Consider the following 57,321-nt stretch of genomic DNA (forward strand, 5'->3'; position numbering starts at 1 on the left):
ATCCGGGTACATGGGTCACAACTGAGGGTACAACTTAAGCCAGAGGGATTTGGGGGGGGCTTCTTCTAGGGTGGCTTCGGGACAAACTACTCGCGGGGCGAGCCTTCTTCTGGGGCGGAGTGTGCTTCCAGGGGAACGAGTAGTCCTTGCTCGCCGTCCTCTAGGTTCTTGTTTTCCAGGGGTTGTCCAGTAGCTTCCCCTTCTTCGACGGCGGTAGACCTTCAGGGTTCTCTGGTGGGGTTTGTGGGGTTCCCAAAAGTGCTCCCCATCCTATGATGCGCGTCCCAAGTAGGACATGGTTTTCCCCAATTACCGGGGCTGGCATTCCACTTCTGGTCCATTCTTGCATACGTCGGTCCTGGGCCTGCCTGAGGCTCTCCTAGGCAACCGCTTCGCTGCTAACAGCGGCTGCGGCTCTTGCCTCGGTTTGGGCCGCCCGGATCTGTTGCAGTCTTACTGCGAGCTCTGCTTGCTCGGCTCGATTGGTCTGCTCCCTCAGGATGCTGGCTTGCTCATCAAAGAGCTGATCCAAGGAGGCTAGGTAAGTAGCCACTTGGTACAGAGGGTCCTCTTCATGGCGGTGCCATTCCAGGCTTCTCATGCGAGCATCCCAAACTGGGATTCTGATGGCCGGAGGAAAGAACCTCATTGGTGTGGGGGCTAGGTGTCCTTAAAAAATCTGGCACAGATAACGGAGCGCTTTTCTGACGGCCAAGGGATAGGTGTTTTAGTGCATAAACCCCGTGGTGGTCACTCGCCATGGCTGGATGTAGGGGTAGTAGTCACTTTTGGCGATGACCGGGATCACCCTGCAGCGGATGGTACCATGGTGCTCGTACTCCCTGCTGTAGTACCTTGGGTGTTCCGAAACTCCAAGGCTTTCCAGGGCGTTCATCAAAAGGCTGGGGAAGCCAGGTGCAGCTTGGCAAATGCCCTGGGTCCATCCTTCCTCAGCCATCTGAAAAGAAAGATAGGGTAAACAAGCTTTGCACATATATTTGGGTACAAAAGAGATAGACGGTCCTTATTAATACAATAGGGTGGGATACATTTTCCATGGATACACGATTATTAGGATAGAGGCTCTAGCCTAGGTGTGCTACTCTCCTATCATGGGGACTCTTCCTTGACCTGGATAGGGCGCTTCTTTGGTGGAAGACACTGCTCCATCACTGAGTACCCTTATCCCAATGGGTTTCTTCGAGTTCTTGTTCTATCCACCCACCCGCTCCTCTGTGAGCCTCGTGGTTTTGCTAATGGGTTTGGAGAGTGGCTAGGGAATTCTTGGCTTGAATAGCTCTTATCCATTGTTCCTCCATCTCTTGGATTGACTTTTCTGCCCTACGGATTTGGTGCTTCAGTTGTGCCGCTTGTTCGCGGTAGAGTTGGTCCAAGCCGGTGAGGTAGATGGATAGGTGGGAGACTGTATCTTCTAGTTCTTCCTATTCTCTTCCAAGTCCTCTCATCCGGGCAATCCATGAGCGGCCTCTTCCTCTAGTAGGCGGGAAAAATCACATAGGGGTCCACTGAAGATGATGTTTGTAAGCCACACGCAGACGTCGCAGGGTTTTTCGGGCGGCCTTTCGGTAGGTGTCTGGAAAGTGAAAGCCAGTGGTGGAGATGAACCAGTGTTCCACGTCAGGGTAGCGGGTGTTCTTTCCCACGAAGATCATAATGTCACACCGAAGGGTGCCCCTGGAGTCGTACTCTTGGTAGACGTGCTCCGGTGGGTCCATAACTCCGACGCGTTCAAGGCTGAGTAGCAATAACTTAGGAAGGCCGGGCTCTGCGTGGCAGATTCTGCCACTCCATCCATTGTCAGCCATCTGGAACAGGGCAAGAATCAAGTGGTGAGTGTTTGTGTGGAAAAAGGGTTAAACAAGGAAAAGTCCTAATGCGGAAAAGCTTGACAAATGGGGTCTCGATCCTAGGGTCACGTCCTACGGCCAACCTACGGCTCTGATACCACCTGAAGCATCCCCTCATAAGAGAAGACTTAAATGCGATACAATATCAGTCCCAGGAGGCTAATAACACATTTATTACATCAGATGGTACATCACCGTACAACTCTGCGCGGTAATGGGCAATGAAACGCCACTATTGCGAGGATAACAACTAAAACCCAAACAACGATATTCACTACGAAGAGGTCATCAGAGTCTTGCGCCATACGGAGCTTCCTGCAGGCGACCCTATCCACAGGCAAGGTTGGGTGCAGAACGGAACCCCTACTCAATGTCCTCGGGAACAAAGTCTGGATCTTCCTCTGTAAAAATTAAGTAAGGGTGAGTACAAACGTACTCAGCAAGTCCAACCACACCCACGGAGGAGGTATAAATAGAATATAATGCACATGATAAATCAAGGATAAGGCTAGGGTTTAATTTGCGGAAAGCAATTTTTCATGCATGGGTTTATTTGAGAGTACAGGATTTTCAAGGCAATTATCTTGACACGAAGGATTAATCCACACAGGATCCCAGTTTATAAGTTGCTACCGGACTCCCCGTCCACCATAGCACACGGCACAGCTACCGGACACTTTCCAAAACAACTCATGCTAACCCATCCCTTCCCAGAAGAAATGCTAGTTGTGTGACCAAACCGTAACTTGCCCAGTAACGTGGGAACGGCTATTCAAATAGGTTTTAACTCTGCAGAGGTGTGCAACTTTACCCACAAGCAGGGTACCACAGCACGATCACCTTAGTGTCGGTGCAGATCCCAACAAAACCTTTACCCACCTTAGCTAGACCTGACTAGCCACCACGGGATCCACCAAGGGGCCATTTACCTATCTCCGAGGTTTAACCGGGGCATAAGTCACACAGAGCTTATCCCTTCTCCTTAGTCACCCATTGCTCTCAGCTCTCCTGATGGCTATCAGACTAACTAATGAGGTTTATGCTAAGCCATTGCCACATACAACGGTCGAGTGGTTTGCACGATGGTAGAGTTAGGCAAGATGACACATCAAATCGGTCCTTAATTGTGACGAGATGGATATCTCCCAACCTTGCTCAATCACACAGGTACGAGCTCACCATTCGGCAATTCACACAGAAGTTCCATCCATCCTATCTAACTCATCTTTCGAAAATTGCACATTTTCCCTTCCCACACACTCACACATTTTCCTTTTATAAAACAAGTTGTACCATGTTTGAGGTCCTACGCATTCTAGCAGCGATTAACATCCAAATAGAATAGATCATATTCAGACATTAATCTAGGTGGTCAAGGAATATGTATAACAAATCAAGGGGTGGCTATCGAACCATATTTTCAGCAGGCAAAACATATGCAGTTTTGTAAAACAAGCCAATAGGTTGCGTTTATAAAACTGGTACAAAACATGCATCAAAGGATGAGATTGAACTTGCCGTTCTCAAAGCCTTCCGGAATGTCCTGATCGAGGTACTGTCCTTCGGGTTCGGGGTCACGGAACTGGTCCTCACACACTTGCTCATGGTACTACTCGTCGACGGGTTCTCCCTCGTTCACACTGTGATCTACGACACACACAAGCAAGCACACAATAAAAAACAAGAAATAAAGGTTTTATCGTTGAGCTTGAATCGGAAACAATTAGATATGGAGATAGGAGTAATATTTTTGGGTGGTTTTCTAATGGCAGGGCCGAAGCTATATTAGAAATGGCGTGGTAAAGTTTCGGGGCAAACGGCGGACTTTTGGCGCATGAAATGATAGGCCGAAGAGGGGTTTAGGGCTAAACGGGGGGTTTAGGGGCCTCTTTGTAAATAGTTTTGAAGGTTGAAGGACTGGATTGTAATTTCTAGAAATATCTGGGGCATACTAGAAAGGTGTAGGGGTATATATAAAATTAAGTTTATATGGTGGAGGGCTAGTTCCCTAAATAGTAAAAGTGGAAGGGCCTTTATTCAAAAGTGACATATATGGGGGGGACTCTTTAAGAAATAGAAGGAAGGGCAGGGGGTTAAGGGCAAAATGCCCTTTCCTCCTCCTCCCCTTCGCTGGGAAACAGAGGAGGGGGCCGAGGGGGCGTCGGCGGCGGCCTGGCCGGCGAGCCAAGGTGCGGTGGTGGCAGTGGGGAGGGGAAAAAGGGAGAGAGAGCCACTAGAGATCGATTCGCCCACTTAATTTGGGCGGAGGTGGTCTGTGGAGGCTCGGCCACGGTGGCGGGCGACGGCGGCTGTGGTGGCGCCACTGCGGGGTCCGGCGGCGGCCAAGGAGGAGGGGAAAAGCGAGAGGGGGCCAAGAGGAGTCTATGCCCTACCTCGGCTCGGGCTGGGGCGCAGCGAGGAGAGCTAGAGGTGGTGGTTGGCGTTGTGGTGCTAGGGAGCGGCGCAGGGGCCTATTTATAGGCCGAGCAAGGCGGAGGGGAGCACGGGGCGCGGTGGAGGCCGGCGAGCTCGGCGGGCGGCCTTAATGGCGCTCGGTGTCACGGCGGCGCAATTCGCGGCAGCACAGGGACGACGAACGGCTCAGGTAGCAGCGGGTGGCGCACCGGGCACTGTAGGCACGTGGGTCGCGTGGCGCGTAGCGGGGAAGGTGCGGTTAGGGGAGGTGGGGCGCTGTGCGGCCAACGGTGATGGCGGGGCGTCGTGTGTGGCTCTGCGCTGGACGATGGGCGGCGCGGCGAGCACAGGCGACGGGACGGGTCGGCAGCGGTGAGCGGCGCGGCGAGCGGCGCGACTGCGTGGTGAGCGTGGGCGCACAGGCACGTGCATATGCAGCACGTGGGGGGGGAGGCAGCGAGCTAAGCAGCACGCGGGAGAGCAAGCAGTGAGGAGAGGGAGGAAGGAAAGAGAGAAGGAGGGAAAAGGAAAAAGGAAAGGGAAAAAGAAAGGGAGAGAGAGAAAAAGAGAGAGCCGCGGCGGGATTCACGACGGCGACCGCGGCCGGACGAGCACGCATGCCGGTCGGCGACACACAGTGCGTTGCGCGGAACGAGGGAAAGAAAGGGACGGGATGTCGATTGAATTTGGGTGTTGGGACGGCGAAAATTTCCGGGAAGGAATTCGAAGGATTAGGGGTTCGGTCGGAAAAGGGGTTTAGGAATGATTTGAGCTCAACGATGAAAGAAAATTTTGAAAATTATTTTTAGCGCGTGATTTATCTTGATAAATTTTTCGGGATGTTACAATCCGCCTAGTGAGTTAGGTCTTTAGGGAAGGGATGGATTCATTAGGACCTCCTCCTCGGTTCGATGGCACGGGCTTCCAACGTTGGAAGGTTTTAATGGAAGCTCACCTCTAAGCAAAGGGCCTAAATGTTTGGAGGGTAACTAGTGAGGGAATGAAGTGCAATAGTCAACAAGAGAAGTAATATGATGCTATAGCGAAATGTGTTATTTTAAGCTCTCTTGGTGACAATGTGTTCAACCGTGTGTTTACTTGTAAAAATACTAAGGATTTATGGAAAACTATTACTGAGAACCATGAAAGCACAAAAGATGTTGCAAATGAAAAATATCATATTCTCATTGATAAACTGAATCGCTTCAAGCAACTTGACCATGAAAATGCCGAATCTATGTACTCACGGTTGAATATTCTTGTGAATAAGATTAACTCTTTAGATGTGAAGAAAATTGATGATTTAGAGCTCATTCGTAAGATCCTTCATTCACTCCGAAGGCCGGAATATGATTTGGTGATCACAATTCTTTATGAGAAAGAAATCAACACATTGACAACAAATCAAGTCCTCAACAAGGTGATCGCCCATGAGCTATATCATGATATCAAGCCAAGAGCGCCACCTTCTTCACCAACTCATAGCGCACTTGCTTTCAAGCAAGTCAAGAAGTTGAAGAAGTTGGCCATCAAAGGTAGCTCAAATGAAGAGGAAAAAGAGGAGGCATGCCAAAGCTCCTCAAATGATGAAAAAGAGCCAATGGACCCAACCTCTACATGCAAGTCAAGAAGATGAATAAATGCTTGCAAGAAATCAACTCTATGGGGTATATGGTCTTCCTCAAAGATGGGCCTCATCACCAACAAATGAAGGTTGAGAGGAGATTCAAGACGAAGAAAGAAAAGAAGGAGAAGAAGCCCAAACATGAATCATTTGCCATATTTGGTGAATGGGTAAGCGGTGGTGAAGAATCAAGTGCAAGCTCAAGCGATGAATCAAGCAAAAATTCACCACCCGCACCAATATGGAATCATCATCAAATACTTGCCTTATGGCCCAAGGTATGGAGAGCGATATAAGTGATGATGATTCCGATGCTCCTTCATATGAAGAACTTCTTGAACTAGTTCATGAGCACCAAAAAGTAATTAAGAAGCAATTAAATGAAATTGAAAACCTTAATGCTCTTAATGATCTTAATACTATTTTCGCTACAAATTATAAAAATTTGTTATGCAAATTTAAATTGCTTAGCGAAGAGCATGAAGAGCTCAAGTTGAAAATTGAGAGCATTAATGATACTAATAATGCTTCAACTTCTTGTTTTGATTCAATTGATAAATCTAATCCTTGCAATGAGAAATGCTTTGAGGATGTTGTTGTAGAATCATGTGATGATGTCATTGCCAAGGAGAGTGATGAACTCAAGCAAGAAGTACAAAGGCTCATGAAGGACTTGGCTAGACTAAAAGGAAAGGGCATAGAAAGCAATGTCCAACCTTCTCAAGATAACCGTGATGACATGGTGAAGAAGCTTGAGAAGGGGTCCACCGTGACTTGCTCAAAGTGCCATAAAAGAGGCCACAAGTCCAACAAGTGCCCTCAACTAAAGAAGAAGCTTTCCGATGAAAAGAATAAGAAGAAGCTTACAATCAAGAGTTCTCTCATCTACACCAAGCCCAACCAGAGAAACAAAAGCAATAGCACCACCTATATAATCAAGAAGAAAACAAATGGCAAGGTCGTTGCTCACAAGGTTGGGAAGTAAGAAAGGAGTTGGAATCACTCCATTTGGGTGCCCAAGGATGTCATCACCAATATGAAGGGGCATCAAATGGTGTGGGTTCCAAAGGAGACTTGAAGCCCAAGAACGGCTTCGGGGGATTTGGAGGCTTGGCTACCTAGAAGATGAAGGATTCAAGCTAAAGAAGCCAAGCTCGCATCTTGGATATTTGTTGCCCAAGTCCCCCATAAAGTAATGGTAGCTAGATTTCAATTCAAGCATCATGTAGCTCCATTACTCTTGCTAGGTTGTTTGCATTGCATCACCTAGTGTTATATATGGTGGGTTGCTTGTGTCATGACTCTAACCCATGAGCAACCTACATGGTTTGATAAGTGTGTAGAAAGCTACACAAGGTTACCTTTCATGGTACATGGACTTAATGAGGTATGTATCTCATTTGTGTACCATGAGCACAAGCTATAGGGTAAACTTCCCATTGTTGGCATAAACAATGTGTATATATTTGGTTGGTGATTCAAAAACTAAATGCACACATTTAGGGGGAGTTCATCCTATGATTTGTGATTTTGGAGACTAATATATTTTCAAGCTTATTTTTTGTAGTCTCATATTGAGCCATGATCTATTGAACAAAACTTCTATCTAAGTTCATAGACTATGTGCTCATGCATGTGCTCACCTTGGTGTACCAACTATTTTGACCTCAAAGACTTTCAATTCATATTCAATTTCAATTGGTATATTTGGAAACAAGTCACTTTCAAATTGGTACATGCAAGATAACTATTTCCCCCGGAGGTATGCATGGTCTATAACCCCTTCAATTGGTATTCTTGTCAATTCCTTGTTACTTTAGGGCTACCTCCGCGCATGATATGATTTAAGCTTTCTCATTCAAATGTCTAGTTGTGCACTTGATTTTCACATCATCATTTCGTGTACACACTTGTGGAAAGTTTAGCTCATATCATGCAAGTCTTATGTTTTGTGATCCTCCTTAATAATCATTTAATTGATATCTTCATTGATATCATATAATTGGATCATAATTCATGAAACTAACTCCCTAGGCTACTAACTTTTCCCTTTGAGTTATTTTGTTTTGCCAAGCCTTTTTAGGTGATTTGATTCCAAAGGGGGAGAAGTTTGGATCAAAGCAAGGTGAACATGAGTATCTTCCAAAGGGGAAGCAACTTTGATTCCAAAGGAGGAGAAAACGAAGAAGAAGTAGCAAACATGGGGAGAAACAAAGGGGGATGATGGATTTAGAGGGATGCCGAGTCATCATTGGATGATGGTAAGCATCCAAGCAAGTGTAAGTGGTTTCAATTGATTTCAATTTTTCAATTCTTGCAAAATTTTATGCTTGCTTTGATTGTGTTGTCATCAATCACCAAAAAGGGAGAGATTGTAAGAAAAATGGCCCCATTAGACCATTGTCTTGTGATTTTGGTGATTGAGTAACAACGCAATCAATGAGACTGATGAGTTTGTCAAGTGAACATTAATAGATCACAGGGATGAAGTAAAAAGGCCAAACAAAGCAAAATACGAAGAAAGAACTCAAAAAAAGAATGAAATGGACAAGTTTTGTAGTTTCCAGTAGCACCGGATGATCCAAAGCAGGGGCACCGGAGCATCCGGTTGCCATCGGATAAACCGACGCCTTAGCGTCGGTGCAATTTGCTGCACCAATGGGAGAAAGGCCAAGTGGCACCGGATAATCTGACGCTACCAAGAATAGAGCGTCGGAGCATTGACCGGAGGATTACTCAGAGACGATGTCAAAAGTATTGAAGCGAAACCTTCAGCACCAGATGATCTGAAGAGGCACCGGAGTAATGCATCGGAACAATGCGTCGGAGCAATGATGTCAGCAGTCAGCTGAAGATTCCTTCAGCACCGGATGATCCGATGCCCCCCGAATGAACCGACACCTAGCCATCGGTTTATCCGGTGCCTCCTGCGTCACGCTGTTAGAACCCCAACGGCTACCCCATGGCTCAGTGTGACCGGATGAACCGGTGCCCCACCGTTGGTCTATCCGACGCTACGCAGAAAAGTTGGATAACGGCTCCTAATGGCTCTATTCACTTGGTGGCCTATATATATGGGTTCCTCCGATCATTTGAAATTTGCTGGAGTTCAAGGACATCACACCCACACCCAAGAACATCTCCAAGCCATCCAAGAGCTTAGTGTTCATATCTTTAGTCCTTAGCACATTCTTGAGATTGTTAGTGCTAGGTTAGCTCTTAGTGAGTGAGAAAGCAAGGCCTTGAACCTTTGTGCCGTGGTTCTTTGTTGAACCAAAAAGATATCTTGGTGTGCCAGCCCCTTGGAGCTTGGTGGCTCGCCGGCACATCATCGACCCTCCGACTTGGTGTGGAACGGCGACGACAACCTTGTGTGGGGGATGTGGAGACCCCCATCCTTTGTGGAGAAGCTCCTTAGTGGAGTCCGGGATCAAGGTGACCGTGGTTGAGTCCGCGGAAGAGACTTGATTTCCGAGAAGCGATACTCTTAGTGAGTGCTTCAACAACGTGGATGTAGGTGTGACTTTGTGGCTAACCGAACCACGGGATAAACACCCGCGTCGAGAGTTTGCTTCCTCCTATCCTGCTCTTTAAGCTTCCGCATTTCATACTAGCAATTCTTGTTTGACTTTACTTTCATATAGTAGTTTCTTGATAGGAAAAGCTATAGGTTGCTAAACTCTTTTGGGATAGGAGTTTCACACTAGAACAACCTTAGTTGCACATATAGATAGCTTGTTTTAGTTTAATATTGTGCAAACTAGTTGGAGACATAGGTCTAAGTTTTAAGTTGTCTAATTCGCCCCCTTCCCCTCTTAGACTAGAGCACCCGATCCGGTCTTTCAAAAACAGAGGAAACAGAATGGCTGTAACTCAAGAGCAGAATTAATGCACTGGTTTTGCCCCTGTTTTGGTTGCTCAAAAGTTGACAGGCCAGAAATTACCATATCATGAAAAGAAAATCTTATATTTTTAATGGTTGATGAATAGGCTGTCCGAAGCAGTTGAATTTCACATATACTGAATTTGGTCGAAATCCATCCAGCTTTGATATGAAAAAGAGTAGTGTCTAGTGAGCAAATACTAGCTTAGCAGTTTGTGGGAATGATGACAACACGAGTATTGGACCCTTTAGGCACATGATTCCGTTAACAATAATGTCCACGTCACTAAGCACATTGGGCATCCCAATCCACTGTAGCAGGTCTTTCTTATCATCCTTTTCAGACAAATAAGGTCAGGTTCTCACATCGAGCCAACGGGTCTTCAAGCAAAGTACAACTTTGATTTATTATGAAAAAAAAACATGACTAGTACTTTTTGTTACAAAATATCTAAACGCAGCAGAAATAAACTTGTATAAAACTACACTCTGATACTAATAATCTAATCGTAACATTTCAAAATATCCAAACTTAACAAATAAAGAATAACTTTATAGCTATAGTTTAGCATGAATGACTTAAGAATAATATCCATACATTTCGGGTCTGCTTCCGTTTGCTGATCTTAACATCTATTTAATTTGTATATGTTTCGTAGGGGCAGAAGAGGAATTTAGGTAGTGCTGGGCCAATTTAGACAATACTGTTTCGAAAGTGGAAACTTTGCTGATCAAGTTGTTTCACGTGGAATAGAAGTGGAGGTTAGCAGCAATATAAAGTGGTGGTTAGCACTCCGCGGAACAAAAGTGGTGGTTAGCAGCAATATAACTAAAGTGACCCAAGAAGCAAAAGCATGCATGCTGGATCCTTGACCAGTGGTGCACAAACAAATCTACATCTCCACTAGACGGTGTAGGAGGATTGAGTCCTGTAAGAGCAAGTATATATTGGGTGCGTTTAGATTTTTTTGGTAAAAATTTTGAAACAGAACCTTACTATTTTGGAGTACTAAATAAAGTCTATTTACAAAAAATTTTGCATAGATAGATTATAAATTGCAAGACGAATCTAATGAGCCTAATTAATCCATGATTAATTCCTAATAAGCGAATGGTTACTGTAGCATCATTGTTACAAATCATGAATTAAGTAGGTTCATTAGATTCGTCTCGCAATTTACAACCCATTCGTGCAAAAAATTTTGTAAATAGACTTCATTTAATACTTCATGCATGTGTCCAAATATTCGATGTGATATTTTTTGGTGAAAATTTTTTGAATCTAAAGACACCCATTATAGTAGATGCCAGAGAGTTTCTGCATGGTGGAGAGAGAAATGAGGAGAGAGAGCAAAACGAGCCCTCCCACCACCGATCATCCAGCTTGCATTGGTTAGGCTTGCTCTGTTTCCACTGCATGTATTAAAGACAGCGGGTCCACCACCACCACCTCACTCAGCTGAGCTGACGCAGCCTTTCATTTTGCTGGCAAGCTGGCGAAACCATAAACCATGCTCTAATTAATTGCTGAGCCTTGGAAGTCTGAACATGCTCAAGTGGTACCCCATTCCATGTAGGCGCCTGTCGTTGGGGAGCCGCCTCAATTTAATTTGCCATGCCCAAACTCAAATTAATTTGCCCATATCCACTTCAAATTAATTTGCCCATGCCCAATTAAAGTGGGTAATGCCGGTTGGGCGTGGATTACCCAACGGGGAGACCGGGGTGGCGGTGGTCTCCAGCGCGCGGGGTGCAAGGGTGTGGAAGAGGAACTCGAGGAATGGAAACGGATCAAATCGAAAGGAAACAGACTCGAATATCTCGAATATCCATTTTCTTTTTTCTTCCAATTTTCACCCTAAGAATGGAAACGGATCGAATACCTATGAAAGTGGATTCAGATATCTCGGATATCCATTTTCCTATTTACTTACCATTTCCAGTGGCGGCGGCAGCTCCAGTGGCGAGGAGGTTCAACGGACAACTAAAATAGGAGAACGTGTTTTGTTTCCCTGCTCCGCTGGAGGTTTTTACTGCTATGGACGCTTCCTGAGTTCCTGATACTTCCCCCAAATTTTATTTTCCATGTCACCCGGTAGTCCAGTCATAACTGAAAAGAAAAACTGAGTTGGAATGCATAATAAAATTTGATCTCTTGAGAATCTAACGACGGAATAATTGAGAATCTGATAAAAGCAGAGGACATTTTAATGACCTCTTGAGATTTTCAAGGAACACGCAGAATGTCTGGTGGTCAACATGTTTGTGACTCTGGCCGGTCTCGTAATCAGTTGGTAGCTGCCCAACTTAATCCCACGGTCCACTTTTAAAAGCAAAAGTCATTGACTACAGACTGAACTGAAGTGGGCAGAAAGACAGCGACCCAAGGCTAATCACCTCGGCTTCAGACTCCAATTATCTTGCGCATTCAGTGCTCCTGAAGCTACACTTTGCCCATTTGCTTCAGCCTTTCAGCAGCTACTCTCTAGTTCTCAAGAATGCAATTCACCACGAGTCCCTTGCTCACCCTCCTCATAGTCATCACAAACTTAATTTTGTTCTTCGCAGATGCTTCACAGGCAGCCCAGAAACTACATGGTGGGAGCTGCAGCCCTGACGAGAGGGCTGCCTTACTGTCCTTCAAGAAGGGCATCACAGGTGATCCGGCCAACCGCCTCGTCTCATGGAAGGGCAGAGATTGCTGCCACTGGAGAGGGGTCAGATGCAGCAACAAGACTGGTCATATCATCAAGCTTCACCTTGGCAATCCAAGTACAGACATCTATAAGAAGCATCAATATGCTTTGTTTGGAGAGATTAAGTCCCTCTTTGCTTTCTCTAAAACAGTTGGAACATTTGGATCTTAGCTCCAACTTCCTAGCAAAACCCTCTAGCCGTATGTCTCTGTTCTTGGGCAATATGGATAATCTAAGATATCTCAACCTCTCTGGCATACCTTTCACTGGAACAGTGCCTCCACAATTAGGTAACCTGTCTAAATTGCAGTATCTAGATCTTGGCAAAAGTTATGAGATGTACTCAACGGATATCACCTGGTTAACAAATCTGCCTGTGCTACAATACCTTGACATGAGTGGTGTAAATCTCTCGGCCGTACATGATTGGCCACAAAATCTGAATATGATTCCATCTCTAAGAGTAATTATCCTCTCTTCCTGTTCACTTGATAGCACAAACCAATCAATTTTGTACTTCAATCTGACAAAACTTGAGAGTCTTGACCTTTCTTGGAATATCTTCAACCATAAAATTGGGTCTAGTTGGTTTTGGAAAGCAAAAGGCCTAAAGTACCTCAATCTTCACGGAAGCAGTTTGTTTGGGCATCTCGACAATGCACTGGAAAACATGACATCCCTTCAATTCCTCGATTTGTCCTACAACTATAACAATAACCTGGCATGGACAGGGAACCTTACCAGAAATTGCAGTTTTGAAATGGTCGGAAATCTGAAAAATCTTTGCAGTTTGGAAATCCTGGACCTCACCAGTAATTATATTAGTGGAGACATTACAGTATTTATGGAGAGGTTTCCGCAATGCACATGGGAGAAACTGCAGGGGCTGCACCTCGGTTACAATAATTTCAGTGGAACCTTGACAAATTTCATAGGAAACTTCATCAACTTAAGAAGACTTGAGCTCAACAGCAACAACCTTAATGGAAGAATCCCACCTTCACTTGGGAACTGTACACGTCTTACTATCATTGACATCTCCGGAAACAAAATGGCTGGACCTTTACCACAACAGGTTCAGTATCTTACTAGCCTAAGTACCCTCCATGTCAACAGCAATAATCTTAGTGGAAGCCTACCCACAGGAATTGGTGCGCTTGCAAAGTTGACTTATTTGGATATTAGCAACAACCATTTCAGTGGTATGATCACGGAAGAACACTTGGAAGGCTTGATAAGTTTAAAGGCATTAGATCTTTCTTCTAACAATAACTTGAACATTATAGTGAATGAAGATTGGCTTCCTCCTTTCAGACTAGAATATGGAAATTTTGCAAATTGCCAAATGGGTCCTCTGTTTCCAGCATGGTTGAGGCAACAGCTGCAAATTATTCAACTTGACATTTCAAGGACAACTCTGAACGACACTATCCCTGACTGGTTTTGGTCAACATTCTCACAGGCCTTATCCCTCGACATCTCTGACAACAAACTAAGTGGTAGCTTGCCAGCACATCTGGATGGCATGGTGAGGGACCGAAACTGGCGACCAGAGGGGGTGAATGGGAGCCGATCAAAATTTCTCTCGAAATCGATCCGTCGGCCTATAACCCGAAAATCACCACAAGCCCTCGAACCTAGGGTGAGAGAGTAGCTATGGACTAGCTATCTCAAAGCAAAAATCCTTAGGAAGAGAAACGGAAGCAATACGAAAAAACTTAGACCGGTCTGACCGCTAGCTCAGACCGGTCAGACCGGTTGGGCTGGAAATTGAAATTCCAGACCGGTTACCCAGACCGGTCAGACCGGTCGCTCCCAGACAGCCCGCAACCAAGGCTTCAAAAGGCAAATCTCAAGCAAACGAAGTCTAAATCCAATGAAACTTGGAGAATACCTTCACACCTGTCCCGTGAACATATCCCCAACAGATCTCTCCCAAAAGATTAAAGGATCTTGAGAATTCGGAAGAAGATCAAAGTGGATTGGGGTTTTCTCAAGAACACAAAAAACTCCAATTCGTGAGAACTCGCGATTCCAGGGGGTTTGGCACTAGGCTAGATGCATCGGAGTCGTCACAAAGAGTTCAACAAAACACGAATTCAAAGGGTTGTCTCCTCCAAACACAAAACACACCAAAAGAGGAGAATTCGAACCCAAAACGCAAGAGAGGAGGGAGAGGACGAGAACTCAGCACACACAGGTGAATCTCAAACGAATTTCATTCATTAATCTCAGAGGAATTAACCTATACAAAGGCTAGAGCCATCCGCCCATCATCCTACCCACTAATTTCAGAGATTAGCTAAACCCTAACCCTTGTTTTGCATTGGAGTCCTTGGCCCTAACCTGGAGCAGGAGGAAGGGGAAGGAAAAATGAAAAGGACTCAAGAAAACTCAAAAGACTCAACCAGCCACGGGCTGGTGGGGGTATTTATACCCGCCGAGACCGGTCAGACCGGTGCCAGGGACCGGTCAGACCGGTTGGTCTGCAGCATCCCCCTGTACACGATCTCATCTGACGGCTGAGGTTCTTTCTTCGGAGCGAAGTCTTCTCCACGATGCCGCCATCTTGATCAAGATCTGGTCCACGGTTTTGGAAGGTCCGTGAAACCCGGGTAGATGGCCGGTTTTGAGAAAACCGCCAAAACTCCTCGCGCGGGAAGATTCCCGCCTCCACGCCGTGGCCCTAGACGCCGTTCCCGCCTCGGCCTTCTGACGGCCCTAGACGCCGCCCGCCGCCCGTCACCTCCTCGCTCGCAGCGAGTCCCTAGACGCCGTCGACGCCCGTCGCCTCCGTCAGTCCCGAGACCGACGCCCGTGCCTCCACGACTTGGCGTCTTCAACCGCCGTCCGCCTTCTTGGTTTTGTGGCGCAAACCAAGAAACCCGCCTTCCGTCGTCGCTTGCGCCCTCGATCCAGGAGTGGACGCCACAGCTGCCGCCTGGCCTGAGCACCTCCACGGCAACTCTCCGTCGACACTAGACGCCCGTGTACCTGCAATCCAAAGACCAAGCGCACGATCACACCGCACGGTTGACAATTCACTCATCACAAGCAGGATAAAGTACTCAACATTCCTCAATCTCCCCCTTGATGAGTGCATTGTCAACACACCACCTGAAAACAGAGAAGTGATAAAATAGAAGCAAGAAAGTGAAGAACTCAAGCAAGTGACAAAAAACTCAGAAAGTCAAGAATAGTCACTTACTCAAGCAGAGATCGATTCCCTAAGACAAGGGCAACGGCTCGACGCAATCGATCAAAAGCCAAAACATGACTCCTCAAAGACAGAGGTAACGCTCGACGCAGTCATGCAAGAAGCAAAGGGAAAACGAGGAAACCAGGATCCACAACCAAAGCAGAAACTCCCCCTGAAATGCATTTTTCCTTCACACGTGCAACTCTCACAAAATGATGCACTCTCAAAGCCCTGTGCACAACAAGTTTTTCAAAAATCAAACAAGTCTCCCCCTTGTTCGATCACTTCTCCCAAAATTCTCCCCCTTGTTGGCACATGCACACATCAAGTCAAAAAAGACCTAAGGCTCCCCCTGAAGCTGAAACTCCCCCTGAACAGATGCTATGCAATGAATGCAATGCAAGAGGTGTAAGTGAAAGCATTCAGGGATACAATGATATGAGCAACATCTAGTCACAAGCACGTGTGCATCCATAAACAAGACCTGCATCTAACTCAACAGGGTATATCAAATCAATCTAGAGCTAGGCAAGTTTAGTTTAGGAGAAAGAAAAGCATCACCCAAGATCTAGCACTAACAAGTAGGGAATGGAAAGCAGTGCTAATCATACTCATACAGGTGAGCCAAACCAGCCAAAAGCATGTAGCAAACATTCATTTTTCGATCAAATTTATATCAAGCAATTCTTAATGCCAGGGGTTGAAAGCTTGTCATGCTTTACTTAACAACGAGGCCAAGCCTATGCCAAAGACAATCAGAAGCTTAAGACACTCGTTTCAGTCATGCACAGCCTTACCCGGGTTCTCACAAGTGCAAAGTGAGCCATCCCGAAAACTCGATCAGTGCGACAAGCAATCCCACTTGGATCTTTTCAATCCATTTCAAGAATAGTTCAAGCAATTTTATCAAATTTAGATCATTTCAAGTATCAATTGCTGAACGAAAGGCTACACTAGCATGAATAAGATAGCAAAGCATATCAACACGCCCTAACATGCTAGTAGTCAAGACAGGGTGATCATGTTTTCAGATTTTCAAATCAAAATATATTAACTCAGATGATGTCATATACACAGTAGAGCAAGCTATACATGATCAAATTTATCAACTCACACTAGTAGGCACTAGAAGATCATAGCAATGTATACAAGAATGCTAGTGTAAGTGAGACAATGCAAAATGCAAACATGTACAATGCATATGCACAGTGCAACTACCAAACCTAGAAAACTAAGAGAAGAACAAACAAGACCTACAAAGTGTCGGGTACCACGATTAGGGACCCCCTAATTGGTGTACTAAGATCATTCTAAAAAACGCAAACACGTGTTAAGGCAACCAGGCCCACAAAGGCCCACGGCCTGCTTCCCATTCGGAAGAAAGGAAAGGACTCAAAGAAGCCCAGCGTGCGGCCCATTTACATTCCCCTCGAGCAGGTAACCAATCTCCGCCTCGCTCGAGGGTCCCTCTCGGGTCCGCTGGGCAATCTCCGCCTCGCTCGAGGGTAGCGGACCTACCCTCGAGCAGGTAACCAATCTCCGCCTCGCTCGAGGGTAGCGAAACTACCCTCGAGCAGGTGACCAATCTCCGCCTCGCTCGAGGCCACCCCTCGGCGCAAGGGACAAACAACCCTGCCACCCAACCACTCGCCATACGGAGGCATTAAAGGCCAGCCGTCTCGCCACGACGCCCAGGACGGACGGTGTCAGGCTGCCACTCCCACAGTGGATGTGACCGGGGTCCCATCCGCTGACTTCGGTCACCGCTCCGCCATCCCGAAGGCTGTAGCGACACTGTGGGACATGCGGTGCGAGACAAGACGGGCCCGGCATTGCTCCCGTTCCTGTTCTGCCGACACCGACCACCCGGACTCGCCTCCCACTGGGGAAGGGGTCCGGTGATGTCACGTGCCCTTCCGGAAGGGGCGCTCATCACACACGGTCGGAGTCCCGGACCTCCCCCCTCTCAGAGGTCCGGGACCTCCACGTGTCCCCCGGACCTTCTAGTGTGCACGTCCGCACTCCGACCAGGGCGTCCGGGGCCATCCCGCGCCATTGCTACCGCCGGAACACTGCAGGACGACCGGCGCAATCTTCACAGGACGAAGGACGAAATCCAGGACGACAGCGACGCGCGGCGCCTTCCCACAGTGTACTTACTACAGTATCCGACCACTGTACCCCGCGATTCAGGGGAAAACGATGACTTCCATGGTCCATGCCTCACTCATGTACGCCGCCCCTCCTTGTTACTATAAAAGGAGGAGGCGGGCTCCCCTTAGCGGCTCTCTGAACTCTGTTTTGACCTGGACTCTCTGGCTTCTCTCCTCAAGAGGACGCACCAGGACTACTGAGCACTCATCCCCACCGACTCCACTCCTAGTTGAGACTTGGGAGCTTCTCTCCCTCTCTCGCCTTGCTTGTACCCCCTACTACAAGCACTCCGGGTGCAAGATAATACAGTGCCCTCGCACACCCCCTTTGCTGGACGTACGGCTCCGCGGCCAGAACCAGGATAAACCGTGCGTTACTGTGATTGCCTCTTGCATCATCATCTGGGACGAGGAAACACGCAGTATTTACTAGTTGGGATCCGGGCCCCCGGGTCGGGACACCGACAGTTGGCGCGCCAGGTAGGGGGGCGCTGCGTGACATTTTTCTCTCTTTTTCCCATTTGATCTCCACGGATGGCGAGCGGATCCAACCCATACCCTATGGGTGTCTCAGATCCGCTCCCAGCTGGATTTGTGATCTGGTTCGGGAGTCTCGAATTCAGAGCGACTGGCAACGGCTACCTCATGCGGCTCCTCTCGCCCAGACGCAACCCCATCACCCCGACTTGGCCGGCCCGGCACGACAGGCGCTCGGGTCAGCGCTCGCGCCCGACTTGGCCGGCCCGGCACGACAGGCGCTCGGGTCAGCGCTCGCGACGAGCACGAGCAGAGCGGCGTCGCGCGACACGCCGCAACTCCCCCATGTGGGTCGAGGCTGGCATATCGCAACTCAGCGTCACGGCCAACAGGGCCACCTTTTCGTCATCACGTGCCTCGGCGTCATCTGTGCCGGCACCATCATCTGCAGCGGCGCTAGTGCCTCCCAGGGGGGGCTCGACTTCACCCTCGCCCTTCCCCTTCGGGATGCGCAACACTGCCGCTCACACCTACGCCTCTTCAATCAGCACTAACTTCACCGAGTATGAGGATCTGCCGGGTCATCATCTTCTATCGATGCGCAACCTCATCGCGTCGTCCCTCGACGAATCCTACCCCGAGACGGCGAGCTCGATCGCCGACGATGTCAACTTCTTCATGAACAACTTTGCGGCCGAGGACTACTCTGGGGTCTACGACCCCGACGCCCTTTGCTCGTTCCAGCTGGCGACGGCTTACTGCCTCACCTGCTCCGAAGACTCCAGCGAGGGGGATTTTGATCCTTCCCGGGAGTGCTTCATGGGGGGGATTTTGATCCTTCTCGGGAGTGCTTCATGGTGGACCTTGCGGACGAGCAGAACGACAACGCCCCAAGCAACGACGGGGACGCCGGGGCGGACGCACAGGCAAAGCAACCGGTGGTCCCGACTGCGGCCCCCTCCTCTTCAAGCTCGGCGGCGCGACAAGCTCAGCTGGCGCAGCTCAAAGAGCTTCAAGCCAAGCTCGACGAGCAGCGTCAACAAACCCAGGAGCTGCGCGCCGCACTCGAGTAGCAGCGTACCGCGCATGGTACACATGCCCAGGCGGCGGGACGTGTTGCCCGGGAGCGCATCCTGGCCGACGACAACGTCGACAAATCTCCGGAACTACAAACGGCCGGCGGAAAACTCATCGCTGCGGCCTATCTACTTCAAGCTATGCCCGAGCCATCGACGCCTTCAGGCCGCAACCTGTGCCGCGAGGCACAGGAGCTCATTGAACAAGCTGCCGTGCAGCAGGCCGAGAGTTCTGCGTCTCGTATGCGCTCGAGGGCCCCGGAGCCGCCTGGCGGGACTGCGCACCAGGACCACGAGGTTTCTGTGCACACACCACCAGCACGGAAGGGCAAGGCAACCGTAGCACCCGGCGCGAGGGCACCCTCGATGCACGAGCGCATCGGAAGAGTTCCCGTATGGGAGCAAATCCGTGACACTCGCGGGCACGCTGGCGACGGCGACGCCCACAACGTCATCGACGGCAGGAAGTACACCCCTCGACGGGGTGGACGCTTCGACCCCGAGCACGACAGAGGTGAGTCCCCGGAGCCTCCGGGCACCCGGGTATTCAACCGGGAGATTCGAACTGCATCCTTTCCTCTACGCTTTCGACAACCTAACACCCTCGTCAAGTACTCGGGCGAGACTGACCCTGCAGTCTGGCTCAACGACTACCGCCTAGCGTGCCAGCTAGGCGGTGCGACGGAGGACGCGGTCATCATCCGCAACCTTCCTCTTCATCTCGCTGACGCCACACGAACATGGCTCGAGCACCTGCCTGCGGATCAGATCCACAACTGGGCCGACTTGGTCCATATCTTCGTGGGCAATTTCCAGGGCACGTACGTGCACCCTGGGAACTCCAGGGACCTCAAAGGGTGTCGCCAGAAGCCCCGCGAGTCCCTGCGTGACTACGTGCGATGCTTCTCCAAGCAGTGCACCGAGCTCCCCAGGGTCGAGGTTATCAACGCTTTCCTTGAGGGTACGACGTACAGGAACCTGGTGCATGAGCTTGCGAGAAGCCGACCCATCAGCACCAATGAGTTGTTCGACGCTACCACCAACTACGCCGCCGGTGAGGAGGCTGTTGGTGCCATCTTCGACGACAAATCGAGCAAGTGCAAGGACGATGCGCCCGCAGAGGGCAGCAGTAGCAAGCCCAACACCCCCGCCAAGAAACTGAAGCGGGGGAGGAAGGGAAAGAAGCCGATCCCACCAAACCAGCGTGAGTCAGGGCGGGCGAAGGACTCCGAGGAGGCCTTCGCTGCCGCCCCAGACCGCAAAGGGCCTCGCCCCCCCCCCCCCCCCCGAGGTGGTGGTGGCCAATTCGACGACATGCTCAAGAAGCCGTGCCCTTACCACAAGGGCCCGGTCAACCATACCCTCGAGCAGTGCGAGATGCTCAAGAGGTATTACAACCGCGTCGCGCATCGCGATGAAGACAAGAAGAAGGATGCGGGCGACAAAGGTGGAGATGACGAGTTCCCCCCAGTGGAGAACGCCTTCTTCATCTTTGGAGGAGCAACGACGAATATGACTCCTCGGCAGCGCAAGCGTGAGCGCCGCGAAGTCTTTTCCGTCACCAAAGCCACGCCATCCTACCTCGACTGGTCGAAGGATACCATCACCTTTGGCCGCGAGGACCACCCCGACTACGTCCCGCATCCGGGACGGTATCCGCTTGTTGTCGACCCCATCATCGGCAACACCCGCTTCTCCAAGGTGCTCATGGACGGAGACAGCAGCCTCAACATCATGTACGCCCCCACCTTGGAGCTCATGGGGATCGGACTGGACAAGCTTCGCCCCAGCAAGTCACCATTTCACGGCGTCGCGCTAGGGAAGCGAGTCCAACCCCTCGGCCAGATCGATCTGCCTGTGTGTTTGGCACAGCAGCCAACTTCCGCAAGGAGGTACTCACTTTCGAGGTGGTGGGATTTCGAGGGTCCTATCATGCCATCCTTGGTCATCCTTGCTACACCAAGTTTATGGCCGTCCCCAACTACACCTACCTCAAGCTCAAAATGCTGGGTCCGAAGGGCGTCATCACCATCGGCGCTTCGTTCGAGCACGCCTACGAATGCGACGTCGAGTGCGTTGAGCGCGCGGAAGCTCAAGCGGAGGACGAGGCCCTCGCAGCCACCCTCGACAAAATGGCGAGCGAGGCCTTGGACTCCATGCACCGACACGCCGGGAGCTTCGAGCCCACCGAGGGTATCAAGAAGGTGCCCCTCGACCTGAGCCACACCGACGACAAGGCGTTGCAGATCAGCGCCACCCTCGACGACAAATAGGAAGTGGTGCTCATCGATTTCCTCCGCGCCAACGTAGATATCTTTGCGTGGAGCCCCTCGGACATGCCTGGCATACCGAGGGAGGTCGCCGAGCACTCTCTTGATGTCCGACCCAACTCCAAACCGGTGAAGCAGTGCCTAAGACGCTTCGACGAGCTCAAGCGCCGGGCGATCGGCGAGGAGTTGCAGAAACTTCTGGCGGCCCGATTCATCAAAGAGGTATTCCATCCCGAGTGGCTAGCTAATCCAGTATTAGTAAAGAAAAAGAGTGGAAACTAGAGGATGTGTGTAGATTACACTAGTTTAAATAAGACATGTCCGAAGGTTCCCTTTCCTTTGCCACGGATCGATCAGATTGTAGACACTACTGCGGGATGCGAACTCTTATCCTTTCTTGATGCTTATTCCGGTTATCACCAAATCAAGATGAAAGAGTCCGACCAGCTCGCGACTTCTTTTATCACACCCTTCGGCATGTACTGCTACGTCACAATGCCCTTTGGCCTCAGAAACGCCGGAGCCACATACCAGAGGTGTATGCTCCACGTTTTCATAGACCATCTCGGGCGCAGCGTAGAGGCATATGTCGACGACATCGTTGTAAAATCCAGGAAGGCGGACGACCTGGTCGCCAATCTCAGGATCGCGTTCGATTGTCCACGGGCCAAAGGGGTAAAGCTTAACCCCGAGAAATGCGTGTTCGGGGTGCCTCGAGGCATGCTCTTGGGCTTCATTGTCTCCCAACGGGGCATCGAACCCAACCCTGACAAAGTCTCGGCCATCACTCGGATGGGACCGATCCGAGACCTAAAGGGGGTACAGAGGGTCATGGGATGCCTAGCGTCCCTTAGCCGTTTCATTTCGCATCTCGGCGAAAAAGGCTTACCCCTGTACCGACTCTTGAGGAAAACCGAGCGCTTCACATGGACCCCCGAAGCTCAAGAAGCCCTCGAAAGGCTGAAGGCATCACTCACCCGTGCCCCCATTCTCACGCCACCCACGGATGGCGAGCCCCTCTACCTATACGTAGCTGCGACAACCCAGGTGGTCAGCGCGGTGATCGTGGTCGAAAGACAAGAGGAGGGCCATGCTCTGCCCGTCCAACGGCTGGTGTACTACATCAGCGAGGTGTTGTCTGAAACTAAGACACGCTATCCGCAGATTCAGAAGCTGCTTTACGCAGTGGTTCTGGTTCGGCGCAAGCTGCGCCACTACTTCGAAGCCCACCCTGTCACCGTGGTCTCATCTTTCCCCTTGGGAGAGATAGCCCGCAACCGGGAAGCCGAGGGTAGAATCGCCAAATGGTCCATGGAGCTGATGGGAGAAACGCTCACCTACGCCCCCCCCCGCAAGGCGATCAAGTCCCAAATCTTGGCCGACTTCGTGGCTGAGTGGACGGACACTCAGCTACCTCCACCGCAAATCCAGGGCGAATGCTGGACAGTGTACTTCGACGGGTCGGTGATGAAAACCGGCGCTGGAGCCGGCCTACTCTTCATCTCACCCCTCGGGGAACATATGCGGTACGTAATACATTTGCATTTCCCTGCGTCTAACAATATGGCAGAGTACGAGGCCCTCCTCAGTGGCCTCCGCATCGCCATCGAGCTCGGCGTCAAGTGCCTCGACGTGCGCAGGGACTCTCAACTCGTCGTCGATCAAGTCATGAAGGAGTCTAGCTGTCACGACCCGAAGATGGAGGCGTACTGCAATGCAGTGCGCCGCCTCGAAGACAAGTTCGATGGCCTAGAGCTCAATCATATCCCGCGCAAGTACAACGAGGGCGCCGACGAATTAGCCAAGATTGCGTCGGGGTGGACCACCGTCCCCCTGAACATCTTCGCTCGAGACATCACCAAGCCCTCCGTCGAGTTCATGAACCCGACGGAGTCGGGCCCCTCGTCCGCTGGGCGCTCCGGCGGGAATCCCCTGGCGGACGGGGTCGAACCCATGGACATTGATTTCGAAACCACCTCCGCGGATGAGGGCGAGGCAATGGAAGTTGCCGAGACCCCCACTTTGCGAGACTGGCACGTCCAGTACCTTGACTGGATGATTCGAGGGGTCTTACCCTCTAACCGCGCCCAGGCGCGGCGCCTCGCCAGGTGGGCCAAGTCCTTCGTCCTAATCGACAATGAGCTACACAAGCGTAGCCCCTCGGGTGTCTTGCAACGATGCGTCCCCATCCCCGAGGGCAAGGAGCTGATCCGCGACATCCATGCTGGCGTCTGCGGCCATCACGCCGCGCCACGCACTCTCGTGGGTAACGCGTTTCGATAAGGCTTTTACTGGCCCACCGCGGTCGCCGACGCCACCGACGTTGTGCGGACCTGCGAGGGGTGCCAGTTCTATGCTCGAAAAACACATCTCCCGGCCCATGCTCTGCAGACCATCCCCATCACGTGGCCGCTTGCCGTGTGGGGACTAGACCTCGTCGGTCCTCTAAAGAAGGCGCCCGGGGGCTTCACCCACTTGCTGGTGGCGATCGAGAAATTCTCCAAGTGGATCAAGGCTCGACCCATCGGCAAGATCAAATCCGAGCAGGCAGTTCTGTTCTTCACCGACATTGTCTTTAGGTTCGGGGTCCCGAACTCGATCATCACCGACAACAGCACCCAGTTCACAGGCAAGAAATTCTTGGCGTTCTGCGACAGTTTCCACATACGTGTGGACTGGTCGGCTGTGGCACACCCACAGATGAACGGGCAAGTGGAGCGTGCCAATGGCATGATCCTCCAAGGACTAAAGCCAAGAATCTTCAACAAACTGAACAAATTTGGCCGGAGGTGGCTCACGGAGCTACCCTCGGTCATTTGGAGCCTAAGGACGACCCCGAGCAGAGCTATGGGGTTTTCTCCGTTCTTCCTCGTCTATGGCGCCGAGTCCATACTCCCCACTGACTTGGAGTACGGATCTCCGAGGCTCAAGACATACCAAGAGCAACGAAACCAGCGAGCTCGCGAAGACTCGCTTGACCAAGTGGACGAGGCTCGAGACATGGCGCTGCTCCACTCTGCGCGCTACCAGCAGTCCTTGCGAAGGTACCAAGTGCAGAGGGTCCGGCGCCGAGACCTCAACGAAGGGGACTTGGTGCTGAGGCTTCGACAGGACAATAGGGGTCGCCACAAGCTCTCACCTCCATGGGAAGGACCGTACATAATCGCCGAGGTGCTCAAACCCAGCACCTACAAGCTGGCAGACGAAAAAGGCAAAGTCCTCACCAACGCTTGGAATATACAACAGCTACGTCGCTTCTATCCCTAGAATTTCAAGTTTTCTGTACATTTTCCTGTATTCGCATCTTCAATTTCCCAAAATAATAAAGTACGCTTTACTGGTTTATTTTTGGAACCATCCGAGCCCTCGAAGGCTAGGATGCGCGCTAACTCTGAGGTACGCTCGGCTTTACCCTCGGCAAAGCCGAGCCTCCCTCGGGGGCTACTACGGGGGGAACCCCCGAACGTCCCCAAAAAGTCGCCACTGTTTTTCGAAATATTTCCGTCTTGACCCTAAGTTTCTCGTATCCTTGGAAAAAAACGGACGTGAGGCGTAAGCAACTACGGTACGGGGCCGGCCGAGTCGTGGTGCCGCCTACGCCTCCGGGATACGGCACCCCCCTCACCACCCTACGCCTCCGTTGCTTATGAACGCAAGCTTCCTCGCAGACGTTCGTCCAAGTCGCATACAAGAACACGGGAATAAAGTAAAGGAACACAGGCTCGAACACACAATGCCTCGACGGGCCACACATTCAAATTATGAAAATAAAATCTCTTATATTCATATACTCATGGGATGCGATTACAAAGCGCGACTGTGATAAACACTAATCAATTTACATGGGCTTCGAGGCCCAGTTCTCCTACAGGCTATCATCCCCCCCTGGCGGGTCTTCAGGGGCGTCGAATTCGGCAATGGGAGGGATGTCTGCCTCGAGCTTCTCGGCGAGAACGGTGGCGAACTCCTCCGCGGCTGCGTCGGCTTCATCCATGATGGCCGATGCGGCGTCCGCGTCAGCGTCATCGGGAACGACGTACCCCGACGACACCTTCTGGAGATCCATGAGGTAATGTGTCGAGGCCACGGCGAGAGCCCGCAGGACACCGAGGCGGAAGGTGCTCTTGGCGTGTTCGGCTATCCGGCCACCTAGCGCGCGCAGGCGGCTGATCACCGAACCGCCCGAGACGGCACCCTCCCCCTCGAGCTCTTGACACACGCTCACGGCGGTCTGCTCCAGCTCAGCAAACTCCATCTGTGCTGCCGTAAGCGCGGTGTGAACCGCTTCCTTCGCCGCGGTCTCGTCCGCCACCTTTTGCCTCAGCTCTGAGCAAAGGAAACCAATGTCAGTTACGAAAGAAAACAAATCGACGAAAACTCAAAGGTACTCACCCGCCATTTTCTTCTGTGCCTCCTCCCTCTGGGTACGGGCGGCCTCTTCGAGCGAGGACAAGGAGGCTTCCTTCTCTCTAAGAGCGGCCCCCATGTTCTGGAGGGCCACCTCCTTCCCTTCGAGGGCCTCGCCCATTTCCTGGAGGGTCCCGGTGAGCGCGACTACAGCCACCTCTTTATGGAGGAGCTCGGCCTTCTGCTGCTCGAGCGTTGTGCTGAGGCGCTGCATCTCAGCGCTCTGCACTTCCGCCTCGCGAGCTCTCTCCTCGAGCGCCGTCCGAAGGCGCTGCAGCTCGGCAGTTTGCGACTCGGCCTCCCGGGCCTTCTGCTCCGCTGCCGCCCTCTGGACGTCTCGCTCGCCAGCAACCCGCGCCAGCTCCTCCTCCAGTGCCTACTGACGCGCTCCAAGATCGGCCATTTTTGTGTTGGTGTCGATGTTTTTGAGCACCACCTCGACGTTGTGTTGTCCGAGCTGGCTCATCTGGGAGTATAGCCGGTTCATCTCGGCACTCTTCTCGCGTGAGATTTCCCTCAGCTGCTGCAAAGGGGGACGGCGTGGGTGAAGACGCGTAAAAGCCAAAACCGAATCCGAGCAATTTCCGCGGGGAAATATTTACCTGGCTGACCTGGTAATCCGCATTCTGATGAAGCTGATAAGCACGGTCGAGGGCCTGCAAGATCTCGCGCCCGACGTCCATCTGCTTATTCCAAGCCTCCTCCTCCTCCTGCTCCTTGCGAAGGAACTCCGAGGGGACACCGGACAGGACGATCACCCCGAGGTGGCTCCCCTCGGACGCCCCCGCTTCGAGCACGCCCGCGCTGGCCGACGCGAACTCGGCGATGTGGGCGGCGGCGCTCGCCGCAGCAGCGGGGTCGATGTCCATCGAATCCCCGTATTCCTCGCTGCTGTCCGGCAGCTCCACCACCGCTGTCACACCCCCTTGCGTCGTTGGCTGAGCCACAACTGCAACGGTACCCTCGTCCAGGGCCTCCGCGGGCCCCGGCGTAGGGGTTCCTTCCACCGCCCGCGCCTCTTGCGCCGTACCCTCCTCCGCGACACCCCCGCCCTCGGCCCTCGAGGGCTCGAAGACGAGGGTCTCCTCCACACGGTCGGCAGGGCGCTCTTGCACGCCCCCACCGGTCTCTCCTTCCATATCCGGTCGGGTGGCACTGGCCGCGTCGCCCTGACCGGCCTCAACGTCGATGGCCGCCTGGGCAGCGCCACTGACACCGCCCTGGCCGGCCTCTTCGCCGGCGTCGGCCGCCTGAGCAGCTGCCTCGGCACCACGCTGACCGGTGTCGCTCTGACCGGCGTCACCCTCCTCCTCTCGGGCTTGCTGCGCCGCCTGGGCCCCTCGGGCCATGGCCTCCCGTAGCCTAGCGGCCGCCGCCTTGAGATCCACGGCGGGCTGGGGCTGCGGCGCCGTGTGCGGAGTGCTGCGAGCCCCAGTCTTGAGAGCCTTGGCCGGGGCAAGCCGCACTGCATCCTTGGGAACGGCCCCGGGGCTGGAAACCAAGAGACGCGAGTTGAGCAGGATCGAGAAATCCGCCAAATACGTAACAAAAACGAGATCCGAAATACTTACCCAGATCGAGCACTCATACTCCGCTTCCTCGTGGCGCTCCTTCGGGCCCGGGGCATCGTGCTGTCCCTCGAAGACTGCCCCAAAGCCGCCCCCCTCGTGTCGGCCCGGTGGCTCGAGGCTGCCAGCACGGACGACTCCTCTCCCGCCGCGGCCTCGTGGCCACGGATCAGCACCTGGGGCCCAGTCGTCTCCTCGCCGGCCGCTGGCGAGGATGACCCCCGCGCCGTACCCTCGAGGGAGAGATTCGCCGATGACCCCGCTGCGGCCCTCGGCTCCTCTGGCGCCACGGTCGCTCCCTCTTCTTCGTCCCACAGGTAGAACGGTGCGGGGCTCGCGCCCTCCCCGTCCCTCCTCGAAGCGTGGTCCTCGGCGTCCGAGGCCTCCTCCTCGTCCTCCTCCGAGGACTCGGGTGTGGCGGCCTGTGCCTTCCCCTCCGCTCGAGCGAGCTTGCACGCCTTGTCGTGCCTCGCCTTTCTTTTCCTTTTCCTCTCGGCCTTCGTCTCCGCCGCGTCCTTCCGCCTCTTCATCTTCTCCTCATGGAGGCGATTGATCAGGCACTGTTCTGGGACCGAGGGCCTCGAGGTGCTGCACCTCAACCCCTGTACAACACACCCGAAATAGGGTCAGGAAAGGGGAACTACGCGACACACGACGAGCTCGAAGCCAAAACTTACCAAGGAAATATACCCCGGCTCGGGGCGCATCTTGATCCTCCAAAGATCCGTGGGATCTTGGGGAAACTCCGCCACCGCGTACTTCGCCCTCTGGGCGGCGTTGGTATGGGAGAGAAGCTTGCTTGACGTCCTCGAGCCTTCAACCTTGCTCCCAGGGAAGAGCTCGAAAATCGGCAGGGCCCTTTCCACGAGAGGGATAACCCTCTGCCGGTGGAAGTTCGCGATGACGGCCATTGCTGTCAGCCCCTTCCTCGCCAAGCGCGCCAGCGCGTCGGTAATGTCCTCGAGCTTGGCCTGTTGCACTGGGGGCGACACCCCCCAGTCCCACTTCGGCGGTCGCTCCCGGAGAACTTTGTTGGTGAACTTCGGAAGTGCGCCCTTGTGGTTCCAAATGTAGAACCACCCTCGGCTCCACCCGGAGTTGTTCATCGTCATCTTGCTTGTGATGTAAAAATTCCTCCGGGTCGGGCGGACATGGAACGTCAGGCCACCGGCGCGCGCGTACCGCCTCGGCTGGTTCCGTGCATTCTCGACGAAGAGTTCGCCACGGAACAGATGGATCCAGATGTCCCAGTGGGCCTCGATGCCGAGGTACCCCGCGCAGACGGCGACGAAGACCGCCACCTGCGAGATGGAGTTGGGGCTGAAATTGTGCAGCTCCACCTCGTAGTAGTCACATAAGGCCCTCATGAACCTGCTGACAGGAATGCCGAAGCCCCGCTCGTGGAGGCGCACGAAGCTCACGACATAGCCTTGCGGGGGCTTCGGCTCGCTCTCGTCCGGGTGCGGGGAAATCCATCTGTTCCGTTGCAGCAGCCGGTCGGCGACCAGCTGCTCCAGCACCACCACGGTGGCGGAGGACTTCCCCCATGGCAAGGGCTCCTGGATGTCCGACATCTCTGAGAGTCGAGGGGGATGCAAAAAAGAAGGCTCCAAAACGGCTAAGTCTCTCTCTCTCTCTTTCTCCTTTCTCCTTCTCGCTCTTGGCTATGGGTTCAGGAAGCGACGGAGGCAGAGAAGGCGAAGCAGGATGGAGGCAAATGGCTAGGTGAACCCAAAACGTCCCCTTTCTCTTCATATTTATTCACCTAGTCGGGCGCATCCGTAGCCACGGCCTAAATCTACCGCATTGAATGCAGTAGATTTTGCTATCATTGACGGATGGGCCCCACGACCACGGAGTCTCCCACGCGCGCACGCAGCAATAAATGCGGCACGGTAACCGGCGGGCGCGACGCGACTGTTGCGCTATCCCATCCGTTAGCCGCCGCCCACGCCGCTTCGTCTGCCCGAGGCTGTCGCCTGAAAAGGCGCGCCCACACCGTGCCGCACAAATCGGGCCACACCGTCCGCTACCGGCAGAAGACCCGCGCACGCGCGTGGCTCGCGACTCTGCGACGTCTTCAGATCACGACGGAATATTCCTTCGTGGGGTCTCTTTACCCTCGATGGAATCGCATTTCGAGGCCTTACTGATCAGGGGTTCGAAGCCTGGCCCTTCGGGGGGTTCGACAGGCACCCCAGATCATCAGAGTCAGGGACTGCAGGGATGTGCCATACAAGCTACCCTCGAACGCGGAGTTCGAGACATCCTACGCAGTGTTCAAGGCCGGTCGAGGGTGCCTAGAAGGGGGATCCCATCGAGGGAGAGCATCGAGCCCTCGAACCCTACCGAATGGGTTCGAGCCCCACCTAGCGAACCCTCGCGAGCGCTTTATGAGACGTGTCTATGGACCACGAGCCGACCCCTATCGAACGGGGCACGTATGTCCGCTTGAACAACCCGCTAATAGCTCACAGAAGCAGCCATGGCTCGCGGCCTGTGCATGGGTAGCATGGTGCGCTTCACCCCTCCTCCCAGCGGAAGGGCGACGAGGGTCGTAATCGAAGTCGAGGGTTCCCTTGAACGCCTTCACACGGGCCTGGGCTCGGGGGCTCCTCGCACACCACGGTTCAAACCACACCCTCGAATAAGTCGACGACCGTCAATCGTGAAGACTCCACGTGTCTAAGCCAAACCCTCCGCTGTTGACGTGCGCTCTCCTGATGGTTAAGCTAAGCGCCGGGCCACTGTACCAGCACTGAGAGTGCCGAGGCCGGCTGAAAGAGTGCCGATGCCGGCTGAAAAAGTTGCTGGACACCCGCCCCAGTAAAGCTACCCAGTGGGACAACGTTCATAGCCCTTGGACGAGCACAAACTCTCCTCCAAGGCCTCGGGGGCTACACCCGCGGGTGCGCTGACGCGCCCCCGCGAAGGAGACTTCACACATATTCGAGGGTCGTAACTCTCTATACACCCCTATACCCTCGGTAATTGTAACACCCGGTTTATAAAAGAACATAAACCGAGCAATCATATACGTGCCAGGATCAAGTCACACGTATATACAACAGAATGAACAGTATATCATAGCACAGATCACGAATAAGAAATAATAAATCGAAATACGAATGTTATTTATTACATTAATGACAAAAATGTCTGATACAGCGGAAGCGTAGAACAAATACGATAAAAGAACTCTCCGAAGCTGAGCAGGGCGCCACAGGGACGTCGACTGGGAGACGAACACCTAGAAGTCCTCGTAGTCCTGGTAGCGCTGAGCGAACTCCCTCGTGTCAGCAGGAACTGAGCAGCAGTAGCGTAGCCAAGAGGAAAAAGTAGAGAAGAGGCAAGAGTGAGTACACAACTTGTACTCAACAAGTATAACACAAACTATGAGGCTCTAAGGTTGGCTGACTCAACTGCATTAGCTTTTAAGTGTTGGCAAGATTTTATTAAAGCTATTTACTACAAGTTGATGAATTACCATTAACCCAGTTACATAGTAATTAGTCAAATTTAATCATGATACTACTGAGAACCAAACCGAAACCAAGCCACCAAGGTGACCCCGAGAGGCACCTCCCTCGTCGGAAGGAGATAACCCCACTAATCAAAAGGAGGATCTGGGCCGCTCATAACCGTGAGCACGGCTAGTATACCAGTTTTACACTCTGCAGAGGTTGCACATCTTTACTCACAAGTCGTGAGCTATGCTAGAGGTTCATCACACTTCCTTAGGTGAGATGACTAGCGACTCACTACGAGGCCGTTACAAAGAATCTCGTTGGTAAGGCGTAACCGCGAGAGTTAGGTCAGCGACGATGGGGCCCACCTCACGGGGGTACAAGCACAGGTACGCAAACCAAGCACAGACCAGCTGGAGGAGCAGGGACCATTGAAACTTACTACTCTTGCCCCGCAGGTAAGTTACTCCAAACCAAAAAGACCTAATTAATAAGCCAAGTCTATCCCATTCTAGCCTTGTGGTAGCGCTGTTGTCCCAGGTTGTCGCTCTATGAACCGGTCCTTATGGAGAGTGGCTAACCAAGCACTAAGCACCGTGCTGGCCCCCTAAACCATGTTTCTTCAAAAACCATCTTTTAAAGAGACGTGAGCCACTCATCCACACAGAGGGCCACTCTCAGAATTAAGTTCAAGTAAACCATTAATCAAATTAATTAAAAGGGACCATAGTGTGTTATAGCGTGGCACCTAGCACAACTAACCATAATGCAACCCAAAGGACATATATAAAGGATATAAAGTGGCTAGGAAATCCTTATAGGCATACAGTATTAAAATGCAGTATGAAATTGTATTTAAAAGTGATAGGTTGTTCATGTTATACTTGCCTTCCTCGTACTACTCCTGCTGCTGCTCAAACTGGTCAGAAGATGGCTGCTCCGGGTACTGATACTGGGGCTCCTCAGATGGATCAATGTCTACTCACGAACACATGGCCAAAACAATGCACAACAATAAGCATACAAGCAAACACTAACAAAAACTAAGAAACAATACATCAATACATAAAAACAGCACACTAAACTAGTTTTAAACTATTCTACACGTCACAACGATCGCGTGGACATAAAGAACGCCTAAAACGGAGCTAAAACGCATAATCTAGGCTAAAAACAAGGTTCAGGGGCTTATTTGTAATAAAAACAGGGTTCCAGGGACTTTTCTGCTACCGAGGGCCTAGACGTAAATAAAGGTTAGTTCTGGGGTCTAACGCGTAAAAAAGCCCTGGAAGGACGGCGGGTTCTATTTCTAAAGAACTCAGGGGGCTAAGTGCTAAAAACAGGGCCTCTGCGTAATTATTTTTGAATAAGATCGGACTGCGGGTTGATTTCGATAAAGATGGGGGTCTCTTTAGAAAAAGAGCCAGGCCGAACCGTTATCTTTGGATCTTAGCCGTCGGATTGAGATCTGGTGGCTTAGATCTAATGCAACTCCGATCTAATCTCGAGCGTCGAAACCAGATCGGGCGGCCAGGGTTAAGCGGGTGCGGGAGGCGGCGGCGCTGACCGCCGGAGACCATTCTCCGCGGCGGCGGGGCATTGGGAACTCGCTGGACTTCGGCGTTTCGGCGTTCCCGGGCTCAAAACGGAGCGGGCTTGGGTCAGGGAGGGGATACGAGACATGCGTAGTCCACTTGGACCAAAAGCTGGGCACTAGCGCATCTGTGGCGGCGCGAGCGGGGACGGAGGCGGCTCTGGGCGGCCAGGCTCGCTGGCGCAACCCGTTCGGGGGTGTACAGGGGCTACGGCCTACCTAAACCAGCACAAAAGGGGGCCTGAGGGGGTGCGGAAACTCACTGGGGCTCGGGATTGAGCAAGGAGTCGTGCAGGGGGCCCGGCGGCGAAGACCGGCGGTGGAGGCGGGCGGCGTTCGTGGACGGGGTGGTGCGGCGCTCCTCCGGGCGTCCGGGCTCCACGGGTGGACTCGTGAAGACCCTGCGATGGTGCCACGTGGTTAGAGAGGTCCAAGAAGGCCGGTGTTGAGGAGAAGTGCAGCGGCGGAGTAACTCACCGGCGTGCAAGGGTGTTGTGCGGTGGAGCAGTGCGGAGCGAGGGGAAGGCGGTGCTAGGGTTTGAGTGGGGCGGCACCAGAGTGGGGGATGAGGTGCGGAGGGCCACGGGCGGTATTTATAGGGCGGCGGAGCGCCCTTGGCGTGCACGCCCAGGACGGAAGTTTGGCATGATTCCCGGCCGGGTATCGCGCATGGCCGTTGCGCGGCCGGGAGAGGCGGGGGAGACGACGGGGCCGACAAGCGGGCCCCACTGGTCAGCGGGCGAAGCGCGTGGCGCGGGCTGAGCGTGGGCGACGCGCTGGGGCGAGCAGGCCGGCGCGGGGAGAGCTGGGCTGCGGCGTGGGCTGTTGGCACGGGAGGGAGCGGGTGCTTGCGCGGCCGTGCTGGTGGGCGCTGGGCGCTGGCAGGCCGAGCGGGGGGGTCGCTGGGCTGCTGCGCGGGGAGAGGGTGAGGGGCGCACGCTGGGCCGGCGTGCGTCGCGGGCCGAGCGGGAGCCGGTGGGCCCGGCGGGGAGAGTCAGCTAGGCTAGGTGAGCGGGACGGGCCACGGGAATGAGAGGGGTCGGGCTGGGTTAGTTTGGTTTCCTGGGCCGGGTTTTCTTCCTTTCCCTTCTGGGCTGAGGTGGGTTTGGGTCCGGGTTAGGTTTTCTATTTTCCTTTCTCTTTTCTATTTCTTTTTCTTTTGCAAACTCACACAAACTAGTTTGAATTCAAACAAATTTGAATTCAAACTCCCTAGCACTCAACCAAAATAAACAAAATATGCACCAGCATGAATGCAACAACAAAGTTTTAACCTTAGACAAAATTTTAATCACTTAATGGAACAAAATTTTAGATTAAATGCAAGTCTAACACAATAAACCTTAGAAAATTAAATAAAGCCAATTAAATTTATTATAAATTGCTGAAAATTAAATTAGGGTGTTACAGTAATGCTCCCCGTAGAGGAGAGAGGGGACTTTATTGCTCAAATGCGAATAAAGATTACAAACGGTTACCGGCACGAAGCCATCGAAAGATACAAACACGTTGCCACCTACATGGCAATTTTCCCTGTCTTGGGAGGAGCGAGCGACGAAGAGAGGCACCGAGACCCTAGCTGATGCAACAGCGAGGCTGCTAGGGATGCGAGGACCAGCCCTCGGACCACACGGGTCCAGCGGGATGCTTTCCTCGCAAGCCTTCTTCTAGCGTCTCCTCCACCGAAGACCATGCGGGGGGTCGAGCTGGCGGACAGCGCCCTCCGCACGGTCTCCCCGAGAGCAACCTTGTCGCCTGGGGGGACGATGCAAAGAACGGCTGCCCAACCTGGCACAAACGCCATGGTCAGGCGTCTCCATCCCCCTTCAGGCTAGGGGACATCGCAGAAGCAGGACCCCGCGGGCCCAATGCTCTTTTGCTGATCCCACTGAACCTAAGGGATGGAGCGCACGCCCACTCCGGTCTTCCCCAACCGCTCGCAAGCATTCTTCTAGCGCCAAAAGCCTAAGAAAGCCAGGCCACCCCATCTGGGGGCCGGTCACAAAAAGGCAAAGGAAACATTACAAGATCTAGGCGAGGCTGGAAGAAAGAGTTGTGAGTTTGAAGAGGAAAGGGAACCCCATGATCCCTATTTATAGCTGCGCCGGGCACAAAGCTTCAAGCTTGGCGAAGAGCGGAGGCTTGAGTTACCCGTGACGACGCGGCACTCCGCGAGGAAAAGAGGTCATTGGTCACCGCGCCGAGACACGACCGAATGAAATAAAGCGGAGCTGAGCCCCTGGACGCTAAGCGGTGCAGCGTCGGCCCTGGCCGGCTGCCCTCGAACGGCGTGCCGCAAGGCGACCAGGAACGCCGGGGCCAAGACCCTACGTGCAGGACAGCATGATGAAAGCGCCAGCTGCCAAGCAGCGGGCGCCACCATTGCCCTGGCCCCCCTCAGCGCGCGGACACGTCTTGTCCTTCAAACAAACCAACAAAAAGGCACGCGCCTCGAAGTACTCTGCCCGCAGGCGCACTACCCCGTCTGATGAGTTGTCACGTTCGCCGGGCCGGCGCCCAGGCGCGCCTGGCGGGGGCACGGCATTGACAGATCACGTCAAGGGAGAAATTACCGAAATACCCTTTGGCCGAATCCCTTGACTCGACCAAAGCCTCGGGGGCTACTGTCGGGTACCACGATTAGGGACCCCCTAATCGGTGTACTAAGATCATTCTAAAAAACGCAAACACGTGTTAAGGCAACCAGGCCCACAAAGGCCCATGGCCTACTTCCCATTCGGAAGAAAGGAAAGGACTCAAAGAAGCCCAGCGTGCGGCCCATTCACATTCCCCTCGAGCAGGTAACCAATCTCCGCCTCGCTCGAGGGTCCCTCTCGAGTCCGCTGGGCAATCTCCGACTCGCTCGAGGGTAGCGGACCTACCCTCGAGCAGGTAACCAATCTCCGCCTCGCTCGAGGGTAGCGAAACTACCCTCGAGCGGGTGACCAATCTCCGCCTTGCTCGAGGCCACCCCTCGGCGCAAGGGACAAACAACCCTGCCACCCAACCACTCGCCATACGGAGGCATTAAAAGCCAGCCGTCTCGCCACGACGCCCAGGACGGACGGTGTCAGGCTGCCACTCCCACAGTGGATGTGACCGGGGTCCCATACGCTGACTTCGGTCACCGCTCCGCCATCCCGAAGGCTGTAGCGACACTGTGGGACATGCGGTGCGAGACAAGACGGGCCCGGCATTGCTCTCATTCCTGTTCTGCCGACACCGACCACCCGGACTCGCCTCCCACTGGGGAAGGGGTCCGGTGATGTCACGTGCCCTTCCGAAAGGGGTGCTCATCACACACGGTCGGAGCCCCGGACCTCCCCCCTCCTCTCAGAGGTCCGGGACCTCCACGTGTCCCTCGGACCTTCTAGTGTGCACGTCCGCACTCCGACCAGGGGGTCCGGGGCCATCCCGCGCCATTGCTACCGCCGGAACACTGCAGGATGACCGGCGCAATCTTCACAGGATGAAGGACGAAATCCAGGACGACAGCGATGCGCGGCGCCTTCCCACAGTGTACTTACTATAGTATCCGACCACTGTACCCCGCGATTCAGGGGAAAACGACGACTTCCATGGTCTATGCCCCACTCATGTACGCCGCCCCTCCTTTTTACTATAAAAGGAGGAGGCGGGCTCCCCTTAGCGGCTCTCTGAACTCTGTTTTGACCTGGACTCTCTGGCTTCTCTCCTCAAGAGGACGCACCAGGACTACTGAGCACTCATCCCCACCGACTCCACTCCTAGTTGAGACTTGGGAGCTTCTCTCCCTCTCTCGCCTTGCTTGTACCCCTACTACAAGAACTCCGGGTGCAAGATAATACAGTGCCCTCGCACACCCCCTTTGCTGGACGTACGGCCCCGCGGCCGGAACCAGGATAAACCGTGCATTACTGTGATTGCCTCTTGCATCATCATCTGGGACGAGGAAACACGCAGCATTTACTAGTTGGGATCCGGGCCCCCGGGTCGGGACACCGACGCAAAGCTAACCAAAGAAAAGTCAGCGATCAAAAGGGGTAACAAACCCCAAGCTCCCCTCGCAAGCGAGCAAATGCGTCCTGCTCTAGCGGTTTGGTGAGGATATCTGCGGTTTGCCTCTCTAAAGGGACATGGATCAGGTCTATGTGTCCTCTCTCATTATTATCTCGCAGGAAATGGAATCTAATATCTATGTGCTTGGTTCTGGAGTGTAGGACAGGGTTCTTTGCAATGCTAATGGCTGATATGTTGTATACAAAGATGGGAACCCTACCGAAACTCAAACCATAATCCTACAAGGTTTGTTTCATCCAAAGTATCTGGGAGCAGCAGCTAGCAACGGCAACATACTCAGCTTCTGTGGAAGAAAGCGCTACGCTAGCCTGCTTGCGAGAGGACCAAGACACCAAAGATGTACCGAGAAATTGACAAGTGCTGTATGTTGACTTGCGATCCAACCGACACCCACCGAAATCAGCATCAGAAAAGCCCACCAAAACCAGAGAAGAATCCGCAGAGTACCAAAGACCAAATTCAGGGGTGAATTTCAGATACCTGAAGATGTGTTTCACCACCTGCCTGTGGGAGGTGCGCGGAGAAGCCTGGTACCGCGCACAAAGGCCGACGCCGAACTGAATGTCCGGCCGCGTCGCCGTCAGGGACAGGAGAGAGCCGATCATGCTCCTGTACTCCTTCTGGTCCACCGCCTCACCGTCCAAGTCCTTATCAAGCGCCGTCGATGTGCTGATCGGAGTTGGCTGAGGAGACAAGTCGCTCATGTCGAACTTCTGCTGCAAGTCCCTAGTGTACTTGGCTTGATAGACAAACGCGCCCTGGGAAGTTTGCTTGATCTGCAGCCTGAGGAAGAACTGCAGCTCACCCATCATGCTCATCTCGAACTCCCTGGACATCTGCTCAAAAAACATGGAGACAAGAGCGTGAGAAGAGCCACCAAAGATAATATCATCCACGTATATCTGATCTAATAAAAAATCAGTGATAGATCGCATGAGGAACAAAGTTTTATCCACACATCCCATTTTAAAACCCTAAGCCAGCAAAAAGGTTTTCAATCTATCATATCAAACTCTAGGTGCCTGTTTCAAATCGTAAAGAGCTTTTTGAAGTTTATAAACACGGTTTGGAAACTTGGATTTTCGAAACGAGGGGGTTGTTTCACATAAACCTCTTCTTCGATAAAACCATTTAAGAAGGCAGATTTCACATCTATTTGGAAAACTTTAAAACCCTTGGAAGCCGCAAATGCAAGAAAGATTCGAATAGCTTCCAAACGAGCAACAGGGGCAAAAGTCTCCTCAAAATCAATACCCTCTTTTTGGCAAAACCCCTGGGCAACAAGACGAGCCTTGTTTCGAACAACCAACCCATCCTCACCCTGCTTGTTTTTGAAAACCCACTTCGTTCCGATGGGATTACAAGCAGGTGGAAGCTCGACTAAAACCCAAACTTGGTTTCTTTCAAAATTTTCAAGTTCCTCATGCATGGCATTGACCCAATTAGAATCAGAAAGAGCGTGTCCAATATCCTTGGGCTCAAAAGAGGCAACAAACGCTGAATGAGCAAAGCCAGCGATACTCGTTACCTTGGACCTGGTGACTCGCTCGTTGAGATCACCTAGCATCTGTTGAGGTGAATGACGATGCTAAATATGTCGAGGTGCTTCCCGCATCAAAGTCGCCTCCTCCTCAACCAAGTCTGGTGTCTCCGCAGGTGCAGTTGGTGAAGCCTGAGTCACCTCCTCTATCGGCCCCCGGGAAGTAGACGTAGTCGGGTCGGGGCCGTCGTCATCGTCCGAGCTCGTGGCATTGACGACTGGGTCCACAGCACGCGTGGTAGCCTCAGCATCGCCCTCCGCAGCTTCTTCCTCCTCATCTTCAAAGATGGAGGTGCCGAGCTCATCATCTCCTGCAACTTCAAAGATAGAAGAATTGCACGGTGCAGTCTCGTCGAAAGTGACTTCACAAGTCTCTCTAACGATGTTAGTATCAATAATCAGCACACGGTATGCTCTAGAGTGAGAAGCATAACCGAGAAAAATGCCGTCAGACGAGCGAGACTCAAACTTATCAAGATTTCCATCTTTCAGCGCAAAGCACCGGCATCCGAAAACTCTGAGATGGTCAACATGGGGCTGACGTCCAAATCGCAACTCATAAGAAGTCTTGTGTATGAAAGCACGCAAGAAAATATGGTTGGACACGTAACAAGTGGTGTTAACCGCCTCAGCCCAGTATTTGCAATGAGTCCTATGCTCATCGAGCATCGTTTTCGCCATCTCAACCAGCGTCCGATTCTTCCGCTCTACAACTCCATTATGCTGTGGAGTGTAGGCAGAAGAATACTGGTGTTCAAGCCCTTGACCACTGCAAAATGCGTCAAAACGAGCGTTTTTGAATTCTATGCCATTATCACTGCGAATCGCTCTCATGGCCTGGGGTAGCTCGTTTTTCAACCTCAAGATCAAATCTCGAACAAACTCGAAAGCCTCATCCTTGGTTCTCATGAAAAAGACCCAAGAATAGCGAGAAAAATCATCCATGATCACAAGAACATACCACTTCCCACCAACTGACATCACCCGAGAAGGACCTACTGTGTCCATGTGTAGTAACTCTCCAGGATGAGCGGTCATCACCTGATTAACAGGCGGATGAGAAGCGGCAATCATCTTTCCGTGGCGACACGGATAGCAAACAAGGTCCTTTTCAAACTTTAATTTGGGCAATCCTCGGATTAGGCCAAGTGAGCTAAGTCTCGACAACAAATCGAAGCTCAAATGTCCAAGTCTCCTATGCCACTTCCACAAATCAGAAGAAGGACCAGCCAACAAGCAACGAGAAGGGCCAAGAGGAGTTCCAGAGAAGTCAACCAAGAAAACCCGATCGCGAGGTGTAATCCGGCAAACCAAATCTCCTCTGGAATCCAAAACACGCGAACAACCCTCCTTGAAGCGAACCTCAAACCCCTCATCAAGAAGTTGCGAAACAGAGAGCAAATTGAACCCAAGGTTCAAAACCAAAGCAACCTCTCTCAGGGTAAAGCGATCAGAAACTCGAACAGCGCCAAGTCCACGTACCTTTCCTCTTCCATTATCCCCGAACACAATGTACTCCTTTGAGCGCATCGGGGTGAGGCTGGAGAACCATTTGTCATTCCCGGTCATATGGCGCGAACAACCGGAGTCCATGATCCACCTGTTCTCCAAGCCTCCGACCTGCACATCAGTAGTGAGACAAAGGGTGAGCAAATGTCTCAACACTGGGGTTAGCAAAGTGAGAACCAAACCAGTGGCAAGCCATTTGCTCTACAGAAGGGTTACCAAAACCAGGCAAAGCGTATCCCCTGTCCCGTTTACCGCGTGACTGACGAACACCACTGCGAGGAAAGCGTGGTGCCTCGAAACCTCCTCCAAAGCCTCAGTCTCGTGGTCCATAGTCGTACTGAAAAAGACCAGGAGCACGACCGGCAAAGCGACCACCCGCTGGAGCACGGTAACCACCACCGTCTCCCTGACCTCCACCTACACGGCGCGCCCTAGCATCTTGCCTACCACCACGCGCGAGGAGGACCATGCACCCGAGCAGAGTACATGTCCACGTTCCTTCTCTCCTGCTCACACCTCACAGCCTGCTTCCTTCTGAAGCAAAACTCCTCCAGGTGACCTTCCCTGTCACAGTACTCGCAGTGGTACCTCACCTCACGCTTGGGAGGTGGAGGCCTAGCCTGCGGACGGGGAGGAGCAGCCCCCTTCTCCTGGGCAACCTGTGCTGTGGCAGCAGAGACCGTATCGAGAGGATTCTTCAGCTCATTGGGCTTTGGAACCCAAACCTGCTTCTACGGAGGTGCTTTCGGTGGTTCTTTAAGCACACCATCCGCGGGGTCAACAAGCGAAGGCAGCGTGCTCGTACTAGCAGTGTTTCTAGCAGCCTTGCCGATCTTACCATACAACTTATCAAAGCCTGACTTTGTGTATGTGTAACCGACCCCAAACCCATCACCACGCTTGAACTGCTTGATCGTCATGCCCAACTACGGCTCACTAGCAGAAACCCAACTGCCCTAAGATAGGTATTCTCATTCTCCAGGTTGGCTTTCTCTACCGCAAGATTATCCAAATCAGAGATCAAACCAGGGCAAACAGAGTAGTCAATAGGTGGGCTAGACTCCACGACCTTAGTCTTCCCCAAAGACTTAATCAAGGTGTTCTTCTCATCTAGCTCCGACCTTAGCGTGGGACAAAGCTTACAAGCACCAAGCAGAACAGGCTTAGACCTAAGCTCCTCTAGTTCACACACAACAGTAGCAAACTTTGAATGTAAAGAAACTAGATTAGCCTTAAAGATAGGACACTCATTACATTCAAGCACATCACTAACAATGGGAGCATCCTTAACCAATTCAAGTTCATGCTTGGCCTTAGCGAGCTCATGAGACACGTCAGCAAGCGAAGTCTTAGCAACATCTAAGTTCGCAACGTTCTCATCATGCTTAGCACGGAGAGCAACAAGATCGTTCATGTGAGATATGCAGCCAGTGCACTCATCCTCACTAGATTTCTCCCTAGCACAAGCCAGCTCAGCCCTAAGCTTTCTACGCTATCTAGCTGCTTCCTTAAGCAGCCTCTTCTGGTTGTCGAGAGCGGCGTACAACTCCCTAACCTCCGTATCAAGCAGGTCGATTGTGGAGTTTACCTCTGAATTGCTCTCGGATCCAGAAGAAGAGTCGACGTGCGTCGGTTTAGCATGTCCACCCGAAGATGCATGAGCACCATCGGCTTCGCCCGCCATGGTGCAGAAACCCTTGCTCCGACCGGCTGCCAAGCACAGGCCGATGAAGCTGGTGGCTTCCTTGTCCCACTTCTTCTTCTTCTTGTCGTCGTCGTCAGAGGTCGGTGAAGAAGAGCGGTCGGTGTCGGAGCTCTTGTCGAGGTCGCTGAGCTGCGCCAGGAAGGCCTTCTCTCGCTTCTTGGCCTTGTACTGGAAGTGCTTCTTGAGCGACTCCTTGTCGAAGCATCCTCCCCGGTCACGACTGCGGCGCTTGTGGCGCCGACGCTCCTTGTTGGAGCCTCCCTCTTCGCGGTCGCGGTGGCAGTAGTAGTCGAAATGGTTGTTCTAGCCACTGCCGGACTTCTTGGGGCAATCGGCGATGAAGTGGTTCAAATCGCCGCAGTTGTAGCACCCGGGGTTCTTCTTCCTCTTCCTGTTGTGGTAGACTCGCTGGAACTTGCTGATGAGGAGGCACAAGTCGTCGTCGCCCAGCATCTCCAGCTACTCATCTGTAACAGAAGGCAAAGAGGCAAGAGAAAAGCCAAGAGCAGAGTTAGCGTTAGAGCTCGATCCACCTGGGCCAGTCACAAGAGCAATGCTCTTGGAAGGAGGGGCACCATTGAGCTGGGCTCGTGTCTGGTTATCCACCTCCGTGGCCTTGAGCTTGCTGGAAAGCTCGTTCACGGTCAGAGTCTCATAGCCAACAGACTCAATGATCGTGTTCACCTTGAGATCCCACACAGAGCGATCAAGTACGTAGAGTAGCTTGAGGACCTTCTCATGCTCTATGTACTCAAGGGCATCAGCAGATCTGTTCGCATTAACCTTGTTCACAATCGATTGAAACCGACTGAACATGTCGCCAATGCTCTTACCCGGCCCTTGTGTGAAGTTCTCGTATTCACGCCGGTGAGTCTCGAACAGTCTGGCCTTCACCTGAGGTGTGCCCTTGTGGTAGTTCTCAAGGCACGTCCAAACTTTGTGAGCTTCCTGAAAACCCTGGACGCGTGAGAACTCCGCACGAGAAACGCTAGCGAAAAAGGCATTGACAGCCTTCGCATTAGCCTCACGCTCGGACACCAGAAGGGGTGTGGTCCGAACGGTAAGCACCTCGTAAGCCTAGTTCTTGGTGATCTCCCAAACCTCGGCTCCCATGCTTTGCAAGAAGGCTCGCATATGCACCTTCCAATAAGCATAGTCCTCGCCGGCAAACACGGGGATCTTACCAAGACTCACCATGGTCGCCAAGTGGTTTTCGAACCGGTTAAGGTACTGAAAACCTCAACCAAGCTCTGATACCAATTGAGGGACCGAAACTGGCGACCAGAGGGGGGGGTGAATGGGAGCCGATCAAAATTTCTCTCGAAATCGATCCGTCGGCCTATATCCCGAAAATCACCACAAGCCCTCGAACCTAGGGTGAGAGAGTAGCTATGGACTAACTATCTCAAAGCAAAAAGCCCTAGGAAAAGAAACGGAAGCAATACGGAAAAACTCAGACTGGTCTGACCGCTAGCTCAGACCGGTCAGACCGATTGGGCTGGAAATTGAAATTCCAGACCGGTTACCCAGACCGGTCAGACCGGTCGCTCCCAGACAGCCCGCAACCAAGGCTTCAAAAGGCAAATCTCGAGCAAACGAAGTCTAAATCCAACGAAACATGGAGGATACCTTCACACCTGTCTCGTGAACATATCCCCAAGAGATCTCTCCCAAAAGATTAAATGATCTTGAGAATTCGGAAGAAGATCAAAGTGGATTGGGGTTTTCTCAAGAACACAAAAAACTCCAATTCGTGAGAACTCGCGATTCCAGAGGGTTTGGCACTAGGCTAGATGCATCGGAGTCGTCACAAAGAGTTCAACAAAACATGAATTCAAAGGGTTGTCTCCTCCAAACACAAAACACACCAAAAGAGGAGAATTCGAACCCAAAACGCAAGAGAGGAGGGAGAGGACAAGAACTCAGCACACACAGGTGAATCTCAAATGAATTTCATTCATTAATCTCAGTGGAATTCACCTATACAAAGGCTAGAGCCATCCGCCCATCATCCTACCCACTAATTTGAGAGATTAGCTAAACCCTAACCCTCGTTTTGCGTTGGAGTCCTTGGCCCTAACCTGGAGCAGGAGGAAGGGGAAGGAAAAACGAAAAGGACTCAAGAAAACTCAAAAGACTCAACCAGCCACGGGCTGGTGGGGGTATTTATACCCGACGAGACCGGTCAGACCGGTTCCATGGACCGGTCAGATCGGTTGGTTAGACCGGTCAGACTGGTGCCAGGGACCGGTCAGACCGGTTGGTCTGCAGCATCCCCCTGTACACGATCTCATCTGACGGCTGAGGTTCTTTCTTCGGAACAAAGTCTTCTCCATGATGCCGCCATCTTGATGAAGATCTGGTCTTTGGTTTTGAAAGGTCCGTGAAACCCGGGTAGATGGCCGGTTTTGATAAAACCGCCAAAACTCCTCGCGCGGGAAGATTCCCGCCTCCACGCTTTGGCCCTAGACGACGTTCCCGCCTCAGCCTTCTGACGGCTCTAGACGCCGCCCGATGCCCGTCACCTCCTCGCTCGCAGCGAGGCCCTAGACACCGTCGACGGCCGTCGCCTCCGTTAGTCCCGAGACCGACGCCCGTGCCTCCACGACTTGGCGTCTTCAACTGTCGTCCGCCTTCTTGGTTTTGTGGCGCAAACCAAGAAACCCACCTTCTGTCGTCGCTTGCGCCCTCGATCCAGGAGTGGACACCACAGCTGCCGCCCGGCCTGAGCTCCTCCATGACAACTCTCCGTCGACACTCGACGCCCGTGTACCTGCAATCCAAAGACCAAGCGCACGATCACACCGCACGGTTGACAATTCACTCATCACAAGCAGGATAGAGTACTCAACATTCCTCACATGGCCGTCAGAGTCTTCAACTTGAGTTCAAACCGGCTTACTGGACCAATACCATCATTGCCAAGAAACATTGAAATCTTAGATATATCCAGTAATTTATTTTAAGGTACACTACCAATACATTTTGATTGTCTGCAACTTACCACATTGCTAATGTTCTCAACAGTGGCGGACCTAGGATTGAAACTTAGGGTATGCAATGTTAAAATTTTAACATACAATTCGGTATTCGGTACAATCTAAAAAAATTCGATGCACAATAAAAAATTCCACGAGCAATTCGGTATATAAGTAATTAGGTTCAATACTTGCATAGATTACAATATAAATAGTAGAAGCAAATTAAAGGTGTGTTTGGTTGAGCTGTGACTTTTGGAAAAGCTGTTGTGAACTGTGGGCCATAGAAAAACAGCTGTGAAAAAAGCAGAAGGCCATCTAGTTCGGCAGCTGTAATTGTTTATCAGAAAACTGTTAAGGGGACCCATATATCATCCACAATCATCTCGATGCGGCCCTCTCAAGGGAGGGGAGCGGCGTGGGGAGGGCGCGGAGCCTCAACAACGATGAGGGTTGAGACGCGCACTCATCAGAGCAGGGCCGCGCACCCACCGGACAAGGCTTGTGGTGCGCTGGCGGGAGAGGAGGTGAGGGGCGCCGAGGAAGCGGACACGAGAGGGAGGAGAGAGCGATGTAAAAAAAACACAAACCGGTATCTACATAATCAATGGCAAGTGGGTAATTTGTATGCCCAAAAGTCAGTAAAAGTAGGAGAAAGTGCTTTTGGATCTATACTAAGGAAAAGCTGACTTTGGAAAAAAATGTTGCCACCAGTAGAAACAAGAGTAATTTTAGAAGATTGTAAACCATATCATAAATCTTATGCCTCCCAATTTGAACTAGAACTGAGAGGTCATCAAGATTGGTAAGACCTTTGAAGCTGTCCTCATGTCTAGTGTCATCAATATGATTGTCAAGTTGCAATTCAATTTTATTAATCCCAGTCAAAGAAGTCATTAGAAAGAGAAGGGCTGGCTTAGGGTATGCCACGGCCTACCCTGGCCACCCATTGTGTCCGCCAGTGGTTCTCAAATCAAATTAGTTTTTTTTTTTGAAAAGGGAAATTTTATTGATTTCAAGCACAATACATCAAGGTGATACATCGTCTTGAAATTTTCCCGACCTCTGCCTAAACGACACACAGCCTAAAAAGAGTTTGATAAAGATTCTTCCACACTAATGACTGTCAATCCGAAGACTAGACCGCCACCCATGTGCCCGGGCAAAAAAATCCTTGGCCACCTGTGCCAAGAAATGAGAGGCCGCTACAAGCTTGTCCTGCAAAGTATACTTCTGAAGGATAGCCCATGTACGGAGCCAGTGCGTAGTTGAGTAGATAACCTGCAAAAAAGAAGATTTTTTGTTATCGAACACCACCGCATTTCTGCATAGCCAAACAGACCAACACAAGGCTGTCGCGCCCAGAAGTACTAGTGGCTTATATTCTTTAGAAATTCCATTGAGCCAACTCCCACACATACTAGGCATATTATGAGGTTTTGGTATGCCCCAGGCCGCATAGACCGAAGCCCATACCATTCTCGCGAATCGGCAGTCAAAAAACAGATGTTGTATCGTTTCATTCTCATGACAGAAACAGCACTGTTGGTTCCCCTGCCAATTCCGTTTTGCAAGATTATCCTTTGTAAGAATGACGCCTCGTCTAAGATACCAGAGGAATATCTTTATCTTGAGTGGGGCTTTTAATTTCCATATTCTCTTATTTAGATTAGGAGTGTTCTGATTGATTAAACCCAAATAATGTGACTTTACCGAAAAAAACACCTGTCTGGTCTAGGTTCCATTTAAATTCATCCCTTTCTTGGCTGAGAACTATAGTTGATAGACGTGAGTCAAGATTATTCCACATCACCAACTTATTGCCAATTAGATCTCTACGCCAGGAGAGGTTCGGGATCTGTGTACTTAGTACATCAGCCACCGTATCCTGTTTCTTCCTGACTATATTATAAAGTTGTGGGTATTGATCGCGTAAAGGACTATTTTCTAACCAAGTGTCTTCCCAGAATCTTACTTGAGACCCATCCTTTATCACGAATGTTCCGAATCTTAAAAAATCTCGTGTTACCTTCATCAGGCTTGCCCAAAAATGTGAATCTCCGCTCTTCCATTGGGCCTGTACCAACGGTTTAGACCCTAGGTATTTATTGCGTAAGATCTGCTGTCATGTACCATCTGTTGTTAACAGGCGGTACAGCCACTTACTGAGTCAAATCAAATTAGTGGCAGCATTCCAGACTTAATGTGCCAATTGGGTTTAATGGATCTAGATGTGTCAAACAACCTTTTGGAGGGTGAAATTCCTCAATGTTTTCAGGGCATACCACTACTGTTCTTCATGCTTAGCAATAACAATTTGTCAGGACTATTCCCGAAATTTTTTAGGAATAACAGTGACCTGGTGATCTTGGATATTGCAAGGAACACATTCTCAGGACTACTGCCTACTTGGATTGGGGGGATGACGGCGTACCAGTGCGAGTGCTCCCACGTTATGTGGGGTCTGGGGAAGGGCCACGGGTGTTATCTAGCAGTCTTACCCTTGCAGTGCAAGGAGGCTGGTTCGAACCCAGGCTGCCAGGCCACAAGTGGAAAGCTCTACCACTGCGCCAGGCACGCCCTTCATTGGGGGTATGACGCAGCTACAAATTTTAAGTCTAAGCCACAATACATTTTCTGGGAATATTCCACCTGAAATCACTTATCTTCATTGGCTTCAGTACTTGGATCTGTCAGGCAACAACTTATCGGGCGTAATACCATACAATCTGTCGAACCTAACTAGTATGACTCTGAGGGGTTACCTGGGTCCCCTGTCTCTAATAAGAAGAGCATACACTACTATTCGAATTGGGGATCGAGATGAAGATATCACTATAGCAAGTCAGTTCAAAGAAGTTTTGTTGATAACTACAAAAGGGAGACAACTTGGCTATGGCAAAGGATTATCATATTTTGTGGGCATTGATTTATCAGGAAACTCCTTAACTGGTGAAATCCCAAGAGATATCACTGCCCTTGATGCACTGGTAAATTTGAATTTATCGTCCAATCACCTGAGCGGAACAATTCCTTGTAAGATTGGTGCCATGAAGTCTTTGGAATCTTTGGACCTCTCTAAAAACAATCTGTCTGGTCAAATACCATCTAGATTGTCAAGTTTGACATATCTGAGCTACTTGAACCTGTCCTACAATAATTTGTCTGGAAGGATACCCTCAGGCAACCAACTTGCCACCCTTAACACAGACAACCTGGCGCTAATGTATGTTGGTAACAGTGGACTTTGTGGACCTCCTCTTCCAATAAACTGTTCATCAGAAAACGGAACAATCATCAATGGCTACCAAACAAGCAGCTGGAAGGAAGTCAAGCTATTGCCATTTTATTTTGGCTTTGGGTTAGGACATCTGGTGGGGCTCTGGATGGTATTCTGTGGCTTGCTGTTCAAGAAGACATGGAGAGCTGCTTATTTCAGGTACGTCGACAAGTTGTACGACAGAATCCATGTGTTCGCAGCTATAAAATGGGCACACATGACAAGAAAAGCATCTTTAAAATAAGCAAATACATGGAATGTTTTGATGTTGTTCATGCTAGAGTTATATTGCTGTAGAGCTATGTGCAACACGGTTTGTATGGTTTTGATGATATACGTTTAGGTTGTATACCTTACATGATCATCTAAATAAAGATTAGGTGCCTTCAATAGTTGTGATATGCGCAAACTACTTGAATATTAATGTAGAATCTAGTAGTTTCAGCATGTTGTATTTGTAACGAACATGGGCCCATTTAAACCATTTCGAGTGATTTTGGTGATCGAGTCACAACGCAATCAATGGGACTAACAAGTTTTCGAGATCATATTCGTAGGATTTTTAGATCCTTGGACGAAGTTCAAACCATATCTGAGATGTCCAATTCACCATCGAGATGCCCAATTCGCTATCGAGACACTCAAGTTATAGTGAAAAAGCAGAGATGCCCAAATGACGGCCGCGACAAGTTAGACAAATGCAAGGAAGAAATAGAAGAAATTCATTAGCACCGGAATATCCCGTGGCCGTCGGAACTTCCGATGACCATGCACCAGAATATCCGACTCCCTAGTACGGTGCTAATTCTATGTGCCATTTAGATTCAATGGAAAAACCCTAGTAGCACCGGAACTTCCGATGGCCCCCAAGCGTCGGAGTAACCACCGGAGCTATGACCAGAGAGCTTGTCAAGGGCGCAGAAGCAAAGTCTTCAACACCGGTTGATCCGATGGCCCATCAGAGCAAGACACTGGAGCAATGACGTCAGCAATGCAGTGCCATGTCAAGACAAAGCTTCAGCACCGGTTCTTCCGATGTCTGTCAGAGTAATGCGTCGGATCTTTCGATGGTCGCCACGTCAGACTGTCAGGACTCAACGGCCACTTCCGAGCACAGTGTGGTCAGAAATTCCGATGCCCAACCCCCCCCCCCCCCCCCCCCCCCGCGTGCCTACGCAGAAAAGGGACAACGACTACAAGCGACTAGTTCGACTTGGTGTCCTATATTAGGGTTTCACCCCGGCCATTTTGGTGTTACTGGAGTTCATATTGATCCCATACACATTGAAGAACACCTCCAAACCAACCCAAGTGCAAATTGATCACATCAGGTTTAGCACATGTGGTTAATATATATGTGTATTAAATTTTGGGCATCAAATTCATCATGTGGTCTCAAATGGGCCGTATAGATCAGAGCACTTCAAATGATATTGGAGATTCGGTGATTTGTGCCAAACAAAAAAGTTTCGAGGGCATGAGATGGATATTGGTGGGCCAGCTAATCAAATTACCACATTCCAGTTGACGAGTTTGCCTTAACTGTGTTATTGTTTGAAGTTAATTAGTGCAGGAGCAGACACAAGTATGTTACTTACACCCTCTAAAAAAAAAGTATGTTACTTACAGGATATATAGAGCCCGTCGATATTTCACCCCAAAAATGTCAAGAACATGACCTAGATCATTTATGTTGAACATTTAGCGGAAACGTTACGTCTTAATTAACATGAGATGGTATTATTGTGCTAAACGTGCAGCATTAGTGGCAGCCACAATTGCTTGCAAGTTATAAAAGGAAAAAGTCCAATTTACTCCACTACTAGAAAACGAGCCATGGGAACCGGTTGAAAACAGCCTTAGGCACCGGTTTTCCAACCGGTTCCCCCAAACCGAGACAAATGGCGTCTCCATAAGATCCCGGATATTTAACCCGGTGCCTTAGGTATCCATTGGCACCGGTTGGAAAGACCAACCGGTGCCAAAGAGGCTACCACACTGACGCAAGGTGGCAGCCCCTTTGGTACCGGTTAGTCTTTCCAACCGGTACCAATGACCTTTTCTTTTTTTCTGAATTCCAGTTTTGTTTGTTATATTTATTACTATTTATTTTTTTTATAATGGCTAAACGCACTCGAGCTCTACAGTACTATACGTTCATTGGTCGTACGTACGTGTTCGTTTTCAGAGAATATTCGAAACTAACTAAAAGTGAAATGCGAGCATATAATTAAGCTAATTAGATGAAATAATATATTTACAAATATACAAACATCAAGGCATCACGTTTAGAAATATTTACAAATTTACAAGTCATGTTTGGAGTCAAACTACTGGGCCCCTCAGGACGTCGATGGAAGTCCTCTATAGATGTGACCGTCGTGGTAGAACTTGCCTCTAGGATCCAAGATCTCGTTCAAAATGAATCCGGCGAGCTGCTCGCACACGGCGTTGATCCGATCGGTAGAGTAACATTCCTCCCCTATTCGAGACATCTATAATTTAGAAAAAAAGGACTGATATATTAACATCATGTGCGTTAGTATAATTATGAAAATGTACTAGTGAATGGTTTGTACGTACCCTTAAGTCCTCCATAGTAGGCTTCCCGCATGGAGTCGTGATGTGCAAGTAGTCGCATACGTAGTACCCGCACCAATCAGTTCCTTGTGCTTGTCTCGCACACTTAAGGAAAAATAAATAAATTACTCAATTTAGAACAATTTGGGATTACTTAACTAGACAAATGTTTGTGAATCAACATACCGGATAATCCATTTTAACGTCCAGTTCGGGCTTCCATTGACCACGTCCTTTGTTTGTTTTCACAAATTTTTTCCACACCTTGCGCTCAAAGGTAAGTTTGATATTCAGGAATTGCTATTAACAAAAAAAAGATTTGATTGTGCAAACTGAACTTACCTATTCAAGGGGTCTATGATATGTTGGATTGCGGACTTTGGATTTCTCATTGAGTCAAAGACTATAAGATAGCCGGTCTCTATGGAAAGTATGAGTAAAATTCAATGATAACTGCAGATATAGATAGGATATATACATACATGCATTAGACGACTTAGTATTTATTTAGTAATATAACAGAGGATTGAGTCGACCAAGGCTTACCTAAAGTTGTATGGTATATATATATAGGATTTGAAACTTTGCCTAGTCAACGAATCGTACATGTTTTGGCATGTGTCCCTGTAATTTTGGTTGAGCATTTTATGGTTGGCTAGCAACGGAGACATGAAGCCGATCTGATTGTGCCATCCATGTTTTCGGCTTCTTTGAATCTCCTGTCTAAACGATACAATAGAAATTATATAATGCACACAGATAATTATGTTCTTGTTAACAAAAAGTATTAATGTAGAGGTAAGTGATACTTACAGAACCCAAATAGTGGTGATAGAGACGTCGAGGGCTTGTCGATGGTAAATGTGATATAAATATTCGAAGTACACCCAGAAATCCAATTTACTCTCCCTTCAAGTATAGCCAAAGTCTAGATGACCCCCCCCCCCCCCCAAACTATAACTTGGTTCAATTTACCCCCTAAACTATGCAATGTAATCCATTTTACCCCTATACACAATTTGTCTTTTTGGTTTATCCTTACACAAGTTGAATTTTAATTTCAAATTTTGCAGAGTAATAGTAGACATCACAATGTATATTAAAAAAATTTATTATAATTTTATTATTGTTATTTTTCATATTATTTTGTAATCCAATGATTAATTTATTATTAAATATCCTAACCTATCAAAAAGTAATAATAAATTATGATGTATTTTTCTAAGATGTTTTATGATTTGTTATTATTAAATATCCTAACCTATCAAATAATAATAAATTATGATGTATTTTTCTAAGATGTTTTATGATTTGTACTATTATTTCGTAAAATTTCAACTTAAAACTCCACTGATGCATGGAGAAATGAAAAGACAAATTGTATTAGAGGGCAATTTGAATCAAAGGGCATAGTTCGAAGTTTAAAATGAACCAAACGATAGTTTAGGAGGTTATCATCTTGTAAAATTTCAACTTAAAACTCCACTGATGCTTGTAGAAATGAAAAAGACAAATTGTATTAGGGGGCAATTTGAATCAAAGGGCATAGTTTGAAGTGTAAAATGAACCAAACTATAGTTTAGGGGGTTATCTAAACTTTGGCTATAGTTTAGGAGAGTATTTTAAAAAATTGGTTATTTGGTCTGATAAGTGGGCAACGACATCGTGGACGCGTGCCGTTGAGCAGCCATACTATTATTGAAGCCTAGCCCACAAACAATAACTCCAGATCAGCTATAGCTGGTAATATTATTGGCTTAATGCTTCTTGATTGGCAAACCTAATCCAGTACTTACAAAGGACAGGCTTATGGACTGATCACTGATGGCTTAAGGGAATTCGTTGAAACACATCTACGTTAATTGTGGTACGCGTGATGTCTTAGTTAATCAAGCTACAGTCACAATTGATTGTGTTCAGTGGGACGGCACTGCGGCATATATGCTCCCTGGGCTGCATGACAACATAAATGCGACAGCTATAAATTAAAGCTAACGTGATGTATCAAAATTTGATAAGAATATTGGATCGATACTTTAAGCACAAATTATATAAAATATATGCCTTTTATTTGGAGCAAAAAGTTCATGTAGGAGATCTCATCTTTCCACATAACTTTTTTTTAGATTATGCAAAAAGTTCCAACCTTGATGATTCACATGCGAATGATTACAACCAAAAGAGTTCTTATACTATTCTAAATCGAACTAAAGTCGAACTTTCTAAACCTGAAATGAGGAATTTCATAAATATAAGAAAAAAATCAATAAAATAATGAAAGAAAATTAGAAGATCTTCAATTTATGGTGTAATGGTTATTTTATATATAATATATATGTGCATTAAGTTTTGGACATCAAATTCATCATGTGGGCTCGAATGGACCGTAGTATAGATCAGAGCACTTCAAATGATATTGGAGATTCAGTGATTTGTGAAAAAAAAAAGTTTTGAGGAGATGGATTGGTGCAGTGGGCCAGCTAATTAAATTACCGCATTCCAGTTGACGAGTTTGCCTTAACAGTGTTATTATTTGAAGTTAAATAGTGCAGGAGCAGACACCAGTTACTTACAGGGTAGAGCTCGTCGATGTTTCACCCAAAGATCTCAAGAACTTGACCTAGATCATTTACGTTGAACATTTACTGGAAACGTTATGTCTCAATTAACATGAGATGGTATTATTGTACTAAATAGCGTTAGTAGCCTTGGTAGGCAAAGTTATAAATGACACTGATATAGAAGTAAGCACAAAGGAATTCAGCAGTCATTACACTGCCGGTCCTCAAATTTAGCTCATAGTGTCATCTAGAACCTTCAAACTTTCAAAATCCACAATCAGATCCTCGAACTCGCTAATTGTGTCATGTGAAGTTCAAATCACCATTTTTAAATTATAAAGCGTAAGTATTTCTACTAATATATGGAGCTTACTCGAACTCTTTTTTATTTTTTGTAGTATATAGAAATACCAATGTCCATCTAAAAACGTGAACCTTCCTATCTATCAAATCGATGATAAATACTCTCTCCGTTTCAAAGTATTAGTCATTTTAGTTTTTCTAAGTGCATAATTTTTTCTATGCATGTAAATATATATTATGTCTAGATAGATACATAGCAAAATTCATATATCTAGAAAAACCAAAACGATTAATAATTTGGAATGGAGGGAGTAAAATATAGCGTTCTTCTGTGGTGTAAAATGGAACACGCATGATGGGCAGCTCAGCTAAAATGCCATCTGATATATACGTACTGCTGTTGTATACGATATCGTGTGCCAAGGCCTCATTATATTTCCCTATGTTCCAGTTCCCCAGAAGTGCCCACCATGTGCCATATATTGTGTATAACATGCATGATCGTTGAGCACTCATGTGAAAATCAATGCTCCAGTTCAGGTAGCGTACCAACATGTCAACAAAGTGGTTGAGACTGAAAATGATTAATTCCTTTATAAAAATAATTTGTCCCATCACAAGTATAATTCCTTTAGGGCATAGATATGCGGCCTCCAATATAACACCTTGAAAAGAATTATATATCAGGAACCTTTTCTCGTGATTCATTAATCATGTCAATCAATTTAAAATTCAGACACTGAGATCAGACTTCAAATAAGATTGATTTGCCTACATTAACTAACATTTGCTACTGTTGAGATTATGATTTTTATAATTATCATTTTGCCGCTCATGATAGGCTGAGGAAATTTCAAAATCTATTTATCTATTTTAGCCGCGTGCAGGTGGCTGGGTCTGGCTAGGATCACGCAGGCTACCAATCAGGCCCACAGCCAATCAGCTGCAAAGGAAGAGCTCAGCATTGAAGAGCTCAGCACCTGCCCACTGCTCTCTGAAACGTGTCCATCTCCTCATCCCTATAAATACGCGGTCCGTTTCTCCGGAGAATCCCAGAGCTACTAGCACACTAATACTCAGACTACCTAACACCTAACAGATAGTCTTTAACCACAGAAGGCAGGCATAAATATGTTACGTTTCTAGGATCAACATTGTGTACAGATCGAACGCGGTTTCTTTCTCTTTTCTATGATTCTGAGTATAAGAGATCCTAGATCTACGGAAACACATAGAGAGAAAGAGAGTAGAGAAACCTTCGGTGCCACCAGAGGAGCTTGGGCCGGCCATCCCTTGTTCGCTGATGGAGATCCGCTCAAAGGCGGCGACGAGTGACGCAGTAAGGTCGATGCAGGGGCGACGGTGTCGAGGACGGTGGCGGTGACGGCGGGAAGGAGTCGGCTGCAGCAGAGGAAACGCCAGTAGAGCAGGCGGCGGCTTCCCGTTGCTCCTGCGCACCCTCAGATCGGGCTAGGGTTTTCGGTGGGTTTGGCGGCGCACCGGTGAACCTCGTATCGTGTGCCGCCGGCCCCCACCTTTCTTTATAGCGCAGTGCAACGGGGGCCCACCAACCATTAAGGGTTGGACGCCCCCGATCAGGGCGCGGTTTAAGGGCCTAATAGGCCGTTGGGCCTATTAGGAAGGAGATCAACCTAACATTCTCCCCCTTGATCTCACTTTGTACTTTAACCTTATACTTTAACCTGAAACTTTTCCTTTAGTTGTTCCATCATAGATTAATGAATAGAGCATGCCTTATCATCACAGTCCTTGACCGATAGACTCGACAGCTACCACACACATCACTGTTTTGAAACAAATTCTTTATCTTTTGGGCCCTTTTGTTTTTCCAGAAATCACTACTAGCAAGTAGAATGTCATCCACATATAGGATCAGGAAAATAAATTTTCCACTTCTGAACTTTGCATAAATGCAATTGTCCTCCTCATTTTCTTTAAACCCAAAATTTCTTATGGTTTCATCAAACTTTAAATACCACTGCCTGGAGGCTTGCTTTAATCCATAAATGGATTTCTTTAAGCGACACCCCATATGTTCTTTTCCTTTCATGACAAAACCTTTTGGTTGTGCCATATAAACATTTTCATACAAATCCCCGTTAAGGAATGCCGTCTTTACATCCATCTGATGTAACTCTAAGTCATAATGTGCCACCAATGCCATTATAATTCTGAAGGAATCTTTACACGAAACCGGAGAAAAAGTTTCGTTATAGTCTATCCCTTCTCTTTGCGTGAAGCCTTTTGCCACGAGTCGTGCTTTGAACCTTTCTACATTCCCTTTGGAGTCATGTTTTATCTTGTAAACCCATTTACAGCCTACTGTTTTGGCTCCTTTAGGAATTTCCTCTAAGTCCCAAACACCATTGGAACTCATTGATTTCATCTCATCCTTCATAGCTTCCAGCCATTTAGATGAGTGAATACTTCTCATGGCTTCTTCATATGAAGTGGGATCACCCTCCATATGAACCTCTTCTGTATTATAAACTTCATAGTCGCTAGAAATAGCCGACCTTCTTTCTCTTTGTGACCTTCTAAGGGCCACTGCTTGTGGCACATTTTGTGCCTCAACTTCTGGCACATTTTCCATAGGGGGCTGTAGCACCTCCTCCTCATGTCCAACCGCGGGTTCAGGCGGTTCCTGGATGACAGGTTCCAAAGCTTCGCTCACTGTTGGTATGGGTGGAGTTGCGACAGGTGTTGACACCGTAATAACTGGAATAGTTGGCGCAGCAACAACCGAAGAAGGTACTGACGTCACTATTTCAGGAACTTTTGGTGCAGCATCAACAGGTAGTGAGAAAAATGGCTCTTGAATCATAGGAGTAGGCACATACACCCGCTTCTCCTCAAGGTCAATTTCTCTAGGTACCATGCTCCCCCTGATCATTTCACTTTCTAGAAAAACAGCATGTCTCGTTTCTACAAACTTTGTATGTCTGTCTGGGCAGTAGAAACGAAATCCTTTCGACTTTTCAGGATAGCCTATAAAATGGCAGCTTATAGTTTTGGAATCCAGTTTTCCAATATTTGGATTAAACACTTTAGCCTCAGCTGGGCTCCCCCAGACCCGTAGGTGAGCCAGTGAGGGTTCTCTTCCTGTCCATAGCTCATACGGCGTTTTGGACACCGATTTGCTTGGCACTCTGTTGAGAATATGGATGGCGGTTTTCAACGCCTCCATCCACAGACTTAATGGCAATGAGGAATAACTCATCATACTGCGCACCATATCCATTAGTGTACGGTTGCGCCTTTCAGCTACTCCATTTTGCTGAGGCTCCCCCGGTGTAGAGTATTGGGCAACTATACCATTTTCCTGTAAAAACCTCGCAAAGGGTCCAGGAACTTGTCCATAAGGGGTATGTCGACCGTAGTACTCCCCTCCACGGTCTGATCTTACTATTTTAATTCTTTTGTCAAGCTGATTTTCAACCTCAGCTTTGAATATTTTAAATTTATCCAATGCTTCAGATCTTTCTTTAATTGGATAAATGTAACCATAGCGGGAGTAATCGTCTGTGAATGTTATGAACGAATCATAGTCATCCATACTTTTCACAGGAAACGGTCCACATATATCAGTGTGAATTATTTCTAATGTTCCTGCACTTCGTTTGGCACCCTTTTTAATTTGCTTTACAAATTTTCCTTTAATGCATTTGATGCATTGTTCAAGATCAGAGAACTCTAACTGTGGAAGAATTTCACTCTTCACTAATCTTTCAATTCTCCCCCTCGAAATATGGCCTAAACGACAGTGCCATAATTTCGATGAAGTATCTTGAGTTCTCTTTCTTTTCTTTGTTTCTTTCTCTGACAAGGATTCATTCACATTCACATTACATACAGAATGCACTTTATCACGCATAGACAATAAATAAAGATCATTGTAAAGGACAGCATCACCAATACAATTATTATCAAACCATAGTTCACATTTGCCATTCGCAAAATGACAACCAAAACCATCTGTGTCTAAGCGTGATACACTTATCAAGTTTCTTTGAAGCGAAGGAACAAATAAAACATCTTTTAATACAAGCATGAAACCATAAACTAGCTCGATGGAGACATCGCCAACA

The 57,321-nt window shown here is 49.7% G+C and overlaps 2 protein-coding genes across 2 annotated transcripts; both read left to right on the forward strand.

The window, feature by feature from the left end:
• Positions 1-12,265: 12,265 nt before the first annotated feature.
• Positions 12,266-13,805, forward strand: LOC120677932 (LRR receptor-like serine/threonine-protein kinase RGI2). Its single transcript, XM_039959116.1, has 2 exons — positions 12,266-13,688; positions 13,801-13,805. The coding sequence occupies exons 1-2, from the start codon at positions 12,359-12,361 to the stop codon at positions 13,803-13,805; spliced, it is 1,335 nt and encodes a 444-aa protein (XP_039815050.1). The 5' UTR covers positions 12,266-12,358.
• A 5,364-nt stretch (positions 13,806-19,169) lies between these two features.
• Positions 19,170-48,012, forward strand: LOC120677933 (receptor-like protein EIX2). The gene is made up of 4 exons (XM_039959117.1): positions 19,170-19,241; positions 42,234-42,257; positions 46,659-46,940; positions 47,092-48,012. The coding sequence occupies exons 1-4, from the start codon at positions 19,170-19,172 to the stop codon at positions 48,010-48,012; spliced, it is 1,299 nt and encodes a 432-aa protein (XP_039815051.1).
• Positions 48,013-57,321: the final 9,309 nt, after the last annotated feature.

This window comes from Panicum virgatum, chromosome 6N (assembly GCF_016808335.1).
Source record: "Panicum virgatum strain AP13 chromosome 6N, P.virgatum_v5, whole genome shotgun sequence".
NCBI classification, from domain to species: Eukaryota; Viridiplantae; Streptophyta; class Magnoliopsida; order Poales; family Poaceae; genus Panicum; species Panicum virgatum.

Excerpts from the sequence above, each read along its gene's own strand:
- LOC120677932 (XM_039959116.1), top strand. The coding sequence starts at position 12,359 with ATGCTTCACAGGCAGCCCAGAAACTACATGGTGGGAGCTGCAGCCCTG.
- LOC120677933 (XM_039959117.1), top strand. The coding sequence starts at position 19,170 with ATGGTGGACCTTGCGGACGAGCAGAACGACAACGCCCCAAGCAACGAC. Across the intron at positions 19,242-42,233 it reads ACGCCGGGGCGGACGCACAG|CTTGAGGACCTTCTCATGCT; the intron begins GCAAAGCAACCG and ends TACGTAGAGTAG. Across the intron at positions 42,258-46,658 it reads AGGACCTTCTCATGCTCTAT|TCAAATCAAATTAGTGGCAG; the intron begins GTACTCAAGGGC and ends CCACTTACTGAG.